The following is a 72089-nucleotide window of genomic DNA, read 5'->3' as shown; positions in this document are numbered from 1 at the left end:
GTGCCACCGCATGTCAGACCCTCTCCAATTTATTTGTTCAAGTTTAGAAGTTTGGGGCCAGCAGAAAGGTATTATACTGTTGGCAATGAATAGAAGAGGCAACATAGGAACTCCATATACAAGATAGCATGGAATGCAGGGGAGCAATATAAAGTTTACTTGCAAGGAGGAAGTTCACAGTCAAATGGTGGAAGCAGCATGGGAGGGTTTAATGAGGATTACATGCCTAACAGTTTATAGAAAAGTGCAAGAGCTGGATGAGGTAGCAATGATGTTTTTAATCCACAGTGAATCAAATTCAGGAATTTGAGACTATAATCTTGTTTGGAGAAGGATGGATATATATTCAGTCTCCATATAACTTGGTGAATTCTGCCACCTATACAGGTAGTGGATTTTCTTCAGTGTGCCTAAAATTGTTGCTTGGCACAGTTATTCTGTGCAGCCAAGAGAAAAAAAAAAACCTCTTTTATTATTATTATTATTTTTGCTTTCCCACATAGAATCAGTTTGTGGATTGCATAAACCACAGGATATAATTCTACTATTTCAGCCAGAAACTTTCCCATCTGACCAAGACAACTGCAAATATGCTAAACTTGCTTTAATGAAAAGTCATTCTTTACATAGCTTACATCGACATAAGATGACAAGTCACCACCAGATAAAGGGTTCTTTGTCTGAATCAAACAATAAGCCAGCTCTTCCACAAAAAAAGCCATTCTATTCTGAACTGAATGCTTTTTCAACTAATGCTGTATTCAGGACCAAAACCAAAGGAGGCCCATCTGCTAGGAAGGCCAAAAGCCCATTGTGTGGTGTGTCAGTCCAGTCTGTTAGGGAAATGGTCACTCTAAAACTGTTTGCAATTTAAAAGTGCATACTGAGAATTATGTTAACCTCTATTGACTGACTTCTGTTAAATGCGCCATTAAGAATCCAATTTACCCTGGCTTCCTCTAAAATGTTGTGCTGAGGGCATTCTGATAGGTACATGATGGCGGTCAATTGTCATAGGCTAAAAGTCAGTACCTCATTAGCTCAAACACACCAAGCACTTGTTCCTGACTGTAATAAGGGCTCTCTTGCCCTGGAATTATGGGAGCACTGATAGAATATAACCTCATATGATGATTTGAGGACTGTCAGGCTGAGTCTAGGGGTAAATGCTGATTGAACAAGGCTGAGAGACCCTAGATGGTGAACTCTGACATCACTCTTTGCAAATCTGGCTCTGCATCTTCTGCTTAGAGTGAAAATTTACAGAGGTTAGAACCCGAGTGTCAAGTCAAAATGAGATGATGAATTAGGTCAATCACTACATGGTAGTCATGCAAGTCACGCTAGTGCTTAGTAAATAGAACATCTTTTAATTACTTTTACTGACACTCACATTTTCTTTTGTCATTTAAATCATCACAGGATTGTTAATGAAGTGTCAACCTAAAAACAAACAAACAAAAAATCAGATCAAGAGGCAAAACGTTTATTTGGGATCAAAGAATTGTACACAGATTTGGGTAGAAACCTGAATAGTGTCCCAATTACAGGACGTAGACTCGGGGTTTTTATGGGGAAATAAAAGGAAGATTAGTAAGTTGTTTTTGGGAAGAGTTCATTGGTGCTGACAAGCAGGGCTAGGTTTGTAATTCATCGATTGGTCTGACAAAGTGGTCACTAAGCGCAAGTTTACCTTTATCAGTCTTTTCAAACAGGATATTCTTGTTCTTGCTGACTTCTAGGAAGGTTGGCGGTTTGGCCTAGTTCAAAGATTCAGAAAACAGGACATGCAAGGCAGTTGCCCTGAAAAGGCTGCTCAGGCTCCATCTTAAAAAGGCTTTAATTACGTTTTTTCGTAAAAGTTATCAATTCACTGGTTAACTGCAACTTTGTTTTCTTTCTTTATAAATGTTTCTTTACCATACTATTGAAAAATAATCCAAAAGCATCTTTGCTAATATTTTCAGGTCTTTTTCTAATCCTGTCTTTTCAATGATGCCAGCGATGAGATGAAATTGCCCATCCTAATATTATTCACTAGGTTAATTGTAGCTAACTCATTTTTTTGAGAAGTACATGTTGAAAACCTTTCTCAGTATAAATCAACATAAACCAATGTTGGTTTTGTAACTTACTGTATTCTGTGAGGTCAAATTTTCAACGGAACTACTGAATTCCACCTGAAATGAAATGTATCAATCAAATATATCTTCTTCCTGAGTTACTTGAAACACTATTAAAACTCTCCTTAGAATTTTCTTGCCTCCCCCACCACCCAAACAGAATTGAAAAGGTGTTGATCACACCTTTTTTTGTCTTCCTTAGGGACAGTTGCAATTTATTTGGATATTTCTGATAGAACTGATTTCACAAAATTTTAGTCATTTTAGTTTCTTTGTTATCTGGAAGTACTGATTCAAAGGCAAACTAGTGTCTTAGAAAAAGTACTAATTTTAAAATATACAGCTTTGGTTTGAATTTCAGCTCTGGCTCTTATTGGCTTTGTTACTTCCAGCAAGCATTAAGTCACAGTGTCTGTAGCTAAATTCTGAGAAAATAATAACAACAATATTGTTCTAACATGAAAATATTTCATATCCAGTAAAGAGCAGTTCTGTTAGTAGTGGCTATTACACACTCAAGATTTGGAAAACCTGGAGCAGGATGGGAAAATAAACCTAATGGGAATGCCTCTGGTCATTCAGAGCTCATCATGCAAATCCTGGGGTTGATCTGTGACATAGGTTCTGTTCTTTGGAAATCGGTTACAACCTGTGACACTCTGAAATGCATGTCAGGTGGCTGAGTTCTTCTGCAAGAACACTAACCAATCAGGAAGGAATAAGAAAATCTCTGGAAGAAAAAGAATATCACTTTTTATAGATTCCATTATTAGCCAGATAAGTCTTGGTTTTGGTGTTAAAACATAAAAGAAAAAATTTAATCAGGTTATGAAAACAAATATGCCATGTTTCAATTTATTGTCTCTCTGTCCTAAACCTATTCTTCTTTGTCTGCTATGTGATCATAGAGGTAGACTTTGTAAATATTTCTCTTTCGCAGATGGCATGATATTAAGCCTTGCCATTTGGAGGGGCAAGGGGGGACAATAGAGGAGGAAGGGATTGTTTTTTTTTTTCCTTTATGGTTCCAGTGTTCCTCGCTGGTCAGCTTCCTCCAGCATTCAATTCTACCCGATGTTTTCCTCCTGCAGAATGCAGTTTCTCTGGTGCTAGCCTCCTGCAAGTTGTGGTTTGCTCTGACATGCAGAGCGCTGTTTCTCCAATGCTGACTTTTGCAGACTGTGGCTTATCCAGATCTTTGTCCCTGCAGCATGGGATGACCAGTAGAACTCAGTGCCCAGCAGCCCTCACTACCACTTTCTCCAGTGTCTTCATGATGGAGTGCTGCTGGTGAGACATCACCCCTTGGATGACCTCTCCCAGGGCCTCTTATGTGACTTCACATCAAGTTCTGAGGTGCAGCGCCTCCCTGAGAATGACTTCCTTTACTTTACCATTCATAGAGACGTTTTCCAGCAAAGTGCATTAGCAGGGCTTCTCAGCAAGTTCCTCACCATCCAGAGAACTCTGGCTGAGCCATTCCAATGAGGTCTTGATCTCAGCCCTGGTCAGGCAGGGCATGGGGTGATTGGCCCTCCCTTGGGCATTCTACCTCACCACTTGGGGTAATGGCTTCTCCCTACATCTGCTATTCCTTTACTCTTTATATTTTTCTTTAACTCTCCCTAGTCAATTCCTTATTACTCCTCTCTCTTGTTATTAAGTCTTTATTTTACATTTCTCTGTTGAAACTACTGTGTGATTTCTATTTCCTAATTGGACTCAGACAGATTTAATAAGCCTCCTACTTTACCTTATCCTACTTTACCTTATCGTTGATGGAAACCATTATGGGGCATCATTAGACCTGAAATCTTGGATACTGAAATAAGAATAAGAATCCCAACAAATTTTAAGTATTTTTTCATTCATTGATAATTATTAACATAAGAGAACTAATTTGGATATGGTTTCAGAAATTCATCTAAATTTTAAAAGGGAGCATAACCATTAACGTTATTATTTACCAGAGCTTTTATTTTATATTAGTGTGCAGACCCACTCTGAATGTAGCTAGCGCCATTTTAATGACTGAATCTGTTATTATTTTACTAGTTGAAGTTTACCCACAACCATAAATCATTATAATTTAAAGAACAGTTATGTGGATTTAAAATCTGTGTTATGTTTTATCTGAGCCCCAAAGTATGAGTTATTTAGTAAATAAAATGAATTATAACATATTTATGATTAAAGTATAAAATACTATTTCCCCATCCTACCTTTCTAAATAAAACTAACCCATGCTCAGTCCATGCTTTTAAAAATATAGTCTTAGTTTATCAGTGTGTAGGTCTATCATTTGTTTTCTGACTAAGGATAAACTCTTTGTCTTTGTTATAGGCCAGTTTTCCTGTTTTTGAAATAGAAATAATAGTTTGTCAAATTAAAAACATATGGTGATTTTATGGGGGGAACCAAGATGGCGGAACAGCATGGAAGTTTTTTGTGTGTCTCACGTCCATGAAATACAGCCAGACCAACACTAAACCATCCTGCACACCTAGAAAACTGATCTGAGGATTAACACAACAGTCTGCACAACCGGAACCACAGAATTCAGCAGGTACAAGGGGCAGAGAGGTGAACTTGGGGAGAGAAAAGCCGTGCTGGGCACTGAGCCGCTTTTGCGGGCGGAGAGAGGATGGAGACAGGGCAGGGGAGAATACAGGAAAAACACCCCTCCCCAAAAGCACCTGGAGAGAAAGTGGAAAATTGGAAACAGCCGCAGGGACTAAACTAAAAAGGGAGAAAGGAGAAAGCAGAGGGTTTAAATTCCATTAAGACTGTAAACAAGGGGAGCGCAGAATCTGCAACTCCGCAGCTCAATACCTGGTGGTGCTCTGGCGGGAAGGGCGAATCCCCGGAGCAGACTGGGGTCCAGGAGGTTCTTCGGCCACACAGGGAAAAGTGGTTCCACTGCTGGAAGGGCATTTGGTAGAGGCTGCTGAGGCCACCTGGTCCCAGGAAACCCCAGAGAACAGCCACATTCGCTGGTGCTGGAACAAGGTCATTAAGGGTGAAACCTGGTGCCAGATGTGTGTTGTGATTTTCCATAATCCCTAAAAAACTGCTGCTACACCATCTCGCGAACTTTTTCTGGGGCGGGCTGGCCCCCGGCCGCAGTCTCGGGGCACCGGCAGCAGCAGGGTCCTGCAAGCATTCCTGGGTGCAGCCGACATTCGGCCATTGCTCAGTAAGACCCTCCCACAGAGGGGCGGAACTGGTCTAAGCTGCAGTCCTTCAGAACTAAAGGGCGGGGGGGAAAACAGCCGCATCTGAGACAAAACTCGGGAGAGAGGTACTGCCTTGGGATTGGTCACAGACAGTGAAAAAGCGGGAAGTGGATGAAAGCTGAAGGCAGAGAACGGTGCGTGATTGCTGATCGGGAGAACAGAACAGCCTGGGTAGCTGGGTGACGTCATTTTCACTGCTCCCACTCATGCGCATACGCACCTATGAGTGCCACAACAATTCACCCAAGTAGGCTAACAGCGCCATCTAGTGGAGAACGGAGCCGTTACACTAAGCCCCGCCCAACTGGGCCAACCTCGCTCTTCAAGAACACAAGTCTCGCGGGCTGCTTAGTTTATGGACTATAAAGCACTTCATAGTCTGACTTATAGGGGAAAACGAAGTAATTTCAGTCGTATTTCAATCTATCAACATGTCCATCTATTCAATTTTTTTTCTTTCTTTTTTTCTCGTTTTCACTTCTTTTTTTTGAATACAGAAAGAAAAAAATCAGTTTTATTTTCAATTTTGATGAAAAATATTTTTCTTTAAATTTTTTTACTATATTTTTTACTTTTGTATAAATTTTTCTGAATTCTATTTTACTTCAATCATTTTATTTTAGTCTACTACAGTGTATTCACTTTTTCAAATTTTCAAACGATTCCTTTTTTCTCTTTTTCATTTCTTTTCTTTTTCTTGAATACAGAAAGAGAAAAATTCATTTTTATTTTTAATTTTTATTCAAAATATTATTCTTTAATTTTTTCTACTATATTCTTTACTTTTGCGTAAATTTTTTCAAATTCTATTTTACTTCCATCATTTCATTTTAATCTACTTCATTTAATCTACTTTTAATTGAAGTGTATTCAATTTTTTCAAATTCTCAAACGATTTCCTTTTTTTTCTTTCCCCTTTTTTTCTCTAATCTATCAAACCACTTTCAACACCCAGACCAAAACACATGTAGGATCTAGCATCTTTATTTGACTTTTTCTGTGTGTGTGTTTTTAATTTTTTAATTTTAATATTTTTAATTTTATTTTTTTATTTTAATTTTTCTACCTCATTAATTCCTTTTCTCCCTTCAAAATGATAAAACGAAGGAATTCACCTCAAAAGAAAGAGCAGGAAGAAATGGCATCCAGGGATTTAACCAACACAAATACAAGCAAGATGTCTGAACCAGAATTTAGAATCACAATAATAAGAATACTAGCTAGAGTTGAAAATAGACTAGAATTCCTTTCTGTGGAGATAAAAGAAATAAAAACTAGTCATGATAAAATAAAAAATGTTATAACTGAGCTGCAATCACGGATGGATGCTGCGGTGGCAAGGATGGACGAGGCAGAACAGAGAATCAGCGATATAGAGGACAAACTTATAGAGAATAATGAAGCAGAAGAAGAGAGGGAGATTAAGGCAAAAGAGCATGATTTAAAAATTAGAGAAATAAGTGACTCATTAAAAAGGAAGAACATCACAATCATAGGGGTCCCAGAAGAGGAAGAGAGAGAAATAGGGGTAGAAGGGTTATGGGAGCAAATCATAGTGGAAAACTTTCCTAACCTGGGGATAGACACAGACATCAAAATCCAGGAAGCACAGAGGACCCCCAGTAGATTCAACAAAACCCGACCATCCACAAGGCAAATCATAGTCAAATTCACAAAATACTCAAGCAAGGAGAAATCATGAAAGCAGCAAGGGAAAAAACGTCCCTAACCTACAAGGGAAGACAGGTCAGGTTTGCAGCAGACCTATCCACAGAGACTTGGCAGGCCAGAAAGGAGTGGCAGGATATATTCAGTGTGCTGAATCAGAAAACTATGCAGCCAAGAATGCTTTATCCAGCAAGGCTGTCATTCAAAATATAAGGAGAGATAAAAATGTTCCCAGACAACAAAAATTAAAGGAGTTTGTGACCACTAAACCAGCCCTGCAAGAAATTTTAAGGGGGACTCTCTGAGGGGAGAAAAGATGAAAATATAAATAAATAAGTAAATACATACATACATACGTACATACCAAAAGCAACAAAGATTAGAAAGGACCAGAAATACCACCAGAAACTCCAACTTTACAAGCATCATAATGGCAATAAATTCATATCTTTTAGTCTCACTGTAAACGTCAATGGACTCAATGCTCCAATGAAAAGACATAGGGTAACAGAATGGATAAGAAAACAAGATCCACCTACATGCTGTTTACAAGAGACCCACTTTAGACCTAAAGACACCTTCCGATTGAAAGTAAGGGGATGGAGAACCATCTATCATGCTAATGGTCAACAAAAGAAAGCTGGAGTAGCCATACTTATATTAGACAATCTAGACTTTAAAATAAAGACTGTATCAAGAGATACAGAAGGGCATTATATCATAATCAAGGGGTCTCTCCACCAAGCAGACCTAAAAATTGTAAACATTTATGTGCCAAATGTGAAAGCTCCCAAATATATAAATCAATTAATCGCAAACATAAAGAAACTCATTGATAGTAATACCATAATAGTAGGAGACTTCAACACCCCACTCACAGCAATAGACAGATCATCTAATCAAAAAACAAGGAAACAATGGCTTTGAATGACACACTGGACCAGATGGACTCAACAGATCTATTCAGAACATTTCATCCTAAAGCAGCAGAATATACATTCTTCCCCAGTGCACATAGAACGTTCTCCAGAATAGACCATATACTGTGACACAAATCAGCCCTAAGTAAGTACAAAAAGATCAATATCATACTGTACATATTTTCTGACCACAATGCTATGAAACTCAAAATCAACCACAAGACAAAATTTGGAAAGGTAACAAATACTTGGAGACTTAAGAACATCCTACTAAAGAATGAATGGGCTAACCAAGAAGTTAAAGAGGAAATTAAAAACACATGGAAGCCAATGAAAATGATAACATCACAAACCAAAATCTCTGGGACACAGCAAAGACGGTCATAAGAGGGAAGTATATAGCAATCCAGGCCTTCCTAAAGAAGGAAGAACGATCTCAGATACACAACCTAACCTTACGCATTAAGGAGCTGGAAAAAGAACAGCAAAAAAAAAAAAAAAAAAAAAAAAACCCAAAACCAGCAGAAGACAGGAAATAATAAAGATTAGAGCAGAAATTAATGCTATCGAAACCAAAAAACAGTAGAACAGATCAATGAAACCAGAAGCTGGTTCTTTGAAAGAATTAACAAAATTGATAAACCACTAGCCAGTATGATCAAAAAGAAAAAGGAAAGGACCCAAATAAATAAAATCAAGAATGAAAGAGGAGAGATCACAACCAACACAGCAAAAATAAAAATAATAAGAGAATATTATGAGCAATTATATGCCAATAAAATGGGCAATCTGGAAGAAATGGACAAATTCCTAGAAACATATAAACTACCAAAACTGAACCAGGAAGAAATAGAAAATTTGAACAGACCCATAACCAGTAAGGAAATCAAATTAGTAATCAAAAATCTGCCAAAAAACGAGTCCAGGGCCACATGGCTTTCCAGGGGAATTCTACCAAACATTTAAGGAAGAGTTAACACCTATTCCCTTGAAGGTGTTTCAAAAAATAGAAATGGAAGGAAAACTTCCAAACTCTTTCTATGAAGCCAGCATTACCTTGATTCTAAAACCAGAGACCCCACTAAAATGGAGAACTATAGACCAATTTCCCTGATGAACATGGATGCAAAAATCCTCAACAAGATATTAGTCAACCAGACCCAACAACAGATTTTAAAAAATTATTCACCACGACCAAGTGGGATTTATACCTGGGATTCAGGGCTGGTTCAATATCCACAAAACAATTAATGTGATTCATCACATCAATAAAAGAAAGGACAAGAACTATATGACCCTCTCAATAGATGCAGAGAAAGCATTCAACAAAATACAGCATCCTTTCTTGATAAAAACCCTCAAGAAAGTAGGAATAGAAGGATCATACCTTGAGATCATGAAAGCCATATATGAACGACCCAATGCTAATATCATCCTCAATGGGGAAAAACTGAGAGCTTTCCCCCTAAGGTCAGGAACAAGACAGGGATGTCCACTCTTGCCACTGTTATTCAACATAGTATTGGAAGTCTTAGCCTCTGCAATCAGACAACACAAAGAAATAAAAGGCATCCACATTGGCCAGGAGGAGGTCAAACTTTCACTCTTTACAGATGACATGATACTCTATATGGAAAACCCAAAAGATTCCACCAAAAATCTGCTAGAATTTATTTGTAAATTCAGCAAAGTTGCAGTATATAAAATTAACGCACAGAAATCGGTTGCATTCCTATATACCAAAAATGAAGCAACAGAAAGAGAAATCAAGGAATCAATCCCATTTACAGTTGCACCAAAAACCATAAAATACCTAGGAATAAATCTAACCAAAGAGGTGAAAAATCTATACACTGAACACTATAGAGAGCTTATGAAAGAAATGGAAGAAGACACAAAAAAATGGAAAAAGATTCCATGTTCCTGGATAGGAAGAACAAATATTATTAAAATGTCAATACTACCCAAAGCAATCTACGTATTCAATGCAATCCCTATCAAAATAACACCAGCATTCTTCACAGAGCTAGAACAAATAATCCTAAAATTTGTATGGAACCAGAAAAGATTCCGAGTAGCCAAAGCAATCTTGAAAAAGAAAACCAGGAGGCATCACAATCCCAGACTTCAAGCTATACTACAAAGCTATAATCATCAAGACAGTATGGTACTGGCACAAGAACAAACACTCAGATCAATGGAACAGAATAGAGAACCCAGAAATGGACCCACAAACATATGGCCAACTAATTTTTAACAAAGCAGGAAAGAATATCCAGTGGAATAAAGACAGTCTCTTCAGCAAGTGGTGCTGGGAAAACTGGACAGCGACATGCAGAAGAATGAACCTGGACCACTTTCTTACATCATACACAAAAAGAAACTCAAAATGGATGAAAGGCCTCAGTGTAAGACAGGAAGCCACCAAAATCCTCAAGGAGAAAGCAGGCAAAAACCTCTCTGATCTTGGCCACAGCAACTTCTTACTCAACACGTCTCTGGAGTCAAGGGAAACAAAAGCAAAAATGAACTATTGGGACCTCATCAAAATAAAAAGCTTCTGCACAGTGAAGGAAACAATCAGCAAAACTAAAAGGCAACTGACAGAATGGGAGAAGATATTTGCAAATGACAAATCAGATAAAGGGTTAGTATCCAAAATCTATAAAGAACTTATCAAACTCAACACCCAAAAACCAAATAATCCAGTTAAGAGATGGGCAAAAGACTTGAATAGACACTTCTCCAAAGAAGACATCCAGATGGCCAACAGACACATGAAAAAATGCTCAACTTCACTCATAACAGGGAAATACAAATCAAAACCACAATGAGATACCACCCTACACCTGTCAGAATGGCTAACATTAACAACTCAGGTAACAACAGATGTTGGCAAGGATGAGGAGACAGAGGATCTCTTTTGCATTGTTGGTGGGAATGCAAGCTGGTGCAGCCACTCTGGAAAACAGTATGGAGGTTCCTCAAAAAACTAAAAATAGAACTACCCTACGACCTAGCAACTGCACTACTAGACATTTATCCAAGGGATACAGGTGTGCTGTTTCAAAGGGGTACATGCACCCCAATGTTTATAGCAGCACTATCAACAATATCCAAAGTATGGAAAGAGCCCAAAATGTCCACCAATGGATGAATTGATAAAGATGTGGTATATGTATATATATACATATATACATATATATGTACACACACACACACACACACACATACACAATGGGGTATTACTCAGCAATCAAAAAGAATGAAATCTTGCCATTTGCAACTACGTGGACAGAATTGGAGAGGATTATGCTAAGTGAAATTAGTCAGAGAACGACAAATATCACATGACTTCACTCATATGAGGGCTTTAAGAGACAAAACAGATGAACATAAGGGAAGGGAAGCAAAAAGAATATAAAAACAGGGAGGGAAAAAACATTAGAGACTCATAAATATGGAGAACAAACTGAGGGTTGCTGGAGGGGTTGTGCGGGGGATGGGCTAAATGGGTAAGGGGCGCTAAGGAAGCCACTCCTGAAATCATTGTTGCACTATATGCTAACTAATTTGGATGTAAATTATTTTAAAAACTTAAAAGAAAAAAAACATATGGTGATGTTATGAAGAAAATTTCAAGGTGAATATTGGAGCAAAAAAAATCTTTAAGTGATCAAGAAAAGGAGTAAATAGTTTGAGATGCTTTAAATAGTAACAATCAACTCTATATTTTCTTTGTTTTTCAACTCTATAATTTCTAACTCAATATTTTGTGTACACAGTGAAGTTACCGAGCCAAGTAGAAGTTTTGACAGTTTGACGACTTTTAATATATAGTTGTTTCTTGAACAACACGGGGGTTAAGGTCACCGACCTCACCCCCAAAGTTGAAAATTCACATATAACTTTAGACTCCCCAAAATTTAACTACTAACAGCCTACTGTTGATCATAAGCCTTACTAGTGATATAAATGGTTAATCAACACATATTTTGTATGTTATAGGTATTATTTATTGTGTTTTTGTAATTAAGCTAAGAAAAGAAAGTATTATTAAGAATATTATAAGGGAAAATACTGTACTGTATTTACTGAAAAAAAAATCCACATTTAAGTGAGTCCCTGCAGTTAAAACCCATGTTGTTGAAGGGCAAACTGTAGTTTTATTATTTGCATTTACTTTAATTCTTTCATCATTAAAGATAATGAGAGTATATGTAGTGCATGGTAGACATTGTTGAAACATTGACTCTTCTATTCCTCTATCTTCCATAGTATCATATTCTGTAACTAAACAACTAACTTAATCTTGTGCAATAAATGAGATTTTTAAAAATAAGTCATTGTTCTCTCAAAAAATATATTTTTTAATGTTATTACAATGTTATTGACTATATTCCCTATGCTGTACTTTTCATCTATGTGACTTATTCATTTTACAACCGAAAGTTTGTACCTTTTAATCTCCTTAGGCCTCTCAAAATATCATTGATATGTTATTATATTTTTGTAAAAAAATGTTTATTTACTTATTTTGAGAGAAAGGGTGTGTGTGCATGTGTGCACAAATTGGGGAAGGACAGAGAGAGAGAGAGAGAGAGAGAGAGAGAGAGAGAGAATTCCTAGCAGGCTCTATGCCCAACAGAGAGCCTGACCACGGGGCTCAATCTCACGGCCCTAAAATCACAACCTGAGCTGAAATTAAGAGTCAGACACTCAACTGATTGAGCCACACAGGTGCCCCTGTGTATTATCTTTTGATATAAAAAAATAAAAAGAAAATAGGAGCTGTATTTCAGCTTAAACCACCAAAAAAGGATTATCATTACAATTGAAAATGCCAACTAAAGTAATATGAAGCTTAGCTCTCTAGCTCTTTTTTCTCCACTGACCACCTTCTTACAAAATATTTTTCATTAATATAAAAGCGAGGTCAGTAAATGTGAATTCCTCCACAAATGTTGGATAAGGAAAACCCTGGACCATTAAAACTGCAATAAAGGACCATGAGAGTTTCCTCCTAGCTGCTAATTTCTTCATCATGTCACTTACTGTGCTATAAGAACTCTATTTTTTCTGATATAAATTTTAGGTCACATATCACACAGAATCATTTTGTTCATACTACTACTTTTTAGCAGCTGAGAAATAAAAACATTTGTTTCTTTGTCAGAGTCCAGATAATGGAAGTCACATTTATGCACAGTTGTGGCTGTTGCATTTCAGTAATATTTTTATGTGTAAGATATGCAGAGAATAGTGTTACAAGTGAAGGCTTTAAATAGGAACCCTTCTACAATCTCTTTTCTAAATTTTTAATTACAATGCTTATATAATTCTGCTTTCATTTACTGTATGTGTGTGTTTTAAGAAAGAAGACAATGTTTAATTCACTATAATCCGACTTCTTACTCCTTCTGTGCCATGAAATTTCTCTCAGTAAGGTCTCTCAGGAATCTAATGTTGCCTGTTTCAAAGGGAACTTTTTAGTCCTTACCTCAATGATACTCTACCTCCTTTCATAATTTGCCAGTTTGACTGTTGTTCCTCTGAATGTTGTAAGTCATTTCTACTTGGCTTCTTTTAATACATATATATTTATTTTTGGATTTTGGAAATAGGACTATTATGTGCCTAGGGAGATTTTCTTCAAATTTATTATGCTTGGCTTTGGAATCTATAAGTTTTACTTTTCCACCATGTTTGAGAAGTTTGGGGCCTTTATTTCTTCAAGTATTTTTCTATTTTCTCTTACTTTTTAAAGAAAATTTGAGAGAGGGAGAGAGCAGAAGAGGGATAGAGGAAGAGAGAGAGAGAGAGAGAGAGAGAGAGAGAGAGAGACAGAGAATCCCAAGCAGGCTCCATGCTGACACGGGGCTCAATTCCACAATCCTAAGATCATGACCCAACTCAGAACCAAGAGTTGGATGCTCAACCAACTGAGCCACCCAGGTGCCCCTGTCTTCCTTTTTGAGACCTCTGATTACCTATATGTCAGACTGTTTCATTTTGTCCCATGGGTAACTAGGTTCTATTAAAAAAACAAAAACGAAAACAAAATATTTTTGTCTCTTCTTCAGATTGTGTAACTATTAATCCATATTCAGGTTCATTGACTATTTTCTCTGTTGCCTCTTATCTGTTAGTAAACACGTTGATTTAATTTTTTATTTCAGATATTTTCTTTTTCAGCTCTAAGTTTTCAGTTTGGTTCTTTTATATAAAGTCTTATTCTTTAAAGATGTTTTTATCTTATTTCTTTACTCATTACAAGCATATTTTCCTTTACTTCTATGAGCATTATTATAATAGCCACTTTAAGATCTTTATTGGATACTTTCAACACATGTTATTTTAGGGTCAATTCAGCTTCTCTTCCTCAGGAAACCTTCCTTAACCTCAGCTGGGTTGTTATAGGCTCCTTTCTGCTCTCTGACAGTTCAGGATACACTTCTTTCTTATTATTCATTATATAAAATTAAAATAACGTTTTTTTACATGCCTATATTCTCAACTAGATTGTAAATTTTTCAAGGACTTCTAATCCACATCTTTTTCATCTATGTTCCTCCTAGTTTCTAGCATAGTAATTGGAAAATAGTATATATTAAATAGATGTTTGTTTAATTAAATGGAATTTAGGAAGGCAGTGTGGCTCATTATTCAGGTAGAGCACACTGAAAAGCAAGAACTGCTGTTTAGGCCTCAGTTTTATAGGCCAGAAACTAAATTTGGTTAATATACCTAACGTTGGTTCAGTTTTGGGAGCTCATTCATACTGTCCAAAATTGTAATGAATTGATGCATAAATTAGAGTTTCCAACAGTTAAAGTACAACAGTGTATATGCCTTTCTAATGATTAATCTATGTCTTCTTTTCAGGATATAATATTTCTGGTGCTGTGGGTCTGGGAAATAAACTTTTTAATCAAAATATTGTTACCTATAGTAAAATAAATGTAGTTCTATTAAACAATAATTCATTTAAGATGAAAAGCCTTATAAAACATCCTTACCCCTTGACCTGGTGTGGTCTGAGCATGAGTCTGCGCTCCACATGTTCTCCCTTGGATAGTTCTGGGTAATACAGATATCCTCCCTTTTAAACTCATTTTTTTTTCCCCTCTTGCATCCTTAGAGAAAATCTTTTAAACTTAGATTAATTCTTTCATCAGGTAGATTACAGGTTTAAAAAGATCTGTGCTGTATTTATACATGTTTCTGAGTTTATATACTCATTAGTCACTTTGTTTGAATTTTAATAAAACTCAGCTTTTAACAAGGTTCCCCTTTCCCTATGTTGATTTCAAGACAGTTAATTACCCTCATCCATTTATATTTAGTTTATTATAATTAGTTTAGTCATAAAGGTAACACTATTTCAAGTTTTGAAGACATTTTTTTCTTTCATCCTTAAACAACTACATAAGTTCTTAACTAAGTAATAAACAGCTTAGGGTGTGTATCCATCCATCCATCCATCCATCCATTCATTCTTCTATGCATTACTCACCCCATTATTTATTGAGAGCCACGCAGTTTTCTAGCTGAACCAGTGCTTCTTACAGACTACAACAACAACAGCAAAAAAATGTTGTTAAGGAAATGGTGAAACAGAGTGTAATGAGTATTATAAGAAAAAAGTTCATGGGGCTCTTGGGTGGCTTAGTTGGTTAAAGTCCGACTTGGACTAGGTCATGACCTCACGGCTTGTGAATTCAAGACCTGCATCGGGTTCTGTGCTGACAGCTCAGAGCCTGAAGCCTCCTTCACATTCTGTGTCTCCCTCTCTCTCTGCACCCCCCTCCCCCACTTGCACTCTGTCTCTGTTTCTCTCTCTCTCTCTCTCTCTCTCTCTCTCTCAAAATAAATAAGCAAAATAAAAAAAATTTAAGAAAAAAAAAGAAAAAAATTCAGGGAGCTTTGAAAATGTATATTACACACACAACCTAGACTAGAAATCATGGTAGGTATCTCTGAGAAAGTAGTACCAACTTGAAAGCTAGAGAATGAGCAGAAGTTAGCTGAAGAAGAAACTGGTGGGAAGAGATAGGGGCATGGTTTAGAAATGCAAAGGAGTTCAAATATATTGGAGCTGAATACAAAAAGGAGATTGATGGCAGATGAAATCAGAAAGAACACTAAATAGAGGTATTTCTTTGAGAGATTCCTAAAATATGTTTTTAGAACTGTAGGCTCATTGTGTTTAAATAGCAGTTATCAATTTTTAATACAGATGATTTGAAAGGAAATAAAGAGTAGTATAATCCCACTATCCAAATAACTTGTGTTGGTATTAGAGCAAACTAACAAAGCTACATGTTCAAATTGAGAACATTTCACATGATACAGAAAACAATCAAATCAAAGTGAGTCTCCAACTATCACCCTAATCAAACTCCCTACATTGAACTACACTTAAGTTTTGTTGAGTTCCTTCAGGGAAGAGAAAGAGGCACACTTATCTAATTAATTATCTATCTATATTTATCTTTTGTATTATTCTATTCTAATATATACTATTCTACATCTACATTTAATATGTCATAGTATATTCTGGATGTTATTTATATTAACACCTACAGAATGATCTCATTCTGTTTAACAGCTGTATATTACTCTTTTATGAGAATGTGCCAGGAATTAAGTTATTGTCTATCAGTATCAGGCCTACCCTTCTATATGTCTAGGTGATGCTGGGGCTACAACTATGTAAGCTGTGTTTTCCCTTTGTATGTGCTACCCACCTCTCCCCTTAAACCTCTGCCAATAGAGGTGGCAGAAGAATGGAAGGCTAGAGGACAAATCGTGTCCTCCCAGTTTTCTTTCTATTCCCATTTCCTTTTATTCCTATCCCTGTTTGCTTTCTGTCCCATCTCTTACCCCATCCTCACTTCTTCTTCCTGAAAGTAACAGTTAATTTCAGTAGCAACAGTTAATTTCAGTAGCAACTGGTTGATTCCGATTTTCAGTTTTCTCCACCCAGAATCCACTCCTTTTTGTTTTTAATGTTTATTTATTTTTGAGAGAGAGAGCCCAAGTTGGGGAGACGTCTGGAGAGAAGGGGACAGAAGATCTGAAGCAGGCTCCACACTGACAGCAGTGAGCCTGATGCAGGGTTTGAACTCACGAACTGCAAGATCACTGCCTGAGCCGAAATCAGACGCTCAACCGACTGAGCCACCCAGGCTCCACTCCTTTGTAAGTCCCTCAGAGGCACTAGTAACATCTTAGTGCTGGTTCCTCAGCCACTTAGAAATCTGGGCAGAGCCACGGTATGACTTTCATAGGCCCTGGGCACTTATGTCTTTGGGAGTTCCTTCATCCATAGTAAAAATTTTTTATGATGGCATTAATATAAAGACAAATATTAATATTATTTATAATAAATTTTCCTTTGATCTTAAAGTTTACTTTTTTTGATTTTATTAAAAACTTTTTTTTAATCTTTATTTATTTTTGAGAAAGAGAGAGAGTGTGAACAGGGGAGGGGAAGAGAGAGAGGGAGACACAGAATCTGAAGCAGGCTCCAGGCTCTTAGCTCTCAGCACAGAGCCTGACGCAGGGCTCAAACTCATGGACTGCGAGATCATGACTTGAGCCCAAGTCTGACGCTCAACCGACTGAGCCCCATATTCTTCTTCTGATTTTAAAACAGATCAAAACATTCTCATGAGCCCAGAAAACTATTCTGGGTCTGTGCGCTGTGTCTACATTGCCTAATGGATAATTTGGCTCATGTTTCAAGTCTCTGATCCACAGGGCTCCTCCTCCTGGCTCAGAAGCACCAATATTATTCCAGAGGTACTTCCTCCAAAGTTCTAGGCCCCAGGTCGATGGGTGCCCTGCCTCTAATCTGTTTTGGTCATTCTAACTTCTGTCGGCAGAGGTCTCTCTCCTCGACTTGGAGACAACCACTTTCTTGCTATGTCCTCACATGGTTGTTCCTATGTATTTTCTGTGTCCTAATGTCTTTCTATCAGGACACAAGCTGGATCAGGGTCCACCCTAAGGACTCCATTTTAATTGAATTACCACCTTAAATTTCCACAGTCACATTCTAAAGTACCAGGGCTAGGGCTTTAATACATGAATTTTAGGGGAGGACACAATTTAGCCCATAGTAAGTGGATTTGCCAACACTTATTTAACCAGAATCGTATTGATAAGCAGTTCTGTTATTTTCAGCCTTAATTATTATCAACATGTTTTCTTTATTTATTATTTAAGTTAAAAAAATATGTTTATTTATTTTTGAGAGAGAGAGAGAGCAGGGAGGGAAGGGCAGAGAGAGATGTATGAAATATCTCAAACAGTCTCTGTGCTAATAGTGTGGGACTCGAACCCACGAACCATGAAATCATGACCTGAGCTGCAATCAAGAGTCAGACGCTTCACTGTCTAAGCCACCCAGATACCCCATTACAAACATGTCTTAATGAACAGTTTGAATATATATCTGACCAAATCTTTGTGAGTGAAACTGTGGCATTAGTTTCTTAAGTGAGGTGGGAGGGTGGGGTGGGCTAAATGGGTAAGGGGCATTAAGGAATCTACCTCTGCAATCATTGTTGCGCTATATGCTAACTAACTTGGATGTAAATTTAAAAAATTAAATTACATCAAAAAAAAAAGAGTAAGACTACAGGATACCTTCATATTTAATTTATAATTTTCATACCTATTGCCTTGCTACATTACTGAAACTTTCAAATTCTTGCTCAAAATACATGAACTTGCCAGCATTGTCATCAAATTCTACATTTGCTGATCTAATGAGTGAAATACGATTATACACTTGTTTTGATTTGTATTTCTTTAAATATGAGTCAGGGTAAGCATTTCTTTTATGTGTTTATTTTCCACTTATATTATTTTTTTTGTGTAGACTGCTCGTTCATACATTCAGCTGGTTTTTTGTTCAATGTTTGCTTTTTCTAATTGATTTTTGTGTGGTAACCATCATCTCTGATTTCTTTAGCTATACTCATGTTTTCACATCAGCTAGTTAACTTGTCATTATCTTTAGGTCTTAGGTTAGAAATGACCCCCAACATAAATTCCTCTATGATCTTTCCCACCAAATGCCTGGATCAGGAACACTCCTAAGTATCAGGCCTCTTTATCTACACTTAGCACTTATCCTACCTCCTAAGGAATGGAAATTGCTTTTTACTTTTTTGTCTTCCCCACTAGATATAATACTGACAGCAGAGACCTTGATTTGTTCATTGATGAAGCCTAGGTAATTAACAGTGTCTGACTCTAAAAGGTATTTGATATATAAATACATATATTTTTGAGCTGGCTGAAGGAAAGAAGGAAAGGATCAGTGAGTTTTTATTGAGCCATATCTCTTAAGGTTTCACGTTCGAAAACTATTGATTCATTTGGAGATCTAGTCGGTTAGCGTATTTCCTATGTATAACTCTGATTACTAAATTTAGCCAACAAAGTAAATTACACTGGTTGTGAGCAAAATGTGGTACTTTCTATCACAGCAGAGGTCATTTTATTTATTTATTTCAGACTTTAAAAAGCATTTTGATTATTTTTTGGGAGTGGCCATCTCTGCTGCTCAGGGATAGTTCATTAATAGAGACTTTTTTGCCTTGTCTTCTCAAAAGAGGCAAGAGTGCATAGCAGATGAGAACTTGGGCTCAGGAGTGCATGCATTTCCATCTTTGTTCCACCACCTCTAGCTTTGTGGCCCTGTCCATGTTACTTAAACCTGATCCCTAGTCTTGCCATCTGTAAAGTAAGGATATTATTATCTGCCACATAGGTTGCTGGAAGAATTAAAAGAGATAACATTTACTAAACAGTACAGAAAACTTAATACATTAGATATCATTATTATTAATACCATCTTCATTACTTAGGGAGTTGACACATCCTTTTAGAGTGGTGCATTGGGAGTATTTTCACTGACCTATTGCTTTCCAAGGAAGATGAGGCAATATACATTGAGATTACCATAGAAAGTAAGTCAGCATTGACTACCATACATAGTCACAGTGTGAAATAGGGACCAGTGTATCAGTCAGTGAGGAAATAGTTTAAGCAGTAATATGTATGTGTGTGCACAGCTGCATTGGTACATCTACATGCATTCTTACATATATAGATGCACAGCCATCCCAAAAATCTCATTAGGAAATCACTGTTGTTCCCCCCTCTGAATATTTCTAAAGTTTTGGTTTTTTATTTTATTATTTCTTTACTCTTATAAAATTCCCCTGATATCTATTGGCATCCTATTTACTATATATAAAAAAAATATGTGAAATATGATACAGACAGAACTGTGCCTTTAGCTGCCATGGGATTGATACTGGTCAAGTGTAACAATGAAAGCAGAATTCTTAATTGGTTCTAGTGATGCCTGATTATTCTAGAGTCTGTATGAAATGGAATGCATTTTGTGTGTGTGTGTGTGTGTGGTCAGTTTTGTGGTTGAAAGAAGAGGCAGCTGCTCAAATGGTGAGATTTCAGAAGGTCCCAGAAGTACTATTTCTCAGTATCTCTTCATCATACCTGAAATTAGAGGACCATTTTGAATGGGTAAATCTTTGCATTTTTCATAGGTGACTTCAAGAAATTCAAACATCATGGAAAGAATAAGCCATTCTTGTTTATTAACCTTTTCAAGTGATTGTTTTCTGATTATTTTCTAATGTAAAGGCTAATCTGGAGATATATATATATATATATATATATATATATATATATATTCAACCTAATGCTTTAATTTCAAATCCACTGACCAAACTGGTATTGCCTTGAGAGGAAAAACATCTCTCATAGAATATATCGATAATATGTTTTTTCAAGTCTAAAATGCATTTTATTCACTTATGTGTGTTAATGTGGTTATTTCTGGGTTATATAGTTAGAAATGATTTTAACTTTTTTAAAATTTTTTTAATGTTTATTTATTTTTGAGTGAGAGACAGAGCATGAGTGGGGGAGGAGCAGAGAGAGAAGGAGACACAGAATCCAAAGCAGGCTCCAGGCTCTGAGCTGTCAGCACAGAGCCTGATGCGGGGCTAGAACCCATGAGCCTTGAGATCACAACCTGAGCTGAAGTTGGACGCTTAACTGACTGAGCCACCCAGGCACCCCTTAACTTTTTCACTATACTTTAAAAATTTTCTAAAACTGCTAACTACATGTTTGTTTAATTAGAAGTAAGAAAAATAAGAAAACGCCCATTAGATTTCTACCCACACAAGGAGTTGTAGTTACCTAATTCCCTGATCAATTATGAAACAACCTGTGCTTTAGAGAAATTGGAATGGAACAATATAAAGCTATCCAAAGTCAATAGAAGTGACTGGATTTCAACCACAGCATCAACAAAATCAGAAGGAGAATTGATAAAATGCAAAGTTGATGTTATTTTTGATGATGTTAACTTAGCAAAATATCCTAAGAGAACAAAGAATTTCCTAACTTCAATTTTATTATTTTTAATGTTTTTGTTTTATTTTTGAGAGACAGAGAGAGAGAGCATGAGTGGGGGAAGAGGAGGCAGAGAGAGGAAGACACAGAATCTGAAGCAGGCTCCAGGCTCCGAGCTGTCAGCACAGAGCCTGATGCGGGGCTCGAACCCACAAACTGTGAGATCATGGCCTGAGCTGAAGTCAGATGCCTAACCGACTGAGCCACCCAAGCGCCCAACCTAACTTCAATTTTAAAGACAGGAAGATAAAAACCTTTTCCCACACTGCATGCGGAAATGAGTCAGCTTCATTTCAGCCCAGGAAACATTTATTCTGTGTCTACTGTCTACCTACCAGATTACAACATGGTCAATATACAAACAAGAAATCAAATATCATGGGGCAAGTGTTTTAAATAAACAAGGAATGTGTCTAGAAGGGTGTAAGACAAAATTGCCAAAGGTTTATACTGCAGAGTAAGATTACATGACGTTTTCTCATTTTGCTTGTCTATTCTCAAATGTGTACTGTGATATATATTTGTGTGAATGTGTGTGTGTGTGTGTGTGTGTGTCCCTTATATGACATTCCTATCCACATTTGATCCTCAACCTCCTTTGTAACCTTTATTTCTGCTTTCTCTCTCCACAATTCATATATCCTCTGATCAATAGCATATTTGTGGGAAGGAGCATTTTGTACATCAGTTTTTGACTCTATTTCCTATCCCTGCTGATGGCCTGCTATTGTCAATTTAAATATCACCTGCTTCAAACAGTTCCACATTATGTGTGAAAACCTCTCTGACCCTGAATTCCTAAACCCTTATTTCTCTCAGTGCTGAGCATTTTGTGATACAGTGTCTTGCATTGCTATTTTACTTAATACCTTACCCTATATGGTACTTTACTTTCATAACAATTTTACATAAATTATCTTATTTCATTCTGTGAAATAAGGTAGATACGATCTCTGTCTTCTGTGTGGGAAAAGAGCAGTATTAAGTGACTTGCTTACACTTCTGAGGAGCCAAGGCCAAGAACATAGGTTTCTGACTCTTGATATAATTTGATTTTCATTAAATGGAGCCACACTTAGTTTACTTTTGCTCTCTGACAAAACTGTATATCAACTCTATGAGCTCAGGAACTCTTTAGAAGTCAAGAATATAGTGTACACAATAGGTGCTCAGTAAAATCATTGATTAATGTTTTGACAAGATCTATAAAGCAAATCAACATAAATCAAAGCAAATTTCCTGGCTAATTAAGAGATAACCTCTTCAATATTAAAAATCTTCAGGTCTGTCTTTCTTCAAGATTTTAAAATTCTATTTGTAGGTATTTGCATTTGTTTAAGATATAAGGAAGATATTTAGAGAAAAAAATCAGCATTTAGAAAGAGAAAGCAACACTTTTATTCACCTGAAGGGAAAGTTTACTAGTGGAATGACTGGTTGAGGAGGAGAGAGCAGCGTAACTGGCAGAAACCCTCACTGTAGTAGGAGAAAAGGAAATCCAGGGAAGAAGAAAGCACCATGAAATGCCATGATGTTGGGCTTTGTTCTGGATTTTGTATATTTCTGACAAGGGTGGAGAGAGCAGGACCTCACAGAAACAAAGCAATATTCGACACGGTTTATAAGCTACTGATAAAATCTCTGCTCACTGGTGGTTTCCCAAGTGGACAACAACTTAGCAGGCCAATCAAAGAGTGGTAAAATTTCATGTGGAGCTCTGAGACTTCTGTCTTAGTTGGCTGGAGTCAGGAACAAGGTGAACTGCCCACAAGCTAAGGACAAGCAATACCCAGGGGAAAGTAAACATTTTTCTCATTGCAGCAAAAGACTAAATCTAGTTATGCAAACAATGACGACAGTGAGTGGGGATACTGATGGATAAAATACATACTGTACAATTCATTCAATCTTTGTGAATCGTATAATCTGAAAATAATTTTTATGTTATAATGAGTAATTGAAATAAATTAATACAATTTTTTGTTTTGTACAAAAATAATAGTGGCTAGAAGCATAGGCTTTATACCCCCTCCTTTCTTGGGTAATTTCTTATGGAATGTACTTTCATCCATTCAACACTTATTTAGCAAGCACTGTATATACTAGCTCCAATAGTAGGCTCTGGAGTTGTAACTGTAAAGTAAACAGACCCGAGCTCAGGTCTGGAAACTGGGCACAACAGTATCGTGACTTTTTATTATAATGACCTTCTCAACCTCCTAATTATCCATCCTTAATGGATACCCTTGGTAGCTGCCCGTCTTCCTAGTCCCTTTGTATGCTACATTCTATTAACTCTCTCCATGGTTCTCTGCAGTACAGGCATCCTCTCCTGCTGCCCAGTATGATAATTGTGCCTACCTCGCTTCTGATCAGTAAGTACTGCCACACTTCCTCTATCATTTCCTTATTTCAACACCCCCTTTGCTTTCATTGTCTTATGTCCTACTCAATGTCCTTCATTGTCCTACTGTCAGGGCTGGCTGAGACCAGCCATCACTGTGCTTCTAAGAGTGCTCAGCCCTTCTTACCGATGCATTTCATACTTTGGTTATAGGTGATTCATACAGGCTCTCCCATGGAATAAAGTGAGCTGGAGTTTGTCTGCTTTATGTAGTATGTCCACACTAGCATACTACTTCTCTGAGCCTTTGGGTCTCATTTTCCATGGCAGTTTCAGCATTTCACTTAGTACAGACTATTATGAATCTTGCAAACTCCTAGTCCCAGGTGTTTGTGAAGTCTTTTGTCTTTCTCTCTCTTTTTCTTTTTCTTTTTCTTTCTTTCTTTCTTTCTTTCTTTCTTTCTTTCTTTCTTATTTATTGAAATATAATTCACATAATTCGCACACCATACAATTTATCCATTACACTCATTATCTCATATAATCCTCACAATAACCCTCACATATGCTATTATTGTCACTATTTACAGGTAAAGGGATAATGTCTTAACGGGGCTGAGTAACTAGCCCAAGGTCATTCATCTGGGAAATATTGGGATCTAGATTTGAATCCAGTATTGTTTGATTCCAAAGTCATGCTGTGCTTGTTCTTAAAATGTAGACTTATTTAAAAATTGCAAACTCTTGCCCTCATTTTAAATAAGCATTGTTTGGGCTTCTCAGTCAACTCCCTCACCTATGAAGTCATAGTCATTATTAGTAACTCATTTATTTCTAGGAAGGAACATAGAGCATTCAGTAAATATGATTTAATTTTGTATTTTGTCCTCAATTTTGGAAAATGACTGGGCGGGGACCTAATTTCAGATGGGAAAAGTAAGATGTAAGTAGTCAGTTGACCAGTTCAAGGTAAAAAAGATTAGCTGATTCTGGGGCCAAGAATGGAAGTATGTCACCAGTTTCTGACCAGGGACATGTCCTACCATGGCCTTGTGCTGCCCACAGAGGAGTTTCTTGATGGGAATACTGCCACTCACCAATAACACTCTGGAGAAATGCTTCCAGGTAATAGTGGAGAAAACTGGAAACTAGTACAGGGGAACATCACTGACTAAATTAGAGCATGACCAACAGGCTGGAGGGCTTTGTGAGCTCGTAACTCAATGGCAGCTTGAAGTGGCTGTGATCTTTGTGCACTTGAGAGCATTGAAACCTGGTGCCTCTTTGCAAAGGCCTGGTTTGGAATCAAGAATTCATCCACACATTTAACTCAAGCTTCATATCTGAACCTGGGTCACTGTAGTTACCAGAAGAATTGAAAGATGGATGAATTGACATCTTTCAGTGTTTTTTGTCTATCTGGCAAAAATGGCCCAACACTGCATGTAAATAATTATAAATAAAACAGAAAGTCAGAAGACGTTCTAGTTAATATTTAATGACCAGTTCTCTGGCAGCAGTGCACATTCCAAAGATTTCCCAACCAGTCGTGTTTATACTGCTATAAACTCCAACAGGCCCAGCTTTTCTCTGAGGTTAGAGCACACTCCAAGAGCTAATATTTCTCCTACCTGAGAACTTTAAAAATGGTCTAAAAATCCAAAGCCAGGAATGTGCTAGTTGCTTGTTGATGTTTTTGTTAACCAAGAAAAATTGGTGGCAAAAACCACCTTCTTGTTTGTTGCAGAAGATTATGGGACTCTATTTGAGAATAAATTATGAAAATACCTATTTTTGCCAGCTTTGTCAGAGAAGGGAGTATACGTCCAAAGAAGCCAAGTCATTTCAAAACTTGGTACGCAAGCTATTTGTTTCTCGAAAATTAGGAAAAGAACGTGACCTTAAAGGAAATGAAAAAGCTCAACAGGAAATTTCGTAAATTGTAATATTCTGACTTAACCACTTTTTAAAAAATTCAGATACTGAGATTCATTAAATAAGTAAAACTAACATTTTTGTAGGTCTTAATGTAAAGAATAGTTTGCCTATGTTACTGCCTTTGAGTCTTAAAGTTTTGAGGATTCATGAAACGCTAAAGTAATGGGAAGTATCACTCTGAGTATTCAGGAAGTGTGAGTGTTGGTGCTTGTACGGAGTAATAAACCACTGAATCCTTTCCCAAGGAACTTCATAGTACGGTATTCTTATAACAGCAGAGTTGGCCAAAGGATTCTTTATTTTAGCTTTAGTAAATAGCACTGGGGCAGGGGTATCTATTCTAAATGAATATACTCTATGTACACAAAACCATGCAGGGTGAAGATCAAATCTTTAATTAGGAATTAGCATAAGAAAAGCTATAAGGAAGTGATGTAGTCTATAGAAAAAAGATTTCAAGTTACAAATCAAGAAATGAGAGTGCTCTTAAGAGTAACCATAACAGCAACGTGCATTTATTTCATTTTTAGTTTGTGCCAAGAACGGTTTTAGGCTTTTTCTCTATTGCCCATTTAATCCTTGTAACCGCCCTCTGGAGTAGATACTGTTGTTATTCCTGCTATGCAGAATAGGACACAAAGGGATTGCTGGGTTAAGTAACTTGCTCAAGGGCACTGAACTTCTTCTAAGTGTAGTTGCTGGGATTCAAACCCTAGAAATCTACCTCTAGAGGTCATGCTCTTAACTGTTCTGCTAAATTGCTTTTTGATTAGTAGTTCTACCTTTGCTAAGTGAGCCTGGTCAATGTTTTTATTTTATTTTATTTTATTTTTCAATCTTTTCAAATTATCTGATATCTGCTATTGCTACTCTCACAAAGTTGTTTTCAGGATTAACTGAAATAATATATTTAAGAGCACTTTAAAAGATAATGTGCTCTTCCAATGAGGTGATATTATTACTTTGTATACAATGGTTAGTTACTCAGAGCAATGGTCCATTAAATGGTCAGCAATGAGTGCATTTGGTATACTAATAAACTGAACCACCATAATAGGCTTCTTTTAGATGTACACACATTAGTTCTTCCCAGAACTCATGAGCAAGTCAAGGCTCAAACTGCCACTGCACACAGTTATTTGGAGATACATGGGCATATTTCTGGAAACAGGGAGGAACTGCTGTAATTGTTTGCACATGCAGACATTGTCTCAAATTATGATTTTGCTATTTCAGAGATTCCCTTGTCATAACTACCAAAATGACACAAGCAGTACTTTTTTGTAATCTCCATATTTGACGCATGAAAGAAGACTTAATTCCTGTTTGAATAAACAACATAATAAGGTTATTGAGATTAGAGACCATTACTATATAAAATTATGTCTAAGTGGCAGATATAATTAACATTGGATTGTAATTACACTAATTACAAGTCACATTAAGACACTCCAGTAATGACAAAGTGAGAACCCTATAATTGAATGGAATAAGTAGGGAAACATGCTGCTCACACTAATTACCTAAATGAGCTAATATGTCTTCAGAGTGACAGTCTTGCTCAATGTTATTACGCAGACACGGCAGTTGAGTGAGGTATTTTTTGAAATATATATATATTTTTTCCAGTTTTTCCCTTTATTCTCTCCAGGACCTATTTCAAAGCATCAGCAGCTTCAGGATTTCTCTCTTGAGCCAAAGAAAAGTAGAGCTTTCTCTAACCTTCTTACAAAAGAGCACATACAGCCCAGATCCTTAGACCTAGGTAAGACTTAGATCTTAGAGTGTATGGAATGAACTGAGCACTAGCTGGTTCCTTGGATTGGCTAATGCTCTCCAATTTCTCCTCTGTCCTGTCTTTCCCAGTTTACCAGATAAAGCAGCTCCAGCTTCCTGTGTATTTTGCAGCATTGAGAACAATCATGTTGTGGGTTCCGAAGTACCAAACATGGCTTCCGCTGCCCGGCCCCAGAGAGGCCCTGGAGAGTGATAAAATTTGAATTATTCACAGCAATTAGTACCAGCACTGCACTGGGACTCACATTTCAGCCCAAGCTTTTAAGTGAGAATATAAAATAATACTGGAATATGAATTCATGGCACTGTGAAAGTTTATTTTTTGTTTTTTCTTTTCCCTCCTCAAATACCTTTCCTCTTTGTACTTCTAACTATCTGGGGCACTGCTTGGGTAAGGTTAAAAAAAAAAAGGAAACAGGATGTAGCTATTTAAAACCTTAAAAGAAGATATTTTGTTTTTAAGGCAGGGATATCACAATATGTGGGAAACTGAATTGATGCACTTATATTGATAAATAATGCTGAGTGGAGCTTTTTTTCTCTTCTGTTGGGGAAGAAAGGAAATGGTATCAGACATGCCTTTGTCAGTGGGGCTTTCAAACTGTTTCTGTATATAAGTCTTTTTCCTGTATTAATGAGATTTCCTTCTCTTTGTCCAGAAACTGCAGTTTTGCCTCTAAAAAGCCAGGTTTACGTGTTTCTAATACAAAACACTAAGCCAAGTGTGCAAGGTTCATTAATAAGTAGATACTACATTAGTCCAAACATGGCAATTTGGCCCGCCTACCCTGTTAATATTTGGTGTGTAACTCAGAAATAATGACTCTGTTCTCTTGAAAAATTCTACTTCCAGGTTTTGCAATTCTTGCAATCAATCATTTTATTTCAAAATGGATTTGGTGTTGAATTTGAATTAGGGGCTATACTCAATTAATTCTTTAGTTATACAAACTCATATAATAAAGTATTAGGAGTTTACATAAGAGGGTGTTGATTGAAACAAATAGAGTTGGAGGCCAGCCTTCCACTAATGGCCATGCAAGTCAGAGGCTAATGGACTTGGCCATATTTAATCTAAGACAAGGAGTGGGGTGATTAAGATTTTATCCTAGCACTATCCTGTTCTCACTGATGATTTTGCAAATTACTCATACCTCTGTTTTTGTAAGATGGCAATTCAATGGTTCTTTGCAACTTCTTTAGAGTCCTGAGGCTTAAAGCAGCCCAAGAACTTTTTGCACTTTATGTCACTACCTCTAGGTAAAGAATTAGCCAAGTTGGCAGAGCAAACAGATACTCAAGACTAGAACCTTTCTGTAAAGACCCAGATAGTAAATATTTAAGATCTTGGGGGTCACATTTGATCTGTGTGTATACATATATAGATAGATAGATAGGTAGGTAGATAGATAGATATGTGTGTATGTATATGTATATATGTGTATATATATGTGTATATACACATATATATATTATAACTCTTTAAAAATGTAAAAACCATTCACCATTCTTGGCTTGCTGGGCTTTAAGCTTTTGGGGCTGTAAGAGGCTACAGGTAGAATTTGGGCCACAAAGCCAACTCCTGCCCCACAGTAATGTAATTGAACATCTATCACATTGAAGAATTGTTCTTTAATAGGAACTAAATATAAAAGTCCTTCAGTCAACTCTTCCCAATGTACTGAAAAATAAAATGTAGATGATAGATATTTAAAGTTACAGACATTTTTTGTTTTGTTTTGTTTTTTCTATTTATACTTGAACCAGTTGCTCTACTGGGCAGATCAAAGCTTAAGAGAGGAGAGGCAGTTTTCACATAGGCTATGGGAGTGGCCTTGTCTGGGTCAGAGCCAAAGTGAGGTGAGGAGGGCAGCTGTGCAAAACTGGACATGACAGACTGCTTATACACAGAGGGTTGATCAAATAAGTAACTATGTTAAGGATAAGGTGACCCAGGTATGAGAAGAGAGTTATACATATATGGAAAGGAATAAAACCAGAAAGAGCCCTTAATTTTCAGTACATATAGATACATAAAGAAATACAGAATTATATAGATATAAATATAGATGTAAATTATGTGTAAATATAAGAATATATATACATATGTGTGTATATACACATACACACATATGTATATATATATGTTTATACATATATGGCAGACCTGGTACCCAGATTGCTGCTTCATAATATCATGAACAGACCTAGTGCCTAGACTATGGCCCCATAATATCATTTTCCAGTGAAAGAAACCAACGCTCCTAGGATAAATGGTTGATTCCAGAATAGTTGATTGAGGCAGGGCACATTTCAGTCTAGAAGATCTTTCTTGTTCCAGGAAAAATTAAAAAAGGCCCCAGAATGATTGGGTAATGTCAAAAAGATCCAGAAACCAGTTTGAAGGGACTCCCACCAGACAAACCAGTGATAATTCCAGCATCAAAAGGAAAACATGGCAGTAAGAATAGTACTTATTTGAAAAGTTAGGACCATTTGATACATTAAAAGTTTGAGGAAAGATGGGAAATTTACATGGTTTAAAAATAGATCTCTACAAAATACGCATTTATTACCAAGGAGGCTAGGAAGAATTACTTTATGGAGGAAAAGCCTGACAGACACCACCTTGATCACTGATTAAAGTGAGCATCGTCAGTCCTGAGACAAGTCCAAATTGTATGCCATTTAATAGGATACAGTTAGGAAAATGTGATATTTTCATCAAAAAACATAACTTGAATCTAATCATGAGGAAACATTAGACAAACCTCAACTGAAGAATATTTTACAAAATAACTGGTTCTAAAGTCTTCAAAAACACAAGGTCATGAAAGTCAAGAAAAGACTGAGAAGTAATTCCCTTGTGAAGAATAAAGAGATATGACAGCTAAATGCAACACATAATTCTCAACTAATTATTTTCCTATAAAAAACATTGTAGGGGGGCGCCTGGGTGGCGCAGTCGGTTAAGCGTCCAACTTCAGCCAGGTCACGATCTCGCGGTCTGTGAGTTCGAGCCCCACGTCAGGCTCTGGGCTGATGGCTCAGAGCCTGGAGCCTGTTTCCGATTCTGTGTCTCCCTCTCTCTCTGCCCCTCCCCCGTTCATGCTCTGTCTCTCTCTGTCCCCCCCCCCCCAAAATAAATAAACGTTGAAAAAAAAATTAAAAAAAACAAAAACGAAAACATTGTAGGGACAATTCACAACACTTCAATGGGGTCTAAAGATTAAATGATAGTAATGTATCAACGTTAGTTTCCTCATTTTGATTTTTGGACTGGTTATGTTGGAGAATACCCTCGTTTGTTGGAAATGCACATAAAAGATGGGGCATTAGGTTGGTAGATTACTCTCAAATGGCACAGAGGACAGAAATGCTTGTTCCGTACTTACAAATTTTCTATAAGTTTGAAAATGTTTTATAATAAGAAATAGTTTTAAAAAGAGCTGCCTTATAAATATAATACAGTGAATTAAAAATATAATTAAAATGAGCTTTCTAGGGTGCTTTCCTATAGAAAGATAACATTGTGGAGTGTGGATTTTGAAAGTCTGTAAAATCTGGATTGGAATTGGATTCAAACATTTGATAGCTGAATGGTTTGAGTTAGGCCACTTAACCATCTTACAAGTTAAATGTACCTGATATTGTCTATAGTGTAGTGCTATTAATAAATGAGAGAAAATTTACTTAATGGGCCAAATATAGTGCTTAGAACATAGAAGGTACTCACTAGAAGCTAATAATAGTAGAGATAAATTGTAGTAATAATAGTAACAGTAATAATAATAATAATAATAATAGGAGTAGTATTGTCAATGATGTTAGCAGTAATATTGATGGTAGCAATCGACTTTTTACTACCATAGTAGCGGTAGCTGTTGTTGTCACAGGCACCATTAATTATCATGATCATCGTGGGTCCTCTCCAGGAGGGCTGACCTCGGTGGTCCGCTATATGAAAAAGCTTCAGTAATCATGATCCATCATGGGAAAAAGAAGTTATCAGGCAAGAGGATGTGAGGGGAACAATTATATGGGTGGAAAACATCTTCATTATCAAAGGTGAGTCGATACCCAGAAATAATCCATGGTATGAGTATGTCCATCCAATGAGCCCACTCTCTTACTAAACATTGTAGAAAAACACTTGGTTCCACTCTGGCTTTCTCCAAGATCCACTCCAGCACGCATAGATGTGAAATTCCTACACCCCGTGTCAAGCACACTGATTTCCTTATCTTCTGAACCTTGCCTGTCTTCAGAGTGTTGTATGTGTCAGAAGACATATCGGTGCCAAAGCCAGTTGAATATCTTGAAGTTGCCACAATAGGTCAGTGCAGGATTTTCCATATTCCTGCTCTGATATTTGAACTATAATTCTACTAATCTAAATTCTCAATACTCAAGATAGATTTATATGTATTAGGACCTCTTATCTAGACTTTTTAAACATGCTGTTTCATATTCCTTTTTTACCCTCTGGGTTTCAATATGTTGTATTTCAGGGAATAGACCTTCAGTCAATGTTTTTGTGTCTAATAATGTTATACTTAAAGACTTTTCCAGGGGCACCTGGGTGGTTCAGTCAGTTAAACATCTGACTCTTGATTTTAGTTCAGGTCATGTTCCCAGGGTTGTAGGATCAAGGCTTGGGTCATGATCCCAGGGTCATGGGATCTAGTTCCACATCACTCTGGGCATGGCGCATGCTTAAGATTCTCTCTCTCTCTCTCTCTCTCTCTCTCTCTCTCTCTGTCTCTCTCTAAACAAACAAGCAAACAAACAAAACCCCAAAACCACCTTTCCAGAGATCATCACTTGACTTTGTGGTGGACCAATAATGATTTATAGTCTGGGTCCCTGTGTGAAAGTCCATTTGTATGTATTACCACTTATGATGAAGAAAGTGGACATCCCATTTAGGCTTCATGTTCCCTAGGCTTATTTTTCCCAATACTTCCAGATACGTGCAGTCAAGTCTTCCAAATACATACTCAATATTCTGCCTGATTCTGAAGCATTTTTTACTAAATCAGGATATATAACAAGTGCCTCCATCCCTTCATCTAACAGGACTTGGAATTAAGACTCTGAGGTGAACATTTGACTTAGTTGTGACTGACAGGCTTTCCTATTGCTTCCCCAATATCTTTGCTGCCAAGCAACCTATAACCAGAGCCCCAGGAGCATTTCCTATGAGTCTGTGCCTCTTCGTACCCCTTTTCGTCTCTTTCCTGTCCCCATGTTGGCTCAGTCGAAAGGCTTGGATTTCTGTGGTTCCTGCTCTTTGCTTCAGGCTGGAGCTCAATCTCATAGCTGGAGTACTATAATAGTTTTTCTTGTGCAAGCCCTTTCCACCCAAGAGTCCTGCGCTCTGTATGCAGTCCAGGCTGTTGATTAGTCCACTACCATCTCTGACAAATATTTTCAAATAAAACTTCTTTCCCACAATAAAAAGTAAAGTATTTTTGAAATGTGGTCTGAATTAGATTCCTTCATTGATGTTTCGTGCATAGGAGTGCTCCTTTGGGACCCCCTATGATAGATTTCTCTTACCACAACTAATCCACTAGGTCCTAACTTCCTTATCCTTCCTGCTCTCCCATTGCTTTTTAAGTTTACTCTTGCCTGAGTTATGACAGTTGCAGGCGAGTCAGCAGTCCCAGCCCTCACCTTGCCACAGTACTTTTAAGGTACATCCTGGTACTACATATTATTCTATCCACCAAGTGTTACTTTAAATGGCCTTATACTTGAGACACCACTGATGGAATCTACTAAGATGCTATTCCACATTTTAGTTCCTCTCAGGGCTCCAAACACAGTTAAGAACAGGATTCAAAGTTAAATCCTCACCTTCTAATTATGGGAAAGTTATTTATTTCACCTCTGATCCTGGTGGACATAAGATGAGAGTAATGCAGCTAATAGTTCATACATCACAGGTTCTTAAGTACTGATAACAATAGCAATGTATCAAGTGCCACCAAATGCCAGATGCTTAACATACATTATTTCTAATTCTTAGAATTATACTGCATTGTGGACTATATTCTCATTTTATAGATGAGGAAATTGAGGCTCACTCAGTTTGGTTATGTAATTTGCCCTGTCATCACACTAAGCAAGTGGCAGAGCTGGAATTCATTTTAAAGGTGTGGCTGACTCTTAAATTCTAGCATATTTCACTACTCTTGCACCTCTGATGGGAAGGTTTCTCTCAAAAGAAACAAAGAGACACATTTCTCTGTGGCATTTCCTGTTTTCCTATTTCAAACATCTTTTTAGTTGCCGAAGAGTTGCCAGGATCAAAGACATAATTTATGTATTGAACTGCTGCAGGCTAGAAAGAAAAATGCATTTTATCATGCTTAATCCTTTAACTCATTCACTACTCACTACGGGTAAACTTTTCCAGTGAGGTGTCAATAGACATATTTAAATGAGAAGGCATAAAGACTGGACATGGGTGGGGCAGAGGGACGTGTGGGTCGCAGATGGTGAGTTCCTAACGCTCCTAGCCTGTAATGCATCAGGTGTTTTACAAAATGGTAAAAAAAATACTTAAAAGTTTTTGAGGTCCTGGGGAAAGGAAGTCTTCCAATGTGCTAGAAACCTCTTCAAGACAGCATTTGTGACTTTAGTCTTCAAACTGTCTCCCTAAGTATTTTTGATCTTGACCTCTTTATTTGGTTGATAGAATTTTTTTAATACTTGTAATTATTTTATTATTGTTTTATTTTTTTCAATCTCTCCTTTCTCCTTTGCTGTAATGGAGATTCAATAAAGACCACGATCATGTTACATACTGAATGGCACAAAGTAAGTGCTCAGTAAATAATTTTTTAGTGGGGAACCCCAGCCCTCCCCTCCAGCCTCTGATGGACGGTCGTGGTATTCCCGCCTGCTGCCTGAAGCCACTGCGCAGGTCCGCTCAGGGGCCGAGCGTAATCCCAGCGTGTGGTTTGCTTTAGCCCGGCGCTGAAACCGCGGCTCCCTGGGAAACTGGGCGTGGCCAAGAAGGGTGCCACCCCTAGCCGGTCTTCCATCCGGTGGGGGGGGAAGTGGAGCTTGGTAGAGGTCCCGTACTGTACTCTTTCCAGCGCGCGGTGGGAGGGCCACTGGAGTGAGCCTTACAGTCTTGGGCGCGGGTAGGGGAACCGCAAAGTTAAAAAAAAAAAAAAAAAAAAAGTTAAATGAATATGACAAAAGTGCAAAGAAGATCCCCTCCCTTTGTGAGAAGATCTACCACAGGTATCGCCAGAGTAAAATTCGCGTACTTCTATGTAAAGGTCACCAGCGAAAACAATACAGTGCGTGATACGTGTTATTAACGCTCCTTCTCTGCACTTCTCATCACAGAAACAGACTCCGGAAGGGGATGTGCTGGCATCACACCTACAAAGACGAGCAGGGAGGGGAACAGGACGAGGTAGAGCTGAAGAAATGGGGCTGCAGAACTTGTTGAATTTGGCCCGAGTAGCCAGGAAGTCCCAGGCGCCATTCACAGGTTGTGGACAATTAGCAGATGTTTCTTTTTCCAGGTAAGTCCAATCCCACAGGTGTAGGCTGTGTTTATACTGAGTCAGATGGTGGTGGCGTCATAGCAGTATGACCAGGGGATTTTGGCCAGGGGATGGCTCCTCTCTTTTTGAGAGCCAGGACTCAGCGTTCCAACGTTCCAGGGAAGATACTGGTAAAAATTAAGAAATGGTGGTTTGCCCCTGAGTTCCCCTGAGTCATCAGCACCCATCGGTGATACACTATACCTGACCCTGTGGCCTTTAAATCATGTTATAGAATTTGAGTGACTAGGAAAATATTCACATCAAATAACTGATAAAAAGGGTTATACAACCATATGCACCATATAAGGCAAAATATCTCTCTATTTTTATCTGCAACTATATATGAAGATACATATGAAGAGGAAAATAACAGATTGGGAAGAAATGCATGAAGATGTTATTAGTGGTTATCTCCAGGTGGTAGAATCTCAGGTGATGTATAGTTTCATCTGTGTATTTTCCAAGTCTTCTGTAGTTAACATGGATTACTTATAAAAAAGAAAAAGCAAATATTGAAAAAAAAACACAGAGAAAGACTCCACTAGGCAGAATAAATCTAAATAAATTAGACCATGCAGGTAACTGTTTTCATTTTTTTTTGTTTCTGGTCCACTGGAGTGGACTTCCTGGATCTTTTTTGGACCTCAGACTGCACTTACCCCCTGCTGACTCAAAACCCAGCCTTTATGCTCACAGGTCAAACCTCTTTGAGCGTCTTACAGTGTATAACGATGAAGGTGCTCCTCTCCTGCTCTTCTGTTTACCTCCGCATTCAGTGGTGGTGGACCCAATAGGCCTACGCTTTGGCTTTGTTCCAAGACAAAGAATCTGGCAGGGAAACAGAGGCAGATTTCACACTTTGGCAATGTCCCCCTGATCTCTGCTACCCCAGGTGTCAGACACCTTCAAGTGGAAATCTTTTAACTAAGAGCCCCCCATGGCAGCTCCCTTAGGCTTGTATGTGTGTAGTGGAGGGGATGCTGGGATTTGGTGGAAATGTGAGAAATCAAATATTGAATCTGTTGGTTTATTGAGAAGATTAAAATGGCTGGTTTAGAACCAAGGATGAGCCTAGTCCTGCAGTTTTTCGTGAAGCTGGAAAAGGCAAACAGAGTAGTCTGCTCTGTGTTTAGACCATTTCCATCAACCTCTGTTGCCCTTTGCTCTTATTTTCCCAGTTATACCTGTCCTTTCCTACCTCATAAGAGAGCCTGTTTGTCACATTTTCCTCTTAATTAAAATGTACAAGTCCTATATTTTATTCTTCTAGGTCCCTGCCAGGTAACTGATTACTTGAATCTAAGTTGAGGTGTTGATAGCTGATAAGAAAAATGTGTTAGATGTGTTAATGTGTACGCTGATAACATTGACATTTCTTCAGTGACCTTTAGAATCTTAGGTCTACTGAGCATTTAAGACATGAGGTGCTGTAAAATAAAATGTGTGTGTGTGTGTGTGTGTATGTATATATATATACACACACATATATGTACATATATATATATGTACATATATGTGTGTGTATATATATATATATATGAGGGCAAACAGGATAACCCCAGATAACATATTATACTCTAATTGAATTCAACATTTGGCCAGTTCAGAGCAAATTCTCTGGAATCAATGATGTTTACCTCTGATTTGGTATAATACCTTATATTTAAAACCTAAATCTAAAAAAAATGTTACTGGTTATTTGAGAGGAGTTTTGGTGTTGAATTTCAAAGAAAATATGATATATATATGTAAGATACATATAGTGTTGTATATATATGTATATATATATGGCTTCATTAAGGTGTTATGTACTCTCTCCATCAAAGGACTAGTAATAATGGAAGCAGTGGTAGCTGTGACATGGTATATTTAATAATGTATCCTTATGCACGTTAGTCAAGGATAGAGAATTTAAGTTGGCTCAAAAAAAAACAAAACTGTGAAATTCAATGATAAAACCTTTAATCATGCTTAAAAGGTCAATTGAAATGGGCTGATTATAGTTAGTAATTAAGTGGTCCTTAACCTATACTGTGCTGCTTTTCTTTGGTGGAGCTTCGTTTTGGGGAAATTCCATTTAGATTTCTGATTAAGTCTTTTTTTTTTTTTTTTTTTTTAGAATTAGGAAGAGAACAACAGTCACCACTTTTTTTTTTTTTTTTCTTTGGTTACAGTAATTTATGCTTTGTCTCATCTTCTCTTTGCTTTAACTTTTGTTTGGCTTGATTGTCTATGTCATTTTACTTTAATGCATATATCAATTTTTCCTTTTATATCCTTTTAAGATACAAGTCTGTCCATTTTTATTTGGCTGTTTCATTGTAATTCAGTGTGTGTGTGTGTATATATATATATATATATGTATGTATGAAGTTTAAAAGAGTAAAAAAAATGAGATCAGTTTTAAGGTTTGTGAAAATCACTTCATTTCTATGTTTGTCTTATGTAGAAATTAAGAATAATAGTGTCTGTCTTTTCGTATCTCAAAGTGTAGTTATAAAGTTCACAATGAGATAATAAAACAAAGTGTTTTTAAAAGTGTAAAATCCTGTTTAAACATAAGAAAGACGTTACTTATTACTTTTATTTTTCATAGTTTTGCTTTTTAAATTGTACATTTTAACTGTTGGTATGTTAAGCTGTCCATTTTTCCTTTCCTGTTGGTGAGACAATACCTAAAGATAACGTGTCTACCTATTTTTATGTAGGATGTACAAACATATATACAAATATTTTCCTTTAATTTTTTCATACAGTGTAAGCTTTTCATTTTGACTCTCAGTGAATAACAATTCAACATTTAGCAGTCTGATTAACATATATGTGCTTTGTCTTTATAAAATTATGGTGAAGAATTTAAGTTATAGTTCTTTAAAATGAAATAATACATATTTCATTTCAATCTGATTAGGATTGTAACTATTCTTGTTTTGCCATGTGGTTAGAAGACAATAGAACTTGTACTTTGGGGAACTAAATAAGTAAAACAAATTAATTTGCCACTAGGCAAAAGTCTCTATAAAAATATGACCATTCTGCAAAATACTGGGAAAATATTGAACATGAATTTGAAATCAACAATTTTAAGAAATTTTTATTTCCCTTTGACATTATGCTTTATTGATCTATTAAGTAGGTCAGTGAGCATCCAATCTCTTTAACTAAGACATCCTATGCCACATAATCCCAGTACAGTTTTTGAGCCATTTAAAATGAAAGAATAAGCAAAGAATTAGTGATCTATAGGATTCTAGGGAATGGTTGGGCAATTTTATTCTTCAAGTGTTAGGAAAATTCATATTGGTAAATACTATATTAGTACAAAAATGCATTCACGTTTCTTAAGAGACTTAAAATAATTAACTGAACTCTTTGGCTAATGCTTGCCCCTGTAATAAATCTGTCATTTTTTTTTTTCTTGGAACGCTACAGTTAAAGGAATTTCTACAGTCGCTGCAAATGCGACCTCATTTAGACAACTATTTTTAAATGTTTGCCAGAAAATAAACAGGAAGCAAATCTCAAAGTAATTTGAAAAAGTCAGGAAGATATTCTCTTTCCAAGAATCTAACTCAGTTACCGCTACTCTCCCTGTCCCTATTTAATACTCACACAGGTTTTTTGTTTAAAGAACCACATGACAACTATAGATTAAGTGGATTTCAGCACCTCCAGATACCTCAAAACAAAATCACCCAGATTCTTCTCCCTCTCCTGCCACACCATCCTCCTCCTGTTAAATGGAGAGTTGTATATGCTGCAAGAGACTATTTGATCATTGAAGAGAGACAAAATGTTCTGCTTTTCAGCACATTTTAATCCACAGCTGGTGCACAGATTGGCATAGAGTATATGTTAGTTTTAGCTGTGAATTTTTTCAAGTTGAGGTTGCCTATATTTAGATCTCTGGAGTTTAAGGATTGCTGAAAGTAAATGTTTCAATGAGAAAAATATTGACTGGAGGAAAATACTGTTTAATAGAGGTGTTGATTTTGACCAGCCTAAAACATGCTCATGTTGGGAGAACATTTGTAATGGGAAAGATGAAATTGCGGGTATTACTGGGAATGTACATTTATTCTATTATCATGCATTAAAGATAAATAATAGTGTTTAATTTGGTGTTTAAGGAATACTTGACTGCTTTAGAGGAAAAAAATGCTTTTGTAGGTTCATTTTAGAAAGGAAGGTATAACACTGTAGAGAAGAAACCAACACAAAACCTAATTTAGACTTTGCAATTTTATTTCCAAAATCATCAGAATCCTAAAGTAATTATTTTACTATTGATTCTTGGACTGCCTTGCAAAACAGCCTCTTTATCCACAGGAGGGAATGTAATGTTGATCTATTTTATTTTCTCCTGAGCTGGCTTTTAATTCAGTCAACAAATATTTAGTGAGCACCCATTAAGTGCCAGGTAATGTGCTAAGCACTGAGGATATTTTAATTTAACTTTGATTGTTATTGGTCTGTGAGGTAAAAATAAACCCTAAAGATTTTTTTTACACTGATTATATTATATGCTTTTCTAGTTAGGATGTTGTTTGAGTCATTTTAATTGTAGGTTTACCTAGTAACTCAATTCAAAATGTCTAGGTTTTACTCAGAGCTCACCTTCATTCAGTAACAGATGCATAGAATATGGACTCAAAGTAATAGAAACTATGAGATTAAATGATCATTTTTCTTCCAGTATCTTTCCCACATGTAAACTGAAAATGTCTGGCTTTGTTGAGTATATGAAAGAATAATGTATTGGGGCGCCTGGGTGGCTTAGTTGGTTGAGCATCCGACTCGACTCAGGTCATGATCTCACAGTTCATGGGTTGGAGCCCTGCATCAGGCTCTGTGCTGACCGCTTGCTCAGAGCCTGGAGCCTGCTTCAGATTCTGTGTCTCCTCTCTCTGCCCCTTCCCTGCTCACGTTTTGTCTCACTCTGTTTCTCAAAAATAAATAAATGTAAAAGAATAAAATAAAATAAAAAGAATAATGTATAAAGAATAAGTATAAGGAAATGGTTTGGGTTGTTTATATGGGAAAGCTATAGCTTAAATTAAATAATTTTTATTTCATTTACATCTTATCGCCAGATCAGGAATGATAATATGTTCTAAATTAACCTTCATGGCAAAAGGAGAAATTGGAAAGATGTATTCAAAGCCTATACAGCATTCATTATCTTTGAAATAAAATACCTCAACTATGAATTTATTTAGGGAAATCATCAAAGATATAACTCTAGTTGCATGAGGAGATTCAGAATTATGGTCTTTATTATAGTGCAAAAATGGATGCCAACAAAACATATTTTATAAAGTATTTACTAGATGTTATGATACAACATAGACTGAACATGATGGCATGCTGAGTGACCATTAAAAATATTTTTGTGGAGTGCCTGGGTGGCTCAGTCAGTTAAGTGTCTGACTTTGGCTCAGGTCATGATCTCACAGTTTGTGAGTTCAAGCCCCACGTTGGGCTCTGTACTGATGGCTCAGAGCCTAGAGCCTGTTGCAGATTCTGTGTGTTCCTCTCTCTCTGCCTCTCCCCTGCTCATGATTTGTCTCTCTCTATCTCAAAAGTAAACATTAAAAAAATTTTAAATAAAAAAAATATATTTTTTTTGAGAGAGTATGCACATGAGTCGGGGGTGTGAGGGGGCAGGGAAAGAGGGAGAGAGAGAGAATCCCAAGGAGGCTGCAGAGCCCCATGCAGACCTTGAACTCACGAACCTGTGAGATCATGACCTAAGCTGAAACCAAGAGTCGGATACTTAACCAACTGAGCCACCCAGGCATCCCTAAAAATATTTTTTAACAGTGTACCAGGAGTATGCTTCTGTTGAGTTCTGTTAATATCAAGATAACCAGTAAAATTCATAGAGCAAAATTCAGGAGTCTCATTTTCTGAATACATCTTGCTTGACTTTTCTGTAGTAATCTTGCATATGGCTGACCACACTCCCCCTTTTGAAATGCCTTCTTGGACTTGAGACACCACACTTTCCTGGTTCTTTCTTTTGTAAATATTGGAGTGCTCCTGGGATCTTTGTTCTCCATCTATATTTTCTACCTAAGTGACCACGTCCATGAATGATGTTACATGCTACTTATAGGTCAGTGGCTGGCAAATATTTGTTCACAGACTTGACCTTTGCTTAAAATATATTCAGTAGCCTACTTAATAGCTTTACCTAGGTGTTTGAAAGAAATTTAAAACTTAACCGTGTTATAATTGAAACCTTGATTTTCTTATTCCTCCAATCTGATTGCACTTTGTTTCTCAAAGCTAGTATATTCTGTTAGTATCTACCAGTTTTCTCATATCAAAAATTCAGAATTGTCCTTGATTATTCCCTTCCCTTCTACCTCCCTCCAGCCCACATATATTCCATCAGCAGTCTTGTTCATGTAATAGCACAAAATGGAAAATAGAAAATCTACTCATCCATCCATTCAGCCATCTATCTAGCCAGCCAGCACGTGTTTTTAGAACCTTGCTAAAATATAGACTGTCTGTTCTCCTTCCTAGTCATTCCCTATTGATTATTTTAAATGCAATATCATTAAAGTTTCTAAAAGACTAATATCAGTCAATAGGGTTTTCTGTTGTTATCTTACTGTATATTATACTACCGAACATAATTTGGATATTGCCTACAATGCTTTTCAGTTCTTTGTTAATGGATCTTTCAAAGATTCCGGTACTCTGAATTTTCCAAGATAAAGTGTGGAAAATAAAGCATTCTGACTCTTATTGAAGACATTTGGGTAGGAGAGACTTTTTCCTTCTATTTTCTAATGAAACATTTAACAGAAAACAAGCATACTTTCTGGATACAGATAATATTTTCATAAGATTTTGCTAACCAATTATATCCTTGTCTTTTGTTGCAGTATGTATATACTGGTAAAGGAATGTTGAAAGTCTTGCTTTCAACTGTTATAAGAACATTCGTCACAATTTAGTAACATCATTTTTTTTTTCCCCACAAAACAAGGAAGAATTGTCACATGGTCAATCCTAAAGAAAACTTTAGCTTTTGAAAAATTTTCAAGACATATGGAAATTTATGTTTCTGTCATTAGTTCTGTATGTCTTCTTTTTCATAAACAGTCTCAATCTGTCTGTCTCAATCTCAACAGTCTCATCTTCCTTCATTTTCTCTCTGTTTTATCCTCCCCTCCCTCCTTCATCCACTTCCCCTCCCTTCCTCCTTCCATTCCTCCTACCCTTTCTCCCTTTCTGTCATTCCTTATCTTTCTTTCATTTTCCATCTTTCTGCAATCCTCTCTAGTGTCTTGTCTGTCATTCTTGTTTTCCCTCACATTTCCCTAATTCTCTCTTTTTCTTTCTCATTGATCTACAATTATGGAGACACGGTTTAGTTATATTCACCCTTAAAATTAATTTTCCAGAGTTGATATACATGGGAGATTTCGCTTATATATGAAGGAAGATGAGGATGTTAGTGCCTGAGACTTTTGAGGAGAGAAAGGAGGTAGAAGGTGATAAACAGGGATCACCACAGATTATGGCCTCTCTTTTCCCAAGGGACTCTATTTCCAAAAAAGAGGGATAGTAAACATTAACTTTATTGGATTAAGTATACTCTGAGTCTTGATGGACATATCGCACTATTTTGGGGCCACAAAATGATGTCTTAGCAGAGGTGAAAAATTGACAATTTTTCCAACTCTATAACAGATCCCTGGGCAGGTCTGGCAAATTGAAAGCTCAAGAAAGCCTCTGATAGGAGAGTTGACAGAGGATGCCATAGCAAAAGAAAGCAGAGTAGAAAAATATAAACAGACTAGGCTTAAGCACATGTGGCACAATCCAAACAACTGCTAGGAAACATTTTGAGGTAAAGATTTTTTGCATGCAGAAAATCAGGACCATTGAAATTCAAATATTAGACTTATAAATGTCAATTGTGTCTAAAGGGTTATTCCATGAGAAATTATGGATGACTGTTACTTTAGACATTTCTTCATATCCCAAGTTTGCTTTAGTAAACGTCTATTGATCTTATTATCAGGATCAGAATGGATTTTTTTTTTTTAGAGGTGGGGAGGAGCATAGGGAGAGAGAAATTCTTAGGCAGGCTCCACACCTAGCACAGAGCCTGACATGGGGCTCCGTCTCACAACTGTGAGATCATGACCTGAGCTGGAATCAAGAGTCAGACGCTTAACTGACTGAGACACCCAGGGGCCCCATCAAACTTTTCTTTTTAAAGATAGTATTTGTAAATGACATACTTTCCTTTTCTAAGTGACTCCTTAGTTTTTCTAAGAAGACAATTTCATTCCAACTACAAATAATATTATTCATTTTATTCTTTTTAGATCTTCATTGCATTAATGAGAGCTCCAAGATAAATGTCAATCAAGTTTATGGTAGATATCCTTCACTTTAATGGAAATGTTTTCCATGTTTGTCCATTAAATGTGAAGTTGACTTTTGACTTCATGTATGAATTTTATCACTTCAAGAATATATATATAGAATAAATATATATATTTATTTACTTTACCTCTTAAAAATTCAACAACAAGGGTGCCTGGGTGTCTCAGTCAGTTAGGCATCCAGCTCTTGGTTTGGGCTCAGCTTATGATCTCATGGTTCATGGGATTGAGCCTCGCATTGGGATTCGCTCTCTCCTCTCTCTCTCTCCGCCCCTTCCCTGCTCTCATGCATGTGTACTGTCTCTCTCTCAAAACAAATAAATAAACTTAAAAAATATATAATGCAGTAACAACTTTCTAGATACCAGGCATTAGGCAGTGAATGGCAGTGTTCTCTGATAGTTGTCAAAAGATAAGATGAATCTTATGATTGTCCCAGCTTACTTCCTTGAATGACTCTCCAAGCAGACTTGGCCCATGCAGTAAAATGTGAGATAGATGATTGGCAGAGGTGGTAAAGGGTCCATGGCTGAGGCTATTAAAAGACCGTCACAGCAGGCCTTCTAAAGTCAAGTAGCAAATCAAACTAAAAGTCAGCAATTAAAGACAATGTGTCAAAACAGTATAGGTTGCAAAAGCTTTATGTTCTTCTGTAATAAAATATTTGATGTCAAATATGTGATTTCAGACTCTCTGAGTTGAGGAGATAACAGCTGAAAATCTGGGAGACCAGGGCAGTGAGAATTCTCAGGACAAATTACTTTAAGGGAAAATGCTCAGAAAGAGATCCCAAAGACCAGCAAAGAGTCTCTCTTGATTATTTAGCACAGCACAGCACTGATCAGTGCATGAGTGTGAAGAAACTCTCCAAGGCCAGGGAAAGAACCATAAAAAAGGATTAAAGGCAATAATGCCTGATGCTTGCACAGACCATCAAGAACCATTACCACCAGCTAGATTGGAAAGCCTTATTACTAATGGGGATTGCCTAGAGTATGTAGACCACTCTTGCCTCAGTAGTAGAAATAATTAGTCCTAGAATGAACCCTTCCCTGGTTATGCCTAACAAACCTTAAAAGCAAGGTCCAAGAGGATCAACGTGATTTTAAGTAACATTTTAAGTTTCAGAACTAAGTTCAAGAATATTTTTAGGAATATAAAATATCCAGCACCTAGAAAGATGGGTACAAGTACACAAATGTAAGACTTCTTAATGAGGATAATAAACATATCAAAAGGAACCCAGAACTGACACAGATGTTAGAATTAGCAGAAAAGAACACTAAACATTGTTGTAACTTACTCCATATGTTACCAAATTTTAGCTGAAGATACCGTAAGTTTCAAAAAGATACAAATCAAATATCTAGCCATGGAAAATTCAATGTGTAAGGCAAAAAACTTACTGGTTGGGATTAACATTTGATTAGACATTTTGGAAGAAAAGGTTAGTGAAATTGAAGTCATGGCAATAGAAAGGATTTATAAGGGAGCACACAGATTAAAAAAAAAGAATACAACTGTAGCAACCACAACAAATAGAGCATCAGTGATCTACAGACAACTTCAGGTAGCTTAACGTGCATGTGGTCATTCTCTGTAGGAGAGAGGGAGGTAGATAAAACATTTGCATACATAATGGGCATTTTTTTTTAATTTGAGGAAAATTATAATCTTGCAGATCCAAAAGCTCAACAAACTCCAAGGGCAAGAAGCATGAAGACAACCACACCAAGATACATAATAATGAAGTACTCAAATCCAGTGATAAAGACAAAATTTTAGAAGTCATCAGAGAAGGAAGAAAGTCTTTTACTTATAGAAGAACATAAAGCTTTTGTTACCTATAAAGTTTTTGGCATGTGATATTTTATTATTGACTTATAGGTTTTTTTTAATGTTTATTCATTTATTTTGAGGGAGAGAGAGAGCACAAGTAGGGGAGGGGCAGAGAGAGAGGGAGAAAGAGAATCCTAAGCAGGCCCCATGCTGTCATCTCAGAGCCTGATGCAGAGCTGCATCTCATGAACCGTGAGATCATGACCTGAGCCAAAATCAAGAGTCGGATGCTCAACCTACTGAGCCACCCAGACACCCAATTGTTGACTTATAGTTTGATTTGTTCTTTGACTTTAAAAGACCTAGTCTCTTAATATCCTCAGCCATGGACACTTCATCACCTCTGCCAATCATCTGATTTACAATTTATTACATGGACTAAGTCTATAATAAATAGATACCTTCAATAATCTCATTAATTCCTATTGTATGTTTGTTAACATGATGGATGACTGGTTAGTGTGTCTTCATAAAGATTGCCTAGTTAATCCATTGGTCTCTGGATCGTATAGAGTCATGTAGACATTTATATAGTTGGTTATCCTTAAGCCTCTTATTAGCCAGAAAATATAAACTTTGCCAAATCACCAAAGTGATAAAAGTACAAAACCATTTCCTAATCTAGTAGCTCAGTAGATAGCTATTGAATAAAAAAGTTATAAAAGAACCTAACAGCAAAATTACTTTAAATTAAAAAAGTAGAACCTCCAGCTTTCTCAGTGTGATAATATTCACTGCCATAAGCTCTTGTCAACAGATACTTTGTAATGATTGAACACATCAAAAAGGGATATGGTATTTAAGATTTCTGAAGCTGATAAGTTTATTTTTTAGCCTATCTTTAGAACACTGGCCTTTTTACTAGAGAAACTCCAACAGATTTATTTTTTGTGACTTAAACTCTGTGTGTGCTATTGGAACATTATTAATTTTTAAAAGCAAGAAGTCAGTCACTGTAAAAGAACTGACTAATTTATAGATTAATCAGAGGTAGCTTTTTGCAGTTCTTATGTATTATTATTTAAAAATAAAACCAAAGCACAAATCCTTTTCACCTAAACAGGTTATTTGAGGGATGTTCAAGCTAAAAATGGCATCTGAGTTAGTTTCTCTTTCCTCCTAGATTTTGGTGGGAAAACAACAATGGCAACAGCAACATTGTACGAAGCCCTGTGGTTGCTGAGCTCTATGGCTTTATGCCTCACTTTTTCTCTTGAATCTCAAACATTTATAATTATACCCAAATACTCAGGTTTTATTCTTCCTGGTCAATCTTGATTCCTTCTTCAAGAATCAAAGTTAGATCCTCAGTGAAGATTGTCCTTTTTTACTGAAGCAGAGTTAACAGACACCTCTTGTGTATTCCATAGCACTGTGTATATATGTTGCATGCTTCCGTTAAGGTTCCTATCAAATGGAATGATCACATTTGTTAACATACCGTTTTCTGGCTTAGATTATGAAGTATTTGAGGGGAAGGCCATATCTGAGTCTACCACAGTAACTATCATAGTCTCTGGCATAAGAATAAATACTTTGTTTTAAAAAAATTTTTTTTTTACATTTATTTATTTTTGAGAGACAGTGAGACAGAGCACAAGTGGGGAAGGAGCAGAGGGAAAGGGAGATACAGAATCCAAAGCAGGCTCCAGGCTCTGAGCTGTCAGCACACAGCCTGACACGGGGCTCAAACTCAAAAACTGTGAGATCATGACCTGATCCAAAGTTGGAGGCTTAACCGACTGAGCCACCCTGGTGCCCCAAGAATAAATACTTTGTAAATGCTGTTGGAAAAGCCATTTTTTAAAAAGTTTACTTATTTATTTTGAGAGAGAGAGAGAGAGAGAGAGAGAGAGAGAGAGAGAGAGAGTGAGTGAGCCAGGGAGGGGCAGAGAGAGGAGAGAGAATCCCAAGCAGGCTCCATGCTGTCAGCACAGAACCCAGTGTAAGTCTTGAACTCATGAAACATGAGGTCATGACCTGAGCCAAAACCAGGAATTGGACACTGAACCAACTGAGCCACCCAGGCACTCCTGAATAGTCATTTTTAAAGAAATCTGACAACATTTACCTTCATGTAGTTTTTAAATAAGCTATGTCTATTATTCTGTTTCACTCTTCACTCCATTGCTAGTATTCTTTTCATTTTTCCGGTGAGGGTGTAGGCAGCCTCTCTTTTCTTTCTAGAAATGTTTTATGAAGAGAAGACAGGAAGTTGATATTTACTAGTATTTTCTACACTGAGTGAAATGATCCCAATATCTTTAAACTTTTATATATATTTTTTTCACAAATGAAGTCATATTTTTGGTAAATATTAATTTAGATAATATGATTCAAAATATATATTATAATATAGCTTAAAATGCTTCAAAATCATAGAATACTATGCAGAGATGAAATGATAAATATTTCATATCCAAGAATCATCATTTCATCATTTCATAATTTGAAGAAATGAATTCTACCAGGTAAACTTTCATGACCATGATGTCATCTTTGGCTTCTAAATGCCATTTTAAAAGGTTTGCTGCTGCCCCCCCCCACCCAAAAAAAAAGAAAAATTCAACAGAATAGTCAGCATTGTCAGAAGGTTATAGGAATCAAACAAGGATGCATTATCAAACCTTGGTTCTCTGAATAAAGACAGAGTTGAAGATGACACTGTATCCATAATAGATTTTAATATATCCTTGGAGAAGTAGGAATGGATCTGTGGGGAAGTCGAAGGACTTGGAGTCAGGAAAACTTACACTCTGGGTATCATTTCAACCATGCATTGAGGCTAAACAAGGCACTAATAACATGAATATCTAGGAACCAAAAGGATAGTTATTTTTAAATCGCGTTTCCAGATTTTATTAGACATTTATTTTTTAGATTATCCTATATACATTTTCTGTGCTAAAATAGACCGTTGTTTTGCAACTACCTTATTCTGGATGAGTCTTCAACTATAGTCTTTCAAGTGTGTTAAATTATAATTATAGTGAGTATGATCTGGCCCATTCATTCTTGCATGTAATTTGGTCACATACTCTGCAAGCATGAAATGATTGAGTGTATGGAATATCAACAAGCTTTATTATGAGAGAGAAACCCTCTGTTGGATTTATTAAAGCTTTGGTATGGAAGTCCAATATGGTTTATTTATTCATATGATCAGCTATTTCAATTTAACCACTAACTTTTGGAGAGTCATGTGTATATTTATTTATATGTCATAGTCATCAACTGCCTAGAACAATTGCCAATTTGTGGATCCTATTTATATTTCTTTCACAAATGGTATTCTTTTGTAGATTGACTTTTGGACTTAAGCCTTCACACAGTTGCAGTGCAAAGGGCTTATTTCTGTTTTATAATGCCAGAAGGTTGTTAGGAAGATCTAGGGAGATGAGGTATATCTCTGAAAATGCTTTGTAATTTTCTAGAAACTATCCAATTACAAGGTATTAATTTTATTTGTTAGAATACCTAGTGTGTGCTGGGCACTGATAAACCTTGTAATCAGCGTGATTTAAATTGATACTAGAAAATCCCAAATGACATTATAGGTTTATTATTTTAACCACCCAAGCATGATCGCACACTTTAGAAATGGAAAAGCTCTTTTCATTCACTGATGGAGATTCATTAATTTAGTCAAGGAAAAACAATTTTAATCCAACATATTTTATCATTTGATATTATCTAATTGTGGAATTAGCCTCTCTTTGGTCTTTAGTCACAGTGCATTGTCTGTTGTTCTTTAATCTAGCTCCATTGTGATTGTGGAAATAAGTAATAATAGTAAAAAATTTTATTGGTAAGTAGACTATAAGTCATCTTAATATCAATTGTGAATGCTCACAGTTTATGTTTATGGCCTAGCTCCATGCTAATAACACCGATACTCAGGCAAATATATTTCTTGTTAGTCCTTCCTGTGGCAAGCCAACGTGTTTAGTACACTGGATATTTACGTGGTAGTATAAATATGTTACATGTTGGAGAGTCTTGACTGAGTACTTTGTAACCAACAGATAGAATACCAGCTATGGTTCTACCTGCCTGATTCTCAGAATAGATTTATTCCCTGATTCCAGTTGACAAAACCAGCCTCCAAGTGTTCACCACAATTTTTAAAAATCCCAGTGTAGTTGAATACAGTGTTATATTAGTTTCAGGTGTGCACTGTAGTGATTCGACAGTTCCATATATTACTAAGCATAGTTTTTATATCTATAAACACATTTGTCACAATTGAAAACATTAAGAAGTGTTAACACGAGTTCTCTCTCACTTTTACTGTCGCTTTCATTTTTCACAGACCAGTCAGGAACTTTTCAGTGTTTTAAAACAACCAAATAACCCCTTTCCAGTGCAGTCTTTCCAGTGTAGTCTTTGCCTACAGAGAACAATTATGTAGATCAAGAGGAAAGGGATTTTTTATATAAGAACTTTTGTTCCTAGGAGTCTGTGAGATTAAAAAGAACTGTTTTTTTTCATATGAATTTTTGTAGGCATGAATTTGAGGGGCAGGTCCTAACTGAAGCAAGTCCTACTGGAGGCTGTTTGTAGCTCATGTACTATCATTTAGGTTCAGGTAATGCTCAGGATCACTACTTGGCTGAATTGACTCACTACAGAGCAGGATAATGCTAACTGTGTTCTCCTGTGGGCCTGTGTCTTCCTCTGTGGGTTCTGGCATGGGTGGTCATTTGATAGTCTTGGCTCACTTCATAGCAGACTCTTTGGTGAGATCCTCAAGCCAGAATTGGAGTTCTCTCTATCCTATGTAGGAGCTGAGGGCCGCTGAGAAGAGCTAAACCCCAGGAGCATCTTCTTGACCACTCTGGGCTACCCAGGACACCATGATGTACGTGTGCTCAGGTGGTTGCAGGGTAGCCTGCAGATGGCCTGCTCCTGGGTTCAAAAGGGAGACAAGGATGGAGTAAGGGTCTCCACTGCTCTTGGTGTGGACCCGCCTTATCTAACTCATCTCCTTTCCTCCAAACTAAAGCCTGGAAAGAGGACTATTAACACAAGAGCTCAGTCATTTGGAGCTTCTTTGCAAACTCTTGGTTTCCTTTTCTGGGACTGTGGAGAGTGTAACTTTTATTTTTCTCCCTCAGCATCATGCCTTCCTGCTTCCTGACTCATCAGATCTTAATGATAGAAAGAAATAACTTCTATTATTTCAGGTGAACTCTGCGAACTAATTTATGCAAGCTGAGGGGTTGGGGAGCTTGCAGCAGGAATGAAACAGTAGAGACATCAAAAAGACACTCACCCAAGACAGCCGGTAGAGCCTGAAGGTTGATTTTTTAGATACAGCCAGGGCAAGGGCCTTGTATTCAGAAAAGCCAAAGATAAAGTTAAAAAAAAGCATATTGATTTGTTAGGCTATTGTCTTTCCCCCTGCTAGACTGTTGTTGGGTGTGTTGTAAAGTGATAAAAACTGCTCCAGTAGACACCTTGGAGTGGCTGCTCACAAAAGACTCTGAGAACATATTTATTTAGTGAATGAAACAATAATATATAACATATATTAAGATATTAACACAATTATTAATTCTTAGGTTTATTATATTAAGAGAACACAAACTGAATCATTCCATTTTCTTTTTTTTTAAATTTCTTTAATTTTTTTTTAACGTTTATTTATTTTTGAGACAGAGAGAGACAGAGCATGAACGGGGGAGGGTCAGAGAGAGAGGGAGACACAGAATCTGAAACAGGCTCCAGGCTCTGAGCGGTCAGCAGAGAGCCCGACGCGGGGCTCGAAATCATGGACCGCGAGATCATGATCTGAGCCGAAGTCAGCCGCTTAACCGACTGAGCCACCCAGGTACCCCTGAATCATTCCATTTTCTTAGAAGACATTGATATCTTCTTTATACTTTATACTTAGAAAAATAATTGCAGTTATTCTTTGATGCTAGCAAAAATATATATTCGTTTTGGGTAAAGTCTTATCTAATCATTCAACTTTATTAATTATATTAATTATTCCTTTTTCCCTCTTTCCTATTGGTATTTATCTGTTTCTGATTGTTGGGTGAAGTGAAGGTTGAGCTACATTAGACTTTCATTATTATTGTATTTTTTAACTGGTTTACATCTCTGCCCTTCATTTTCTTCCTATCCTTCTCATCCTTCCCCTTTTTTTCCTTCACTTTCCTTCTCTTTTCCTTTTTATTTCCTGTCTCTTCTTTACTATTCTTTTTGTTTTTCTTCTCATTCTACTTTTTCCTTTTATCATTATTATTTAATATGATTTCACAGTCTGTTCTGTGATACCTGATGTATAACACTTGGGTAATGGTTTTCCTTGATGTTGGTTATAAACTTTATGAATAAAACAACCATATTTATATATTTGTTTTCATTTTCTAATTGATTATAATTTTACATGGTAAAGCTTAATTTTTTTTCATTGCGTGTGAATTAGATTTCTGGTTTTTAATTTTTTTTAATCTTTATTTATTTTTGAGAGAGAGAGAGACAGAGCGAGAGGGAGACACAGAATCTGAAGCAGGCTACAGACTCTCCTAGCTGTCAGCAGAGAGCCTGACACAGAGCTCGAACTCAGGAACCCTGGGAACATGACCTGAGCCGAAGTCGGATGCTCAATCGACTGAACCACCCAGGCGCTCCTAAATATCTGCTTTTTAAAATAATCTGAGGGGTGCCTGGCTGGCTCTGTCAGTAGAGGCACGCGTATTTTGTATGTTTTCTTGCCTTATGATGTCATGCTTCTTATATTTCCTTGTTATTTTCTTTTATTCCTTACTTTCCATCCCTATACTGACCATGCATTCTTTCATTTTTCTTTTTCTGTGTTTTTTGCAAAAACTATGAATATTTTTATTCTTTTTTTTTTTTTAATTTTTTTTTCAACGTTTTTTATTTATTTTTGGGACAGAGAGAGACAGAGCATGAACGGGGGAGGGGCAGAGAGAGAGGGAGACACAGAATCGGAAACAGGCTCCAGGCTCTGAGCCATCAGCCCAGAGCCTGACGTGGGGCTCGAACTCACGGACCGCGAGATCGTGACCTGGCTGAAGTCGGACGCTTAACCGACTGCGCCACCCAGGCGCCCCTTCTTTTTTTTTTTTTTAAGTGTATTTATTTTTGAGTGACAAAGAGTGCGAGCCAGGGAGGGGAAGGGAGAGAGAGAGAGAGAGAGAGAGAGAGAGAGAGAGAGAGAGAGAGAGAGAGAGAAATTCTGTCAGCACAGAGCCTGATGAAGGGCTTGATCTCATGAACCATGAGTTCATGACCTGAGCCAAAATCAAGAGACGGACACTTAACTGACTGAGCACGCAGGCGCCTTTATGAGTATTTTTATTCTAATTGCAGTTAAATTTATATTTTCAAAGAACACATTTAAAACAGTTATTCCTTTTATATATATAATTCAAAATGACACAATGGTCATTTATTTTGTAAAATGACCCTCAGTTGAGATTTTTTGTATGTTTTTCTTATATTCAGATGGGGGTTATAAGTTTCTGGGAAGAAGGACCATTAATTATCTTTAAAGAGACTTAAACAATGATAAGAATCTGATATATTTACCCAGGAAGGTACTATTTCTGTTGTTTTTCATCAATTTGTGTACATCCATGTTTTCATTTGTGTCCCTTTCTTTGTGCCTGAAAGAATTTATCTTCTCTTGTAGTGCAAGACTGCTGGTGATGAATTCTTTCAGCTTTTGTGTATCTTGTGTGTCTGAAGAGTTTTTGTTTTACCTTTTTTTGGAAAGATATTTTCTCAGGGTATAGAATTCACCCAGATTCTTTTTATTTCTGAACTTAAAGATGTTGCACTATATCTTGTTGTTTGCATTGTTTCTTGTAAAAAAACTGCTCTTTCCCTTATTGTTCTCCCGTGTTAATGTCTTTTTATTCCAGCTGCTTTTAAGATGTTCTTTTTGTCACTGTTTTTGAGCAATTTTATTATGACGTACTGAGATATTGGTTATCTTCATATTTCTTATTCATGGATTTTTTGAGCTTCTTGGATCTGTGGGCTTACAATTTTTATCAAATTTGGAAGTTTGGGGCACTATTTCTACAAACATTTATTCTGTCCTTCTTCTTGTCCCTTGTCTTTGAAGACTCTGATTATACATTTATTAAACTATTTAAAGTTGTCCTGTAGCTCACTGATGTTTGGTTAAATAAAAAAAAATTTCTTTTCTTTTGGTGTTTCATTTTGGATAGTTTTTATTTCTGTCTTTAAGTTCACTAATTTTTACTTCTACAAAATCTAATCTGTTGTTAATCCCATCCAGTATATTTTTGATCTCACATATTTTAGTTTTCATCTCTAGAAGTTGATCTATGGGGTATGTATGTGTGTGTACATGTCTGTGTGTATTCTAGGCCTTTACATTCTGAAAAAACTGAATGTAGTTATAATAATTTTTTCATTATCTTTGCTAAATCTAAGATCTGTGTCAATTTTGGATTGTTCTTGATTGATTTTTCTCTTTAATATGGATTATATTTCTCTGCTTGTTTGCATGCCAAATTTTTTGTCTGTGTGGTAGACATTGTGAATTTCACTTTGTTGAGTGTCTTATATTTTTGTATTCCTGTGAATATTCTTGAGCTCTGTTTTTAGATACAATTAAGTTACTTAAAAAGATTTTTATCCTTTGTAATCTTGATTTTTAACATTATTTAGGTGGCCCCAGAGTAGAATTATTCTACAGCTAATCCCCACGATTGAGATAAGATCCTTCCAAGTATGTGATTGGGTATTCTGTGAATCATGAACTTTTCCAGATTGACTGGTAAAAGACTCAGTTCCTGGCTGGGTTCTATTCCCTCCAATTATTTCAGGTGGTTTCTCCATTGGTAGTAGAATTTATACTTCTATAATATGAAAGTTAATTTTATAAGAAAAATGCTTTTTCCATTCTCTCTGGTTTGTTGATTTTTTTAGAGGCCCTTATTGCTGTGGTTGGTGTTTTTGTTTACTCGTCTTTGAAAGGCAAGAGATTTATTCAAGCCAAATATTCCTGCAAATCTGGGTGGGTGCAATCTCTTTGGACCTTCCTACTCGCCTCCTGGATGATATTTAGAAAAAAACAAAACAAAACAACAAAAAAACCCCTCTCCCATTTAGATGTTAAACTGGAAGGCTTTTTGTTATAAATTCATATTATCATTAAAAAATCCAGAAAGTTTGGGCCTGGATGAGAGGAGAGAAAAGCTCAGTAGGGGGAACTTTATTCCTTCATAGTTTAATTTTTGTGTTTGGAGATATGTGTTCTCTTAGAGGTCATGTTTCTTTTTTCTTAATTTTTTTTAACGTTTATTTTTGAGACAGGGGGAGACAGAGAATGAACAGGGGAGGATCAGAGAGAGCGAGACACAGAATCTGAAACAGGCTCCAGGCTCTGAGCTGTCAGCACAGAGCCCAATGCAGGGCTCGAACTTACGGACCATGAGATCATGACCTGAGTCAAAGTCGGCCGCTTAACCGACTGAGCCTCCCAGGCACCCCTTAGAGGTCATGTTTCTAAATCCAGTCATCCCGCTCTTGCCTCCAGTCAGCTCACATGAACAGGTCCTTTGATGCTGTGGCGGAGTGCATTACGATGACCCCAGCCACACCAGGGGACGACCCCAGCTTCTGCCAGTTTTCTGCTTAGTACACTTATTTTTACAGTTGTTTTGATGAACATATCTTTATTCTTCTTCGTGTTGGTTCTTAGAAACATTATCACTTGCCAAGAGTTGCAGGCATGTTTAAGGAATCTTTCAGATTAATTGCTTTTTAGAAATTTTGAGCCCTTTTTACTCACACTGTTTTGACTTCTCTATTTATTTACTTACTATTTTATTACTATTTAAAAATTTTTTTAATGTTTTATTTATTTTTGAGAGGGAGATGGAGCATGAGTGGGGGAGGGACAGAGAAAGAGGGAGACTTGGAATCCAAAGCAGGCTCCAGGGTCTGAGATGTCAGCACAGAACCCGATGCAGGGCTTGAACCCACAAGCTGTGAGATCATGACCTGAGCTGAAGTCGGACGCTTAACTGAGCCACCCAGGTGCCCCTTATTACTATTTGTTATTAAGGTATAATTAGCATATATCCTTTTATTAATTTCAGGTGTACAGCATAATGATTTGACAATTCCCTACATTGCTCAGTGCTCACCATGATAAACGTAGTCATCATCTGTCACCAAACAATGTTTTTGCAATCTTACTGACTCTGTTCCCTACACTATACTTTTCATGTCTCTGATTTATTTATTTTGTAACTCTAGGTTTGTACCTCTTAATCCCCTTTATCTGTTTCTTCCATTTCTCCACCCAACTCCCCTCTAGCAACGACCTGTTTGTTCTCTGTATTTAAAAGTCTGTTTTTTGTCTTTTTTTGTTGGTCGTTTTTTTCCTAAATTCCACGTATGAGTGAAATTATATGATATTTGTCTTTCTCAGTCTGACTTATATCACTTAGTATTTTACCTTCTGATATACAAGAACATACAATGGGGAATACAGTCTCTTCAACAAATGTTGAAAGGAAAACTGGACAGCTACTTGCAAAAGAATGAAACTGGACTACTTTGTTACCCTATATAAAAAGTAAACTCAAAATGGATTAAAGACCTACATGTGAGACCTGAAACCATAAAACTCCTAAAAGAAAACATTGGCAGTAATTTCTTTGACATTGGGCTATAGAAACATTTTTCTAGATATGTTTCTCCAGGCAAGGGAAACAAAAGCAAAAGCAAACTAGTGGGACCACACCAAAATAAAAAGCTCTATCACAGCAAAGGAAACCATCAATAAAATGAAAAGGCATCTTACTGAATGGGAAAAGATATTTGCATACAATATATCTCATAAGGGTTAAGGTCCAAAATATATAAAGAACTTATACAATGCAACACGTATAAAACAAATAATCTGATTTAAAAATGGGCAGAAGACCTGAATAGGCATTTTCCCAAAGAAGACATAGATGGCCAACAAACACATGAAAAGATACTCAATATAATTACTCCCCCTATCATTTTAGGGGGACCTACCATAGTAGAGACCTATTCCCTCAGTATGTACTCTCTTAAGTACACTTTTGTTTTCCTCATTATTTAGATTTGCCTTTATTAGTGAGGATAAATTTGCGTGTGAGTTTGTGTGTATGTGTGTTGCTACTATTTGGAATAATTTATTGCTCCTTTAGTCATTTTCTCTAGGATTTTTAGTTCTATGAAACTTTCTATGTTGTCCTTTATATATTAGGGTTATTAACCTCTTCATATTTTTTTTATAAATATATTCCCCAGCTTTTTCTCCTATATAAATTCTCTCTCTCCTTCTACCCATCCTTTCTTCCCTCTCTTTCTGTAATATGTAATATAAATATGTAATACAAATAATGTTAGTAAATGTACATAAATATATAAATATCTAGGGTTTAACATGTTTATGTTAACCAAATTAATCAATATGTTCCTCCAAATTCTTTTCTTTATTTCACTTAGAAAATTATTTCTCATGGAGCATTCAAATAAATGAAGGCAACTCAATCTATTTGTTTTTTCTCTGGCGTAGCTGAATATTTCTTCTTTTTAAAGTTTATTTTTTAAATATTTATTTTTGAGATAGAGTGAGAGAGGGAGAGAGGGAGGGAGGGAGCAGGGGCAGAGAGAGAGGGGAGAGAGAGAATTCTAAGCATTCATGAGGTGCTCGAACTCATGAACCCATGAGATCCTTACCTGAGCAAAAATCAAGAGTCGGAGGTTTAACTGACTGAGCCACTCAAGTGCTCCTTAGCTGAATATTTCTTAATTGAATGAACGTAAAATTATAGCTTCATTCCCACCTATCCACCCACCTTCCACTGCTTGCACTGCTTCCAGGTCTTATTTTGTTAACATTATTAACATATTACATCTCAGGATACAGTGTTAGCTCTTTTTAATGCCCACCATCACACCATTTTGTAATTACATTCAACTCTATTTCTGGTGTCTCTAGAGATGGAGAAGAATTAGTCAGTAGGCTTGATTGACCAGAGAGAATGAAATATAATGGTACCCAAATTGAGGTATTGTGGCTGTGTGAAACATGATGTCAAAACTTTGTAGTAAAAACCAGCCATTTATTATATCTGTAGATTCTGTGGGTCAGAAATATGCACAGGGCACATTGGAGAATTCATTTCTTTGTTCTGCCATGTCAGAGTTTTAGTTGGACTCAAAGTCTGGGGACTGGAGTTATCTGAAGGCTGCTCACACACAGGGCTGTTTGTTGATCCTAGCTGTCATTTGAGTCTTAAGCCGCAGCTGATGGCTGGAACATCTGTCTGTCACTTTTTCATGTAGCCTAGGATTCCACTTACCATAATAGCAGGATTCCAATGATAAGTGTCCTGAAAGAAAGAAAGCCAGGCAGAAAATGCATTGCCTTCATGACCTAGTCTTGGGAGTCACATTGTATTATTTCTGCCACATTCTATTTGTTAGTCATTAACTTTGGTCCATCTTCAAAGAGAAATGTTATGTCATCTTGTAAGAAGAGCATGCAAGATGGACTATATTGGTGTAGTCATCTTTGGAAAACAGAACCTGCCTCTCTTTGAGATTTAGATGTAATGCCCTCCTCAAGGTTTATAAACTTTAAGTTGCACGTTCTCTCCCAACCACATCTATTTCCAGTTTCTTTCCCTGCTAAACTTTCATTCTTTCTTGCTTTTCACTTCCAGTAGCTGCTCTTTTCTCCATGCCAATTAAGATGTGAAATGTTGACACTTCCCTTAACTTTCCGAAAAGAACATTTATACAAGATATTTATATATGTAGTAGATTTTACTGAATGTTTAGTGAATATATGCAATGGAGTACAGAGATGGTAGGGGTGAAGGAATTAACATCTTAGCCACTAGGGAGAAAATACTTTAAAATTTGAATAGAAACAACCATGATATGAAAGACCGCTTTGGATGTCCTAGTCACCAAAAACTTCTGACTTATCTACATTTCTTTACTGGGCATTCCTTTTCTGACCTGTGACATGATTTTCCTCTGCTCTGTCTCATTTATTGCTGTCTTTTTCTGCTTTTTCACATTCCCATTTTCTATTTGTGTCACATCCAGAAATGTTTAGGTGTATCATTATTTCACCGCCAGCTTTCAGTTTATGCCGTGGTGGCCTCCTCTGTTATACCAAAGCAAGGAGAACCAAATGTTGGCACCTGAGCTGAAGATGAATTATGGCAATCATTTAAAGGCAGAAACTACACTTATTAATAATTTTAAGAGCAAATTTGCCTTACCCATAAAACTATCAAATAAGTAAGGAAACAAGTAAGCACATAGTTTTCTTCAAGCATATTGATAATACCTTTTTTTAGCATTGAAAATATCCCTTATAGTGGAGAGGTTAGATTTGTGATAGTTTGAGGGGAAAGTTGATCTTGTCTTTCTCTTTTTTTCTTCCCCCTAGGTCCTGCCAATTTCTCCATACAAGTATGTTAACCCAAGTTGAACCCTTAAGATTTGGCAGAGTTTCACATTTTCACATGAAGTGCAAATTAATTGTTTTATGTGTTAATGGGATTTATAATAGGGTTGCCTGAATGTTCGAAACAGCTATTCTCAAAGTGATGAATTTTAAAGGAAATATTTCTTTAGCACCTAAAAGCAATCCGTTATAGCACAATAAGGCAAAACATTATTGGTTCCTTTTCAGAGTTCCAGTTTTCCATGACTTGAATCTAGGAAAACATTTTGCATTTTGGGTCTTCCTAGAAATTAAAAGTTGAAATGTACCTGAAAGGTCTGAGTTGGGAAGATGATATTTAAGTTAATACACAAGAGATCATTAATACACAAGAGATTTTCTTTTAGTTGGGAAATTCATCAACTAGTTTTAAAGACAACTACTTGGTTGTAAAGTCCACCCTTGTTAGAGTGGGACATAATAAGCAATTGATGTGTTTATTTCTTCATGCTGGGAAGACCCTGTTTGAAACAATGGTGGACATTCCAAGACTACTTGTAATGTTTGTAAATGATACATCGTGTGTTATACATTGTGAGAACTATGAGTTTTAAGAAAGGGGAACAGTGAAAAATAATGGGTTAGGTTAAGGTTCATAGAACAGATAGTAGAATCTTAATGGTAGAATTTGAGTGAACTCTTTCTGGCTAATCATAATGTATGATAAGGATTTCTGGTCATTTGGGAGCAGTGGCAGATTTACTGTTAAGTTAATGAAGCTGAAGTTTTAGGGCCTCCACTTTTCTTGGCCCTTGGAGTACAGAAATTTGTACTCCAGTATGGGTGTTGGAGGGGTGATTTAGGAAGCAAGGTTGCAAACCAAAGACATATGTATAGGCATTGCTGGTAATTTACCTAGAGAGATTGCAAAAGACTCTATTTACTTTGATTTCTTTTTTTTCATTCAAAGTAAATACTCATTTCTGTACCCATTTTTATATTTGTAATTTTATACTCTGTTTTTTCAAAAGTCCTCCCAATTTGTATAAATGAGACCCCGCAAAACCTGTATCCACCTCTGTTTGGGAAACAATGATGGAAACTGCAAGTGAGTGGTTAATTGAGGGTAGTTCCCTTTGATTGCAAAAAGGCTACTGATAGCTACTGATATGATCAGAGCTAAGAACAAAACTCAGATCTCTTCATTTCTAGTTCTGTGCACTTGCCTTTACACAGCAAGGTCTTGTATCCTTCCACTTTCAAGGGCTCTTCATTTGGTTTATCAAAGTTATCCAGTTCTGATCTAATAGAATGTGACAACAAATAATGTCATTGATAAAGTGAAACACTAAAATCTTCTATATGAAATGGATCTGGCAGCATCTACCTTTCCTCTGTAGATATTATAGTTTTTTAATTACCACCACAGCTGAAATGCCTAGTGTTTAGAAATTGGAATGAGTTCATGTAAGCACTTACATTATCAGGAAATATAAATAGCTCATTTATTCATGGTAGCATTACTGTGTTCCTAATATAGTTTTTATTGATGGACACTTGAACTGTATCAATCCACTTAAAATTCAGAATGGTTCTTTTGTGCATGCCTTTATGGCAAGAGCAGTATAATTTAATTTAATATAATCTTTTAAAAACAATGATGTTTGTTTCATAAATGAATATTTTATATGTTGTGTTTAATTAAAATAAAACTATGCCACTGATCTAGAAAACACAAAACAGACTTGAGTTCATATTTATGAAGTGTAGCAATATTGGCAAGGCACAACTTATCTTGTTTATGAGACATGCTTGCTATTACTTGTACAGATTGCAGTCATTTTATTGCTGAGCTTTACATGGTTTACAACCCAACAAATGCAATGAAACTGTCATGAGGAAAATAAGCCTATAAAATTTTTTAAAAAAAGAAGGTGGCACTCACAGATCAAAATGTAGTTTTTTGTTGGAGCATTGGTAGGTTTTGAACTGTTACATCCTTTTAGGCAGCAGGTTTTCTGGATATATCTGTAAATGAAAGGGAAAAGGCTGAGATTAGACACTAAGGTTATTTTTAGCACCTCTGCTTTGAGTATTCAGTTCCTCTGAGACCTTGCTTTTGCTTTTACTCTATTGATATGTTCCAGAAATCCAGGTAAACATAAACGTGTTTTTGACACAGGAACAGTTTGGAAACCAGGAAATGGTGTTTATATGTGAAAAAAAGGGAAGATATGTGGATGAAAAGGTCCCTGTCTCTTTATTTCAAAGTGTTCAAACTGAATATTGAATTTGATTCATATTTTTGTAAAGTTGTCTCTGTGGAATTAGAGCTTCCAAGAAAGTCTAGGCTTCAGGCTGAGGTGGTCAGGGGGGTTTGCCTGTCTCTATGGCTTTGAATATAATTTATCTTCCAGGACATTAAGTTGGAATTTTAATTTGCTTTCTAGGTTATTTTCCCTTTTATCTGAAAAAAAATCACTTAATTTCTTGGCCATTCATTAAATATTAGTGACTTTAAGTCTTGTATTTCTGACATATATTCATGTATATCCGTTCAAGATTTAGAAAAAGTGATGTGCAAAAACAATCTTAGATTTTTTTATGTTTATTTGAGAGAGAGGACATGTGCACAACTGGAGGAGGAAGAGAGAGAGAGAGAGAGAGAGAGAGAGAGAGAGAGAGAGAATCCTAAGCAGGCTCTGTGCTCTCAGCGCAGAGGCCAATGTAGGGCTCAAACCTGTGACCTGTGAGATCGTGACCTGAGCCAAAATCAAGATTCAGACCTTAACTTACTGGGCCACCTGGGGGGCCCCTGAAAAAACAACCTTAAATGAACTTTAGAATTGTTTACAGAAACAGCTCAGAGGAAAAAAAATGTTTCTTTATATAGTGCATCTATTTGTTGCATATCCTTCCCTATGTCTAGTGTATCATAACTGCAACAATTACTTCATTTCCTGCTGCAAAAATAATAGTTTTACTCTTATAAATGTCTGATGAGCTCGACCCTTGATGGTATCCAAGAAGTAGAAAAACAAAAGTATATAAAAGATATTCAGGAAAGAGAAAGGAAAATTTTCAAAAAATAGGAATACAAGCCCTTTACTGTGTAGAATGAATCTTTGTCAGAGTGGTTAGCAATGATGAACATGCTACTTGTTGGGTCTGCACAGTGTCCTGCTTGTCTTCCTATATCTGATTCTTACCCATATTGCAAGGGGCAGCTCACTTCCTATCTGTTCTTATATGCAGACACGTTTCATGGGCTTTTGTCTCCTACAGTCCCTTTTCTGGAATTATGGATAGACCCCACCTCTAGATCCAGGTCCACTGCAGTTTGTCTCGTTTGTCTGGCTGTTCATTGCTCAGCCAGCCCATACAGTGTGCTTCCTTTGTGCAACAGTCATAGCAGAAGGGAGCTTGCACTGTGGTCTCGCTGCCATGAGAGGGTGTGCCTGCTGGACCTGAGTGTCTATGAGGCACTACCCACTCACTTTAGTAAGCCCTTGCTCCAGTTCTCTGCTAGATTAATGCCTTGTCTCAGTGTCACTCTGCTCAACTCTGGGACTCTACCATACTACCTTCTTCATGCCAGCCTCATTTTTCTGGGAAAACTGACTCTCTTACTACTGTTCCACATTCATACCTGTTCTACTTTCCCAGGCCATTCAGTTCCTGCTACCAGCTGGTGTCCTGTCATCAATGGGTGGTTTTTCCTGGACAGTGCTGTAACCACCATCTTCCAGATTTCAAGGATCTCCTAGTTCAATGTCTAATCTATTAGATTTTATGTTCTTTCTTCATGGCCTGACCCCTGACTTCCACATAGAATCAGTGATGCACTGAGCTATACTTGAAATTGTACAATACACATGTTAAAAATGGGCACTGCACCACCAGGTTGTGCTCCGAGTGCTCAGCCCCATGACTAGGTTCATTTCCTTGGTCCCATCACAAGTACTCAACCTCTGCCCCTCATATACAGGCTCGTATTTTTGAGACCCTAGCACCTCTCTTATAAAAAAAACTCTGAATTGAATTAAAGTTGACCAGTAATCTCACCTGATGGCTTTCCCCTTTCCCTGTTTGCATTGTAGGAAATCTACTTAGGGACTCTGTAGGCAAATTACATTTTTAGTTATTTTGTTAATAGGTAACACATGGGTATAGTATAAAACTCAGAAGTTCCAAAAGAAAGTTAGTAGTTTTTATCTGTGATATTTCCCACACCACCCCAGCCATTCAGTTTTCCTTCTAGATAGAACTACTCTTAATAGTCACCTTATCACCCTTTTTGAGATAATGTGTATATGTGTATGTGTAGTATATACACATGTAGTATAATGTGTATATGTGTATGTGTAGTATGTGTGTAGTATATATAAGCATATGTGGTGTCTGTGTATTTATATGTGTATAAAGTCACACACATGTGCACACACATTTTACACAAGTGGAAGCATACTAACACAGTGTAGTACACTTTTATTTTTTTAACATTATACCTTGAAGATCATTCCATGCCATGTTTAAAGAGTTGTCATATTCTTCTAATGACTGCACAGTATTCTAATTGGAACTCCTTCCCATTGATGCATTTAGAGTGTTGCCAACATTTTATATTACAAACCATAAAACACTATATACAAACGATATTCTAGAAAAGGTATTCATAACTCACATCACAAATGAGCACTTGTCATTCTACAATGTGGTGATATATATATCATATATATGCACAATGATTGTCTAGATATGAAAGTGCTATCTGTGCATTGTTATTTTGATAGAAATCACTTAATTTCCCTCAGTTGAATTTGTACTATTTAACTACAACTAGAAATTGGAGATGCTTAGGTATTCTGGGTATTTCAAAGAAGATTGAATAAATGGCCTATTTACAAACTATGGACAGGATATAGAAAAACCCCAAGGTAATATGCCAAGATAATATCCCAGGGCTAGTCAGGGGGTTAGGTTTTGTCCATTAGGCCTTTAAAAGGGGGGGCACTTACTGTTGCCTAAAGACAGAGAGGATGTGTGGAAAGGGCCATCTTTAAGGGACTATGATCTTTGGTCAAGGAGGTAGGCAGCCGGAAACAAACCCTCGGAGAGGAAGCCTGAGAGATATTCAGACTGTTCTCTCCTCCCTCCCTCTATGTCTGGCTAGTGTTATCTTTGGCCAACCTTGACAGATGACCATAGGGCAAATGGGACCCTTGATGCTGTTCATACAGGTAAGCCAGCTAAGTATAGAACCGGTATAGAAGCAGTGTTATAAACAGAAGATACCCAGCCCATTCTGCCTCCTCATACTTTCACCAACATGCTGATCAACAGTACTTTTTATCCTTCTGTATCTGAGAGATGTGAATTTTTCTTAATATGAGTGAGGCTCATACTGTTTTGAAATAAGTAAGAGATGGTTTTATTTCTTTTTCTTTTGTACCTGTTCATAACCTTCCCCTGTGATGTGTATATATGTTACTTTTTATTTTAAAATGTTTCAAATGTACAGAAAGTTGCAAAAACAGTAGGAAAAATAGAGTTCCTGTATATCTTTCATCCTTATTTTCAAGTTGTTAACATTTTAGCATACTTGCCTTTTCATTCTTATTCTCCCTCACTCTCTCCATATATGTATTTGTAAATATCAACGAATCAGTTTAATATATGTATAAATATGCACAAACATATTTATCACCATATATGGTAAACTATATGACAATGAGATACAAACTTGATAACCTTTTCAAGTATGTATTTTCTGAAACCAAAGGCATTTGGGAAAAAAAAATCAGGAAATTAATGTAATTCCATTTTAATCATGTAATCTTCAGACTCCATTCAGATTTTTCCTGTTATCCACACATTGTATTTTATTGCCATGTCTCTTTAGTCTCCTTCAAGCTGGACAGTTCCTCAGCCTTTACTTGTCTTTCTTAACCTGGACATTTTGGAAGTTGCAGGCCAGTTACTTGTAAAATGTTCCTTAACTTGTATGTGTCTGGTATTTTCTCATTTTCAGCAGTTTTACCTCAAAAATGATGCTGAGTTCATCTCATCATATCAGGCGATATGCACTGTCAATGTATTCCATTACTGGTAATGTTAAAATTCATTACTTGGCTAACATGGTTTTTGCCAGGCTTTGTAACTGTAAAGCTAGTTAATAAGGATTTGTGATCATTAATTAATAGACAATTAAGTATCTTGTGGGGAGATTCTTTGAGATTTGTACTAAGCCATACAGTTCTCTCTTCTCACTCATTCACTCATTCATGCATTTGTATCAATCAGGGTTTGAGTAGAGAAGCACAAAGGATTTATTATAGAGGTTATCCTCTAATGCAGTTGTGGGGGCTGACTACACAGTCTTGTAAGCCTTTGTTTCTGTGTCCGGAGCTGGACTGAATCTCACTGGACAGGCAGTTAGGAAGAATCAATGGACATGAAGTAGGGGAAGCATGCGTAAATTGGCACTGGTGAGGATAGAATAGAATCCACTTTGGTTTCTCATCCCCTCCAAGCCTGAAACTTAGATTATGGAGTATCCTGCACGAGAAGCCAGTGCCCTTCACCATGCAGCTGAACATACCTCTGGCCAGGCACCAGAGGAACTGAGGCCAAGGTGGTAACAATTGCTGATGAACCTGGTTGCTCCCTCCTGACAAGATAAGCAACAATGTAAGTGGGCTTCAACAGCATCCATTATCTGTTCCCTGCACCCACTTGAGTATAATGTAATCCTGCTGCTCATTTACTTCTGTTTTGCAGAATATCACTTCTGGGTCATGGTAACTCAGAACTCTGCAGGAAAGGGAATTCTGGGAAATGTAGTCACAGATTAGCCAAATTGATGAAATACAAATCCATGATAGTATTTATAGCAGTATAAATTCGTGAATTCCTATTTTACTTGAAAGATTACCGTCTATTACAATTATGTTTTATTCTGATGTTCAAATTGTTCCATACTTGCCCAATGGAAGCCTTTTGTGATGACTCTTACATTTCTTTGGCATTTTTTCCATTATTCTTTGAGTGTTTGCTTAATTTCTGACCAAAAAGATATTCCAGGGTCATCTTTTATTTTCCCTGTAATAATCCCAGAATCTGTTTTTTCCCCCAAAAAGCTTTGATTCTTTTAGAGTAGAATGGCATCAGAAGTCAAGATCTGGAAACTACTTGTTCTGTTTGGGATCGCTGCTTCTAGGTGATAGACAAAGCTGGGAAATAATATGAGAAAGGAAGGAGAAAAGCTTTTCCCCCTATTTTCCTATTATGGTGTTAGTCTTATTTTGTATTGAATATTGGCAGTTCTTTATGTATGAGGGAAGCTAACCATTTGTGATGTGAGTTATGAATACCTTTTCTAGAATATCATTTGTATATAGTGTTTTATGGTAATTGGCCTGTTTTGTTTTCTGTCTCTCAGGGAGGTTTTGGTAATATACATGCAATGCAATTTAGATATGTATAGAGAAGGTTTTTCATTCTTGTGGTCATGTAGAAAGAAGATGGCATCTATAAATGGTTAAAAAATGGAAGAATGTTCTTGAAAATGTGTGTGGGGCAGTCTCTGTGACTGCTTTTCTAAAGGTAATATCTTTAGGGCAGAGTTCATGATGTACAGAAAAAAAAATGTCAAGATTGGGTTTCATGGAGGATAAATTGAAGGTGTTTAAAGGTTTGTTTGTTTGTTTGTTTGTCTTTATGAGTCTACTAAGTTTTCAGAACAGAACTACCCTGGATCTCTTCTCTTCATTTTGACTTTTATTTGTTTTCTATATATTTCTTGGTTCATTAATTTATGCTGTTGATAGTTCATTCATTCATTGAAAATTCATTCATTAAGTAGCTCCCTACAATGAAGATAGAACTGAACTAGCTTTTGGACAAGCTGGAAAAGTGACTGAAACCATGGTTCTTGTATTCAAGCTTTATTCCTGGGTTTGGAGAGCCAAAGTTATATCATATGAATCATTAGAAAGTAAGAGCCCTGCCTCATAAATAAGCATAAAATATCTAGAACAGACTTGAGTCTAAATTAATAGGAAATACTATATTAGCTTATTCAAAAAGGCATCAGATTTTTTTTGATGTGTTTAAGGCTTAGTTTTTTAATATATATGCTTCTTATAAAGATTGTGACTTTTGCCCCTCAGAATTTAGGGTAAAAAAAAAAAGTGAATATATTTAAGGATAGCTTGAGAACTCATCAGAAATAACAGGAAGTTAGATGTGGGATAAATGGGAGCTTTTTTGAATTCAGTTTCTTATTCTCTTTTATATCTCCCTGTACTTGCTCTCATGGCTTATTCTGTATCATCTAAAGGTTTAGCACCACTCACCGATTAAGATTCAAAGCCCTTGCCTCCTATGGAAAGTCTGTATAAATACTCTAGCCAATTATTAATTATAATTGTCTCCCATGTCCAGCACTCCTCTGTCTTTCTGTACTGTCATATCTTTGAGGCTGTATTTTACTGCTGCGTTTTCATATTAGTACTCTCCACAAGGCTAATTTATTAGAGGACAGGGATTATATCTTATTCATCTTTATATTCCCACTTCCAAGCACAGTGCCTGGCAAGTAATAGGTTTGTATGAGGAATGAATGAATGAATGAATATATTGGTCTCCCATCTTAAATATTATTGGCCTCTGGGGAGTAAAAGGAGAAAACGGTTCCAGTCTAATCATTTAACCTAAATTCATCTTCTTATCTCAACTATTGATGCAGTGGTAGGCCTGATCATCCTGGGCTTGTTAATCTAGTTCATTTGTTGGCATGGAAAGGATGGAGAGATGAGTTTCAGATGCTGTTTTTATGCCGTCCGTCAGACATCTCCTGTCCCATGCCATGTACAGACACATTCTGTTCACCAGCTGCTGATTTCTATTTGTTCTCATCATGTTGTTTCCTGGGCCAATAGTGATGCTGCTGCTACTGGCCTCTTTTCTGCAGCAATGTCCCCTAATCACATCACACAAATATAAAGTCCGTTATCTACACTCCCTTCTGTCCTCTGTTGTTTTTTTCACCCCCCTCTAAGAAATAATAGGAAAATGCTTGCCAGTGCATGTTTTGCAAACTTTCCCAGTCCATGTGATTTACCCCCTAGTCCCTCTTCTAAAGGCTAGTCCCTCCTCAGAGATAACACCAGAATTTGAAATTGTAACTGATGCCTGGAGCAGATCAAAAAAGCACTCTGGGGATTAAAATTTCCATAAATTTGAATATTGGGGTCAAAAGGTTTTGGCTCTAAGCCTGTAAAGGTGAGTGTGGTACAATTAATAAATTTTTGCAGCTACTAAATTCACATTCTTATCTGCTGATAAGGAAAGGCAAAAAAAAAAACGTGAAAAGTAAAAATTTCATCAGTCATGTTATTCATACCCTGGCTTATAAGAGGTGGCCCATGAGATTTTTACATTGCTTTTCTCCCCTTGTGCTTTTAAGATTCTTGCTCCACAAAATCCACCTGATATTTCTACTACCTAGATTAGTATAAACTTTGAGTAGACATGGCCTCTGTCAGCATTTGTGGACTCCTGTTCTAGACTGTGAAAAAAGGATACATCTGGGGACTCCTCATTCAAATACTAATAAAGTCTGGGGAGGAGGGTGAGGAGAAAGACACTTGGATTTCATGCCTACTTTGTCTTTCTGTTTTAAGGTTATAATCACTGTTGGCATCTGCTCTCTGGCCACATATTCATCCATTTTTTAACTTATTACTTTTACTAAGAATTTAGCAGTCAGTGGGTATTGAGGCTATTCAGAAGTGGGACAAAGTGCCTGACATGGAGCTCCAGACTCAAGGGAAAGGCATATATGTAAACCAATTTTTGATTGCTTTCCATAGAAATCACATTTTGAATGTTCTCTACCAAGCTTGTGAGAGTAAAAGTGGCCAGCTTCTTTCACTTTAAGAGACATCAAAGAAATCTTCGTCAAGAAGATGAATCCTAGGTTAAGTGTTAAAATATACTGGTAAGGCAGAAGGCATTTTTGTATGCTGTTAGTGTGTGGATTGTTCAACAATTATAGATCTTGTATGGATGTTGGTTAGAAGGTATAAGAACTACTGGCACCTATTAAACAGTTAGTATTAGACTTTCTATTATGTCATCTTTAATTCTTCCCTCAAAATATCTATGGTAGGTATTATCATCACGTTGGACCAATTTTTAAAGGTAAGGTATCACATCTTGGGGTGGGTTCTGTAAGTTGCTGAAAGTTAAATACAACATGGGAGAACCAGGATTTGGATCTAGAACATTTTTATGACAAATTTTGTAGTGTAACAAATAAATGTTAAGAGAAAGAGTTTAAGAGGGGATTGGAGATGTAGTGAGATGAAATATAAGAGAGAGGCAGGCACCATATCATGGAGAGTTTTGTGGGCCACACTTAGAATCATGGCTTTGGTCCTGAGACTCTAAGCCAGGAAGTGGCATGATGAAATTTAAATTTGGAAAGATGCCTCTGGCCATGGGTTTAGAAAGGCCAAGATCACAGGCAAGGAGACCTGTTGTTGAATTGATCCCGTGGAGACTTAACCAATGAGTTTATACAGCTCATTCGTAACAGATGAGCCACACCAGTCATCTGCTCTTATAATCATCTTGATTCTACTTCCTATTCAAGTCTTTGGTATCAGCTAGTTCCTCTAATTCCATCCCAAAGTATTGCTTCCAGTTTTTAAATGATTTCCTTCCAACCTGCTTAATAGCTCTTGCTTCTAGACCCTTGCATTGAACTTCCTGCTAATTTGGCATTGCCAAACCAGTAGTTGTCATTTTGATAATTCAGTGTTTACACCACTTAAGTGACCTAACATTTGTGATCTAGCTTGAATTTATTCCTTTTAATTTAAATTGCATATTAATAAAATTTGGAAAGTGTGCTTGCATAACTCTTACCTTGTAAAAAATATATTCTTATTTCCATATTCAGTTGCACCTAGTACTTGTGCAACAGAGAATATTCAGACTCTATTAGATCAACTTTTTTTTTTTCTTCAAAAGAATGACAGTAGACTACCATTTTGAAGATGGGAAATAAAGGAAGCTATCACACAGCTTAGTTGGCCAAGGGTAAGATCTAGAAATCTCAGCCAATGGGGGCACCGGGGTGGCTCAGTCAATTAAGCATCTGATTGTTGGTTTCAGCTCAGCTCCTGATCTCATGGTTCAGGAGTTTGAGCCCCATATGGGGCTCTGTGCTGATAGTGTGGAGCCTGCTTGGAATTCTCACTCTCTCCCTCTTTCTCTCTGCCCCTTTTGTGCACTTTCTCTTTAAAAATAAATCAATAAGTTTAAAAATAGTTTAAAAATCTCAGCCAGTGAAAGGAAGCTGGTAGTAAGTGGGTGAGTCAGATTGGATCCAGAGAGTTAGGGGCTCTGTAAAGGAAATGGCGGCTATGAGTGTTCAGGCAAGCAGTAAATCCAACCCATGAATTCTGTAAATGTTGGAAAGTGCAGGAAGACTTTGGAGGGACTAAGAATCTGTTAAGGCAGCTTCCAGATGTTAGAAGACTTAGACATTTGAACCAAAAAGGGGATTTGCTTTATATCTTCTTTTATATTGCCTCTTGGGTAAGAATTTCTCAGAGTCCACTATTGCATGTCATGGACAAGGGCAAGTTACAATCTTCTAAATGTAGTTTGATCCTTATTGCATGAGTTCTTTGGCTAAGAAGACAGCCGAGCTTATTTTTAACTGCCGGAGTAAGGTGAATGGTCCAGTCTGAAAATGCATGTCATAACTTGGCAGCCCAAATTAGTCTACTACAAGTCCTAAGGACCTTTCTGTAGAGCTTTGCACTTTGTAAAACTATTTTCATAGACATATATCACACCTATGAAAATTCATTTTTATTAGTAATGTCATTTTACTAGTCTAATGATTTGGAATCAAATCCTCTCATACCAAATCCTGTCTCTCCTTGAAGAACACTAAGCCTGTAGTTGTAGGATGATATGGAAATGTTGACTGAATTTCTAGAAATGGCTGTCTGGGATTGTGTCCCTTTCTGATTCTCTTTGCCCCTTACCTATTTAGGTTTATCCTATCTCCCATTGAAGAACCATCCCAAGTACTAACTACTTTATTCCCTGACAAATTTCTAGTCAGAAGTGGTCTCTTTCCTCTTTAGCCTTCCCATTTCACACTTCTTTTATATCTTTTTAGGGCAGTTATTTTAACTTGCTGTATGTTTTTCCATAGTATATCTACCAATGAACTCTCCCCCTTTGCTTCTACCTTAGACATAGTAACATACTTAATACCATGAATGTACACCATGTGTATTCAGTAAATAGGTGAGTATGTCAGAAAAGTCCAGTTGTGTTTGATTCTTCTAGTGTTGAATTTGGGGATTAGAATACCAAAGAGAATAAAAAGAAAAGGGCAAACATTTATTTACCAATGTAGAGAAAAAGAGTTAAAGATGTACTGATAATAAATTGTACTTTGTCTTTCCCATTTCCATACCTGAGAAGTTTGATACTTGCCTTGTAGAATGGTATAAGCTTACATCACACTAGCACATGCAGACTCAGGCACACAGATTATATTTCAGATAAGTTCTCATGACACTGAATAATATTGTAACTTTCTTTAGGTTGGCAGAGGGATTGAAAGAGATGGATATAAAAAGTGAGAGTAAGATAGAGGCTAGTGACAGGTGGGAAGGAGGTCCTGATAACAATTTTCATTAAGGGATCACAGGAGAAATTAGAACTGGGATGGGGGCCTGAACACTGTAGGAGAGCAGCCAAGCCTAAAAAGTTTGGCAGGGCCTCTGGATATGGTCTTCCTATCTCTGCCATAAGTAGAGAATGATCAAATTGGCCAACATTTAGTAAAAAACTGTGGATTACCATCTCCTACTATAGGTCATTAAAGTCATCTGAATTGCTTCTCTGGAAAGTCAGATAGCAATTTGTCTTCTCTCTGGTAGGTTTGATAGTCCTTTGCACTAATTCTTAAAGTGTGTGGTATTGGGACCAACAGTTTCAGCATCACATGAAATTTGTTAGAAATGTAAATAAATTCTCTGCTTTCACACCAGACCTACTGAACCAAAAGTTCTGGGGTTGGGCCCGGCAATCTGTGTTTACTTAGCCCTCAGTGGTGATTCTTAATACTCACTAAAGTTTGAAACTACTTATATAGAAGAAAGAGAGTTAGAAAAGTAGATTGGAGTGAGGTTGGAGAAAGAGGTAAGAATTTACTTAGAGATTCATGGGAAAATAATTTAAAAGAAATTAGGATTGAATTATTCCAAGCC

At 36.8% G+C, this 72089-nt stretch overlaps 1 long non-coding RNA gene across 1 annotated transcript; it reads left to right on the top strand.

Moving 5' to 3' along the window:
- The first annotated feature begins 21537 nt into the window (after positions 1-21537).
- LOC122481311 lies at positions 21538-28471 on the top strand. Its single transcript, XR_006296820.1, has 3 exons — positions 21538-23789; positions 27348-27461; positions 27563-28471. It is a non-coding gene; the product is annotated as an uncharacterized LOC122481311 (long non-coding RNA).
- The last annotated feature ends 43618 nt before the right edge of the window (positions 28472-72089 follow it).

The sequence above is a fragment of the Prionailurus bengalensis genome, chromosome C1 (assembly GCF_016509475.1).
Source record: "Prionailurus bengalensis isolate Pbe53 chromosome C1, Fcat_Pben_1.1_paternal_pri, whole genome shotgun sequence".
NCBI lineage: Eukaryota > Metazoa > Chordata > Mammalia > Carnivora > Felidae > Prionailurus > Prionailurus bengalensis.
This window is presented reverse-complemented; position numbering and strand designations above follow the sequence as displayed.